Here is a 72,089-nt window from a genome sequence, read left to right as displayed (position 1 = left end):
ACAACAGAAACATATGCGAGTCCAAGGCATGTCTATAGAAGGATACACAAACGGTTTACAGAAGATCAACATAGCCTCCTACTTTACATTGAGGTAAAAGTTCAAATAAAGTTCCAGAAGAACAACTCGTAGACTAACTTATTGCTAATTCTAGCTTAAGAGCTACTAGGCTTGCTATAGACATCTAGCTACTTAGGTGCTAGGATTAGGGAAATGTTCCCTTCTATTAATAGTCTAAGTTTCCACTCTAGCTGATGCAGAAGTTGACTCCATTGACTTCTTTGATTGGCTTCTTCATTTTGTTGCAGTTGACTCCTTTGTCTTCGAGTTCTACGGTAGTTTCTCCTTCGGTATCTCCATAGCTAAGCAGGGGATTTAAGAGTGGGATGAGTACGAGCGTACTCAACAAGTTCATATTAGGAAATAGGTGTATCATGCACTAGCTACAGCCATAGACCAGAAAGTCATAGGCGAATGCAAGTTTTCATAAACATTTCTTCAAAAGGTTTATTTTATTCTGAAAACTATGCCCGTCGGTCTTCACGAGTTGACTAGAACTTCATGGAGTTCCTTTCCTGCCGCGTTCGCGGTTCCTTCCCGGAACAAGGAGTGACAGACCACAATTTGATACACTCGCGGAGGTGCGTTACATTTCCCACAAGAGATCTCACCCTTTTTGCCATCCGCAGGGACTTGCCCCCATTCACACTTCCTTTGGTGTGAGGCCAGGTATAAAGATCCAAGCCCACACCGCCTTCTCCGCGACTGCAAACCCACCCTTTTTTCCAACCGTACACCCCTAGTAGACTTCTCCCGATAATACGGCTTTACTCACGGTGTACTCCGGACAATCCTTTATAGATGGTAGAGCTTATCATCACTAATGGATGGGGATTTAAAAGGATATCCCAACCTATTGTGGCAGTGCCTCCAACACCCCACCGGCTCTACCAATCCGTTGGCGTGCAGAAGGGAAAAGATACGGCTGGCTTCCCCAGAGCCATTATAGATCTCATGGTCAACGCGGTTTGTACGGCGCTAGAATCACTGGACGGCATTGGTAATTAATCCTAGGTTAATATAACCCATGCAATGGAACCTCCACCATATCAACACATACCATGGTTCCATTTCCCACCACATAGTCATATTCATAATTGGAAAATAATATTTTGCTTTTCAATGCATGAGTGATAAGTATAGTACTTTGCATATAGTTTGATAAAAATAATCAAATGACATGAGCAAGCGATGAACTTGCCTTTCTTGACTGCAAGATTATGCAGACAAAAGCTTCGATACGTGAGAACTCCAAATTCTGAAATACCATCATTGTCCGGTAAGGACAATGTTTAAAGAACTGGCAAAGATGCTATAATGCATAGTATGAGATGCAATCATCCCGAGCGTAACCTAATCTCGATTATTTAGGATGTATGAGTTGTAAAGATTTCTTTAGGGTTGGTTGCACTTTTAGGATGGTTCTCAAACAAGGTTCTTATTAGGGTTTGGTTATATTAGCATCATAACCAAGTGATATAAGACATCATAACAATCATACACATAAATAATAGTGGTGGAATAATATGTAAGGACAGTTGTCAATTTTAAGTTCTACAGAACATGGTTGATGAGTACTTATACTATACTTCAAAAGGATAACTTTTGAAGAACATGTTGTTTAAGAAATAATGAGTATTTCAAATAAGAACTAGGGCTTCTATGGTTTGATTAACATTTGTACTTCAAAAGAATAACTTTTGAAGAACAGGTTATATAAGAACAAGAACTACGATATATAGGAGCTATATGCTTCTAGGGTTTACTATTAGATTCATTTAGTCCTCTAATAGGAACTAGTTGGGTTCTATAAGTAGAATGGGTTTATATGTAGTAAGTATTGATAGGTTATTACCATGGTTTCCCACATATATCATATTAAAGGATGGTTATTAAGATGGTTCCATAGGTTTGCTATTAGGGTTACTATGACTTCACATTTGCTTTACTAAATAATCTCTAATTGCTTCTAAACTAGATGGTTTATCATTTCCTAAGTAGGGTTTAGTGGAATAGGAGCATGTGATATGAATTGTTACACAAGGTTGGTAATAGGGTTTATCTTATGGTTCTACTAGGGTTTGATGGTTGAGATTGATCCTAATGGTATGGTATATAGGAATCGTGATCAATGGTGTCAATGTGAGATTAGCAAGTTAGGGTTTGTAATTAAGTGGCACTAGTGGATCATACAAGGTTTATTCAAAAATGAAGACATGAAATGATGACTTTATGTGAATTGTTTCTATTTTGGTGGATCATGACTTGTATTTGTTGGTCACATAATAAGGTTATATAGGTAAGGGGAAATTCACATGATCACATGTGATAAACAACTAGGGTTTTAGGGTTAAAGCATTTTCAAATGATCACATACAATAATGGGATCCAGATTCTAACTTATAATAAAACTAGGGTTTCTAACTTATGATCCAATTCCTAAAGTAATACTGGGTACTTGAATTAATGTGTTTGAGTACTTGAAATAAAGTTATTAATAATTTAACATACTATTAATTTTTAGAGGTTTAAGAATTAAACTAATTACTAGTTAGGGTTTAATTAGAAACTAGGGTTTCTAAATTATGGTACAACTCCTAAAATGATAATTGACAATAGAGATGTGGTAACTAATTGCTTTGAAATAAAATTAATAATGGTTTTAGCATTTTATTAACTTTCACAAGAATTAATAATTAGGGCAACTCTTATTCAAATTTAATTTAGAAATCGGGGTTTAATAATTGCGATAAAGTTGTAAAATATTTAACTGGTTAACTAAAAATGTTTAAGTAAAAAAATTTTGAATTACCAAAATAATATTGGTTTTTAATATTTTCTTGAGTTATTATTATTTAAAGAAAATAGAAAATAGTAATATGCATTTTAGGGTTTATGAATTATCACTAATATTTAAGTGGATGTAAGTATGAATAAGAAAGTTAATCTTAACATTTTACTTAGTTACTAAATAGTTAAAATTTAATTTTGGAAACTTCAATAATTATTGAATTCAAATTGTATTTTAACTAAATGAAATGGCATAATTAATAAGGTTAAAAATAAGTGAAATTTTATTTTGACACACATTTTTGTTTTATATTTTATTTGCATAGAGTTTATTTTTGTGAGCATTTTGATATATTAATTATATTTTTCCGAGCTAAAACGAATTTTATCTATTTACGTAAAGTTTCAGCTATTTACTTGGTTTTTGAATTAAAAAGAAATACTAAGCGTACCGATTTCACTCATACCCGCGAGACAGACGAGTGGGTCTCGTGACAGGTCACCTGCCTCGTTGGCAGTTGACTGGGTCAAAAAGTTCAACGGATCCCACTGCCACGTCGACATCACCGGCGGCTTGACGCCGGCGAGTCAGAGCGCGAGGGCGACGCCGATTCTGGGCTCCCCGAGATGCGCGGCTAGTACTAATCGACTCTTCTCGATCTACTGAACCCGATGGTGTGGTCGTCTACTCGAATAGCTCACCGGCATCCATGTGCTGCGGCGGCGCACTCCGGTGAATGATGAATCTCGAGCTACAGAGGGTTCTAGGAAGCAAGAGTAGATGCTGGAGATGCGTGTGCTCACCAGGAAGACGATGAGACCCTCGGCGAGGCTTGAGGTGGTCGGAGACGACGGCAATAGGACGCTTTCCGACGAACTCGGGTGAAAGGGAACGGACGATTGTCCGCGTCTGGAGCCGTCCCCCTTCGATTCCTTCTGCCAGGAAACTCACGGAGACACGGCGGTTCCGCTCGGCCTACCTCCTAGACTCCGGGTGGCTCCAGTCGACGGCTAGCCGGAGAACTGGCCGGCCATGGCGGTGGTTCCAGTGAGAGATAGAGAGGGCTAGAGGGGGAATGAAGTGGCGGAGGTGAACAAGAGAAGCACGGTGGTTCTTTAGCTTCTATTTATAGCCTTGGGCGAGGTCCGTATCGGCATTTCACCGGCGGCAATGGCCGGGATGCCTCGCCGACAATGGAGGTCTCTGGGGCGCGAATCTTGGCGCTAATGGATAGGACGGACGCGAGAAGAGTTGGGCGTAGCTCGGGTGTCTCTGCGGCGTCCAGCTTCATCCCTATCGTCAATGGTGAGGTGGCCGGGGTGCCCCTGTGCGCTGTCGTCGTTGAGGAAGACGACGATGCTCCTTTTCTTCCTCGACGAATCGGTAAGGTGGGTTGGGTCGTTTTCTTTGGTGGGCTGGGCTGGTGCTGGGCTTGGTCGACGTGGTGGTGATGGGCTGCACGGCCAGGTAAGCCAGGTGAGCTTTCCCTCTCTTTTCTCTTTTAAATTTCTGTTTTGTTTTCTATTTTTCTTGTTTGAATTCAAATTTGAATTCTGTTTTTTTACAGGTTCTAATATATTTTAATATCAATATAAATTGATAACCATGCTCACTGTATAATCTTGTTATTAAACAAATATTTACTTTAGGATTTAATTGATCTCTTGTGAGGCTTAAGTAAAATAGAAATGATTTAGTTAGTTATTTCAATTCTCTTTTTAATTTAGGAACCGAGATCTATTTAAATGGTTTGAAACCTAGAACATGTGCATAGTGAAAATATTATTAGGTTTGACTAGTGTACTTAACAATATGGATTGTTCTCATATAATTTAGGTATGACTAGGGTTTAACAAATGGGAAGGAGAATGGAATTGCTTTATGATTTCATGTGGAGAATCACTTCTAAGAGTTTAAGAAGATGATTGAATAAACTCTATAATTATTAATCTTGCTTAGCAACTTGTAACTTGGATTACTTAAGATAATTCCCAAGCTTATCATTGGCCAATTCACTTGATAAGGTGATGGTTCAAACTATGATACATTTTCCTATTTGGTTAACTAAACAAGTACTTGGGATACCAATTAGAATTGGATATTGGTTTTACTCTTCACACCAAATGGCATTTAGTCCATAAGCATATATGGCTTGGTTTATACTGGTGATCCATGATACACAAGTTAGGACATGTGATTTTATGTAGATTAGTTCCATATGACAAGGTTTATGGTTTTAGAAATACTTCACTATTTGAAGTATGAAATAGGCATGAGGCATGGCAGGGTTCTATTTGTAATCCAAATTTATACTTGTATTGAAACTCAAATTGGGTTTAGGGTTTTAGTAGTGATCACTCAAGTGCTTCACAACTAGGATTAGGTATGAGCATAAGCTTGGTTATGTTTAATTGGCTAGGGTTATCCTCCTCACTTAGGTAGAATTATTGTATCAAGGCAATGCTAGGTTAGTCTCAAGTGTTTGGACAAGCAAGGTTTAAATACCATATCAATACTACACAAGGCATGAGTATTGGTGCTGGATTAACTACTATTGATATATTTATCATTTCATGTGATAGATTAGATCTATGGATCACATATATAGGTTTAACTTATCATCTCAATTTATAAAGTAAAATCATGCATTAGACATGATCCACTTATTCCTCACTAATCTCTCTTCTTTAATACTTCTTTCAACACACTCAATTAGATTCTTAGGGTTTATGATCATCACCCAATTTGTAATGATCAAAGTATTGGCCTCATAATAATTCATTAGTAAATCATGGTTCTCTATCCAAGATCAAGTATAAGTCCATATACTTGAGTATACCTCTTTAGGTTGAGCTCTACTTGAATAGGTAGGGTTCCCCTAGGGTTTATGATCATTACCAAGTTGTAATGATCACAACACTTGCCTCTATATAATTACTAGAGGAATAAATTCTTACTTACCATCAAGTGTGAGCTAGGTCAAGCAGGGTTTAGCACTTGACTTTTATTTCATGTATAATTGGTTAGTATCAACAAGTACCTCACTTGGATAAGGTTTAAATAGTATTGTAGGTTCTATTTAATGGATAGAATAAGCATATGAATGATTCTCTCCTTTCTCTAGGTTTAATGGTATGAGTTGGGAAACAAGGTTGGAATGGTCAAGGGTTAATGAAGAATGAATATGATTGTCCTTGGCTTGAGTTCAAACATTGTGGTTGAAAAGATATACCATGTGACTCATGGTAGGAACATTTATCTAGTAGAAGACATGGATAAGATAAGTATAAAATAGTGTCTTAATTAATTGTGTTCTTTGATTTATGATTGAATAATTATTCATGTGTTGTTGTAAGGAATGGCATGTTGAGATCCTTTTATAAGATCTTGTAGTTGGTCCTTACTTAAGGTGTTGTTTGTTGTAAATCTACTTCTATTTGATCTAGCCCATAGATCAAATCATCTCTACCCAAAACAAGGTTTTAGCAAAGGTCACGAGTGAAGTTTATAGCGCTTGACTTGATGATCTATTTCAATTCCAGCAAGTCAAGTGAAACTTCGACTATCGTGGTAAGTTTTATTTGAAGCGCGAAAATTCCCCGGATTTTCTATGCATGAATGCAATGCACACTTTGGTGTTCTCTCATTTTATTGCCTCTAAACCTGGGATATTACATGCGTGCCTATAGACCATAAACTTGAATGGCAACCAGGATGACAAGATACACCAAAAAACACATGAAGCTGAAATATGCTACCTCGACCAAAATGTCGGAAGAAGCATATACTGAGACAAGTTGAAAAATCACAGAAGTGACGAGAATTCGTTAACTCACTCCAGTTGGTTACCATAGCAGAATGAAGTGCAAAGGTATAGCAAATACTACTAATGGGAATGGCCAACATCTACTCCCTGACGACCTACTCTACCCGTGAGCTTCTTCTAACTGCTCCTTCAAGTTCAACAAGAATGTTTCTTTTCAGATATTTGCCTAACCACCTTCTTTTATCGAGCATGGAAATATGCAGATGGTTTATCCTATCACTGACCCACCAACAACTATGGTTTAACATAAAGTAAATGGTTGTGAAGATAGTTTTTCAGTAAGCAATGAAAGCACCACTGTACAGACTTTCCAGCACAATAGGAAAGATAGTTTTTCTGCATGGTGGGTGTTCTGTATGAACTGAGATTCCACAATGATTTGAAAGGTGCGCTAAAATATGCAGTTAGAAAATGGATAACTAATTTGGACGTTTTTCAAAATGATTTGAAAGACTGTCCCATGCCCCTTCGTTTCAATTTATTCTCCAGCTTCGATTTTCGATGTTTGGCCTCATCAATTTGCTTCTGTAAACGAGTAATCTAGGTATCTCTATTCTGGATCAAGGACTGGAACTTCTTTACCATGATCTCATGTGTCTTTAACAAGTTCTTCTCCTCTTGTATTTTAGAAAACAAGCGTGAATCTTATGGTGATGCTGCTATTGGTTTAGGATTTATTTTCTCTCTCTGTAAGTATGCTTAGAGTTATGAAAGCCTCGTGAGGTCATCTATTACAAGCTTATCAGCAGTTAGAATCTTGTCCAGATCATATGGGGTGTGAGACTCCTGCAGCTGAATGTATACTGCTTTAAAGTATGGGATACTGGATTTTGCAACAAAAGAATGCTATTACAGCCACAGGCTTTCGTGGTGGTGTCATATACTTGGAATTTTTTTACTAGACAAATACTTTGGGTTTTTTTCCAACTATACTTCGCCAGTTAACGATACCAGTCTGTATTTAGACCTGGTGTGAATACTTTTGTAAAGCAGGCTGCTTCATTGTTGAAACAAGTACACATTGAGAAATTGAAAGAAGTGTATGCCAATTCATATTTGTTAAAGGTGAAATGATAACAATCTTCTTTATTGAAACCCTGTGATTCCTTGCGAGTTTTCCCTGCCTCTTGGGTCGCTCACGCGGGCGACTTCGGAGGCGACCATGAAACCGTAAAAGAGCGTGTCGCGACCCTCCCTGGCCGGTGCAGGCGGTTGCGGCGGCACCCAGCTGCCAAAGGCGGTGGGCTGTGTGGCGCACCCCTACGAAATCCCTTCGCGCGGAGGGGTGTCATCGCGTGCGCCAGGAGGGCTAGGCACGGTGATGGTGCGGCAAGGCAATGCCAGAGGCTGCGAGGCGGTAGTGTTGACAATTCACTGATTCTAATGAAGGCGGATGCGCCTAATGCTGGAGCTGTTCGGAGGGTGTTGGACTTGTATTGTGCCAGTTCTGGACAATTGGTGAGTGACCCAAAGTCAAGTATTTACTTCAGCCCTAATATAGGAGAAGAAAGCAAGTTGGCTGTATGCACGGCCCTTCATATTGAGGCGGAGGCTTTAACAGAAAAATACCTTGGTCTTCCATCACATGTAGGAGTTGATCGTTCGGATTGCTTCCAACACTTGGTGGATCGGGTTTGCAAAATCATCAGTGGGATGGAATATGAAAAACCTCTCGATGGGAGGGAAAGAGATATTACTGAAGGCAGTGGCTCAAGCAATTCCATCATATGCTATGTCTGTTTTTAAACTGCCAAAAGGAATTTGCAAGGCCATTGCGGCTGCTATTGCTCGATACTGGTGGGGTGAAAAGGATGGGAAGAAGGCGATGCACTGGTATTCATGGTGGAAAATGTGTATGCCAAAGAAACAAGGAGGTATGGGATTTCGTGACCTACATTGTTTTAATTTGGCTATGTTGGCCAAACAGATTTGGAGACTAGTAGAATCCCCTGATTCATTATGTGCTCAAATTCTGCGAGCAAAATACTATCCTTCAGGTGATGTAATGCATGTCGAGTTCAAAAAAGGTGCATCTTTCACCTGGCAGAGCTTGATGGCGGGCATGAATACATTTAAGAGGGGTTATATATGGAGAGTTGGCACTGGCTCGGATATTAATATATGGCAAGATCCATGGCTGCCAAACAGCCCCAATGGAAGAGTGCTTTCTAGGCGAAACAATGTTATCATTGACAAGGTGGAAGATCTGATAGATCCAGGTACCGGATCTTGGGATGAGCAACTGCTGCATGACATCTTCTACCCAATAGATGTAAGGAGAATTCAAGCTATTCCCCTCTCACCACTGGCGGAGGAGGATTCTATAGCCTGGCTTGGTACAAAGAATGGAATGTTCTCGGTAAACTTAGCATATCATATGGAATGGCAACACCAATACGGAAGTAGAGCGAGGAGAAGAGATGAAGTCGGAAATTCTGAGATAAATCCAGTCTGGGATATTTGTTGGAAGCTAACAGTACCGGCCAAGGTGAAAATATTTACCTGGAGAGCTCTACATGGGATCATACCGTGTATGTGCGTTTTAGCAAATAGACATCTTGGTGGATCTGGACATTGCCCTGTATGCGAATGGGGAGCGGAAGACATTGCTCACATGATTTTCAAGTGTGATCGAGCAAAGGAAACATGGGAGGCTCTGGGTATATGGAATATTATTCAAGCAGTAGCTGAGGAGGACCGGTCTGGTAGTGTCATCCTGGAGACGCTGCTCCGATCCAAGCAACTAGCTGCTAACCAAATTGGAGGTGTTCAGACGAGAGAAGTGATCGCCACGGCAGCCTGGTTCATCTGGTGGCGCCGCGAGAATTGAAGCATAAAGGTGTAGCGCCATCTCCAAGCAGAATGGCGCTATCTATAAAGGCAATGGTGGCAAACTGTAACCGAGCAAGAGTAAATATAAATGGGACGATCAAAAAAGGCTGGACTAAACCCCTGGGAGGTAAAGTTAAATTAAATACTGATGCCGCAGTTGATCTGGCGACGAGGAGGGCCTCCACGGGGTGCAGCCTGCAGAGTAGAAATTGAAGGGGTCATCGATGTTACTACTGCAGAGGCTCAAGCGGTAAGGGATGGGCTATGATTGGCTGAACGCATTGGCTGTAACAATTTAATTGTCGACACAGATTGCCTAGAGGTGGTCAATGCTTATAAGTTCCCGCTGGAGAATAGGATTATTGGCGTGGCCTACTTGGATGAGTGCAGGACTATGATGGTCGGCTTCAATGAAGTTTCTATATCTCACTGTTCAAGGGAAGAAAACAAAGCGGCTCATCAAATAGCTAGATCGGTAGAGGACCCAAATTGTAATTTTTGGCTTGAGAGCCCGCCTTTTTTCTTGTATCCACAGCTGGTGGATGATGTAACCATACTTTGATTGGGGACAGCAAGTTCTTGACGTACACTTTTCCTTCCAGGGTACCGAAGGGGACTGGAAGGTTTTAATGAGGCGGCTTGCTTGTCTAATATATAGAATGTTAAAAAAAAAAGCAAACTAAGCAAGCAAATTCAGTCTTAACTGTCCATACGGATGCTTCTGGCCTGGCTCCGTCATTTCCTTTTTCCTTTTTTCTTTTTTCTTTTCTTGCTTTGCTTTTTTATTTTATTAATTTTCTTTTTTGACAATTGTGATTTGTGATTAAATCTGTATATTAAGAAATAAAATTTGAGGACCTGTGGCAACGCACGGGCATTTGTACTAGTAAAAAAGAAGGCTGAATCATGCGCGCTGATCGGTGTTGTAGCTGGGTCCAGGAAATAATTTATTTTGGTTGCCCGATCTGAAGCTCAGAGACGAATCGATCGAGTGTCGTTTGCTCGGTCGTCGCACGTACTGTTCCTCCTCCGAGATAATTGATCCATCGGCACGATCAACGACGAGGATGGATAGTTCAAACGCGAACATCTCTCGTCGCGTCTTCCAAACCGTTCCCCAAAGGGATTTGAAGCGCGTCGGATGAAAAAACGTTCCCAGCCGCGTCCCTCAAAGCCGCTTTTTGTTCGGCACGCCCCGATACGGTGTCCGGCGCCCCGAGGCCGTCCCCGCCCCACAGGGGAAGCTCCGGGGATGCCGGACACACCGAAAAGCGAGGCGGGGAGTGGCGGGGCCGACCCGTCAGCGGCACATTGAATTTTAACCTAACCGTCGCCAACCTCGCGATGGAAGTTATTGGCGTGCAACGACGGTGCAGTTCCCGCAGAGGCGCAGCGAAGCGTCTCGTCGCGTCTAGCTCTGTGTGTCGGCGTTAATGAGCGCCACCGCTCCCCCGCCTCCCTCCGGCCTATAAAAAGGGCCGCCTCTCATCGTCCCTCTCACACACAAACCCTAGCGCATCTCTCCCCAACCCTATCCGCCACCATCACAAGAGTCGACGCCATGGCTGGTAGAGGCGCAGGCCGAGCTCGCGGCCGTGGTCGTGGCCGTGGCCGCGGCAGAGCTACATGCTCGCCGTCGTCGTCCTCATCGTCGGACATGCAGGAGGAGGAGCGGGTCGTGCTGTTCGAGTTCATCGTCACCCTCAAGGGCGACCCGCACGACATCCAGATGCTGCCGGACTCCTTCACCGACTACGTCGCTGATGTCTACGCACGCTTCTATTCCGGTAGACAGTGTTGGGCCTCCAAGAGCAGAGGTTTGTAGAACAGCAGCAAGTTTCCCTTAAGTGAATCACCCAAGGTTTATCGAACTCAGGGAGGTAGAGGTCAAGGATATCCCTCTCAAGCAACCCTGCAATTACGATACAAGAAGTCTCTTGTGTCCCCAACACACCTAATACACTTGTCAGATGTATAGGTGCACTAGTTCGGCGAAGAGATAGTAAAACACAGGTGGTATAGATGGTGGTAATATTGCAGGAAGTAAAGATGCAGTAAAACAATAAACAAGCGATGTTTGCAGTATTTGGAAACAAGGCCTAGGGATCCTACTTTCACTAGTGGACACTCTCAACATTGATCACATAATAAATAAATAACTTCTCCTCACTTGTGCTACATACACTCTCTTGTTTGATAACAAACACCATTCATTGTGTAGGGCTACAAGAGCTCCCTCAAGCCGGAGTAAACAAGCTCCACAACATTCGGAGTTCATACTTAAGTAACCTCTAGAGCATAATAGACCGTTGCAATTTAGACCGAGTACTAACATAGCATACACACTGTCAACAATAGCTATGAAAGGAGAAATAGATCGCATCAATACTATCATAGTAATAGTTAACTTCATAATCTACAAGAGATTACAATCATAACCTACGCCAAGTACTACATGATGCACACACTATCAACATTACATCATGGAGGAGGAATAGACTACTTTAATAACATCACTAGAGTAGCACATAGATTAATAGTGATACAAAGCTCATCATATGGATCTCAATCATGTAAGGCAGCTCATGAGATCATTGTATTGAGGTACATGAGAGAGAGATTAACCACATAGCTACCGGTAGAGCCCTCAGCCTCGGGGGAGAACTACTCCCTCTGTCACACCCCAACTTTTGCAACCTTGATTAGTTGTCCATATTGCAAAAATCAGGGGGAACAAAAACTTTTTCTAAAGACTAATTAGATGAATTGCCTTGATATGTTTGTTATAATGAATTGCTTTGATCTGTTAGTACATGAATTGTCTTGTTGTGCTTATTGCAATTGTCTTAAGTTACCTCATAGAATAATACCTCTAGTGTTAAAACAACTTATCAACTCACTAAATAAAATACATGTGTGACCCTGGAACATTCTTTTCCTCTCTTTACCAATGCATAAACCCTATGCTTGGTGTTTTCCCCATAAATACCTCAACACAAAATTTCTAGTCTCCGGAAAATAGTGAAGTTATGGTCACTCTTGTATTACCTTAACATCATCTCTTTCAAATAATTGAACCTTTTGACCTAAACCCAAAATCACTTTTTGTTTTGTCTTATGACCCGAAATCTTAATTCAAAGGATTTTAGTCAAAAGCCCTTCTTTTAAATTTGACTATGATCACCTTTGATCATGGTATCACAAAAGAGTTTCTAAAAATATATTGTTTTATTTTGGCACAAAGAATTTACCAAATGGCTTACCTTTACTTATGTGACTTTAAAAACCTTGTGAAAGCCTTTGTATGTAGTTTTGGTTTCTTAAAATATTAAATGGAATGATCCATATTTTCTATTTCCTCTATGGATTATTCTACTCTTCTAAAACCCTCTTTTTTTTGTTTCAAATATTTTAGTAAGCCTATTTGTTTAATCAAAGCCATGGACACCAAATTAAAGGGTATTTGTTCTGTGATCAAATACCCATGGCATTGTCTTTGCCACTAACACATCTCAATGATCCCTCCCTTAGCCCCACCACTGCATCAATGCTTGATCTGGGTAGTTGATAAATTGCTCAACAAATGAATCCATCATTTCATGCATTTAACCAAAATCACTAGGTGATGGGCCATGACCACATCTAGCCTTAATGTCTTTTTTAATCTAGCAATCTCCCAAGAATATCACTCCTTTTCTTTATCTCTCTACCTTCTTGCTTTTTAAAGGATCACCTTGACATCACCACCATTCCCATCCCACCTTACTTCTCTTTTTCAAATATAGCAATCTTGCTTGTTCAACACCACCATGCACCTTCTCTTCTCCCTACTCTTTGTTTTACAAATCTCAAGTTGACACCATCACCATCATCATCTTTCTTTTCTTCCTCCATTCTTTTTCCTTTGTCCCATCTCTTCTAAATCATGCCACATGGGCATGCATACCATTTCATGGCACCATGCCCTCTTCTCTCCACCCCTAAACCATCTCTCTCTTTTCCTTACCCCTCCCTGTAAAACCCAAGGGGTACACTACCCCGGCCCCTCTCCTATCCCTCTCTTTTTCTTCTCTTGTGCATGGTCGGACCTTGGTGCCATGCACGATCACCACCACCACCATCAGCCGTACCACTCCTGGCCGCACACACCCCTCTCTTGGGCCTCTCTGACCCTCCCTCTCTCTCCAGGTTGGCCCAAGGGCATGAGACCAGCCCACACCACGAAACCCTAGCCCCAGAGACGAGCACGCCCGAAGAAAAACCTTCCCGCGCATGACGAAGCCTCCCGCTCGGCCCTTCCCTCTCCTAGTCGCCTCGGTTCCCACCCAGATGACGCCACCCCGCGGACTTCATCACGACCCCACCCTGCTGACGCAAGCCCTTGCTCGCTGGTTGGCCGTCGCCACCGCCCCCTCGCTCTCCCGTTGGCCGAAACCGCCGCCCACCCCCGCCTGCTGCCTCTCCCTCGCCTATAAAAGGCGCCCCCAGCTCGCTCTCCTCCTCCACACCACTCCCTCCTCTCCCAGAACACCTCCCCGAGGGTGCCAAGGCAGCCCTCTGCTCGCAGCTCGCCGGAGCAAGGCTCGCCGGCGTGGTCACCATGAGGGCTACGGGCAGGAAGAGCTCGCCCTGACGTTCTGTTCCCTTCCCCCTCCACCTCTGTCCGTTCGCCACCTCCTGGTCGCCCTAACCCCACCCTTTTCGCCGCCCAGGGTCGCCGGAGGCCAGCACAACCACCGCCAGGCCGGAGTTCGCTGCGGGGAAAGAGGACGCCGGGAGGAGCAGCTGCAGCCAAGGAGGAAGCCACTGAGCCGCCTTGCGCCGCCCCTGGGACGCCGCTGCCCCGCCCAGCCGTCGCCGGTGGCCTCCACATCCCGCCGGTAAGCCCCCCTGGCCGATCTCTGTTTTTCCCGGCCGCCCGTCGCTGTGTGGTATCGCGAGGAGGGAGACGCTCCGATCGTGCGTGCGTGGCCTGCATGGCCACGTCGGTCCATGCACCTGGCCCGCCCGGGGCCCCCTCCCTTTTCCTTTCTTCTTTTCTTTTTTTTCCACCTCCACCTGGCAAATCCCCCTGGGCCGGCCCAAATTCTATTTCCGCGCGGCCCAGCGATTTTCCCGCCCATTCCTATCGTTTGAACATTTAAAATCTCTGTTAATTTGACCCCAAAACCAGTGGCATTAAAATGTAAATAACTAGAGTTCTAAAAACCCAAATTGAGTGAAACCAATTGTAGATCTGAAATTTCAATACCTTTCCATTGCCACTGACCTAATATTCTTAGGATTTTTGTATGATACTTAGTGTATTAAACATGTTCACTGTATTCTGTCTAGTATTTGTAATTCCTAAAATTGTAGAATTAATATTTTTGGGTGAATCCAATTAGGTTAGTCTTGTTTTAGTACTGGCCATCTAGGAAAAATATTTTTAGTCTCTGTTCATGCATTATTGTTACTGTTTGTGTTAGTGGTGTATCACATGAATTGTTAAACCAAAAGTTTTAGTTGATTTAAAATCTTTGACCACCTCTTTTTCTTAAAAATGATCAACCTATGTTTTGTTCTTGAAAAACAAAAACGCTGCAACTTAACCTTAGTTCTATTGTTTGGCTTAAGTTTTCAATGGTGCGGTAATTGTTTACTTCCTTTTTATTGGTAGTGTTTTGTAACAAAATAAGATAAGAAGAATGATTTGTGCTTTTCCAAAAATGTTTGATTATAAAATATAAATGTTTGTGGTGCCAAACTTATGCACTTTTCCTCTTTCTAATGTTATCTACCAGGGGATACTTAGTTTGTTCCATGGTGATACCGAGAGAGGCAATTGCTAAGTATGATGCTCTCATACCTTTACTAGGTAAATAAATGGGGATTTCTTAAAATAGAAATTATAAAGTTGTTTTGGAGTAACTATAAGTTCTTTGTACGTTAGCTCTTAGTTGAATGGTTAAATTATGATTGTTGCATGTTTGTTTGTTGGTGCCATGTGTTGATTGTGTTCCTTTTATATTTTCCGGCGATAGATGCGAACAATTCCGGAGAAGAAGAAGTGGTTTGGATAAGGATTTTATTTATATTGATGGGATTCTTATGTTGATGGAGTTGAAGAAGTCCAGGGACAAATAAGCCAAGGCAACCATCTCTTGATCTCTGAATGTTTAATCACATATTGTCGTTACTTTGTTGTTATTCTTGTCTCTCGATCTATCTTGTGTTGTTTCTACTTATGTTGATGGAGCATGCTCACCATGAGCATGTTTATTCTCTTTGACACCTCACCTACAACCCCCTTTAGTGAAATGGTGGTCTTCATCATCATATTCTTGGTGTACCCCTCAAAGTGTGATGGGTACACCCACTTGTCTTGTGTGTGTCGACCTCTTGACACCCTTTTTGCACCCCATAGTGGTATGGTGGTTAGCATCATGCCCTTGTCGTATCTTAAACCCCTTGTTGATGCCATGCATACTTACTCCCAAGTATGTTGAACCCCTTGTTGATCTTATGCATGCTTACTCTAAGCATGTATGCCCCCTTGACCACCTATATTATCATCTTTTTAGTAGTATGATGATTAACATCATGACCTTGTTGAATCATCCTATTTTATGATGTCCCTATGCATGCTTATCCTAAGTATGTATGATCTCCTTGACACCTCAATTATCATCTCCTTAAGGTATGATGGCTAGCATCATGCCATTGTTGTCTCTTAGTTCTTACATGAAACTATAGGTTGGGAACCCCTTGGAAAAATACCTTGTTGAAAAGAATTTTTGAAAAACCTTGGGTGAGTTGGACTTACCTAAGTGTGTGTTTATGAAAGAAAAGGATCTTGGCAAAGATGGTTGGAAAGAGAATCTTGTTTATGAAAACTTTGGCGTCTAAGTATTCACCCGTGACAATTAACCCGCGCAACCACAGCTACTCCAACGTGGGCACGGAGCTTAGCTTGACGTTTGTTCTTCTTAGCATGAGGCACCGCACAACTATACAAGGGTACGGTTACCCCCGAGTCCGGGTTGTCATTGTTGGGACAATAGTATAACGGGAGGCCTTCGGGGCTGACCCGTCCGGAAGACACTATGGGTCTCCTGGCTTGGCGGTGGAGCCACGCTCAAGAGGAGGTGAGCTGCCACGGTGCCGAGGAGGTACATACTCCATAGGGTAGGACCTCTTGCTAAGTCGAATGGGCGAAAGGCTATGTTCGGGTATCCGTCGTGGCATATGTTGTTATGCGGGGATGATGCCCACACGATAGGTATCCGGATAGAGGTGGGGAAAGTGTGCAAACTCTGAGAGTAAAATCTATTCGAATAGCCGCGTCCGCGGTCATGGACGGTTGGAATGGCTGTTGCTTAGCCTGATGAGTTTTGGTTTACAAAATGGTTTGGCAAATGAAAGGAAAGAACTTGTTTTGAAGTACCGGAAGGGTACGAGAAAGGTTGTGTCGACCATATGGAGATGGTCGGGAAGGATAAATAAATTGGGTTACCCCATCCTAGTGTTTTATGTTGTGGAACTCTTTTGAAGTATCTTCTTCAACAAAGATATAGAGATGTCATAGGATATCTTTTGAAGTATCTTCTTCAACAAAGATATAGAGATGCCATAGAACCCTCTTAGTGTCCCCTTCTACTGTGATGTTGGGATGCTATATTCACAAGATGAACTACTTCTCTTCTTCATGCTATTTTCACAAGAGAAATTAGCTCTTCCCTCTTGTCATCTTAGATTAGCATTTATCATCTTGCACTCTTGCAAAGTACCTTCTTGATGGTTTGCGAGTACAATTCCAAATGTACTCATGGCTTTGTCCCTGGCTATTTACTTGGCCAGACTTGGAGGAACACGGCGGATGAAGAAGGAGTTGGCGACGTCTATGCGAGCTAGGAACGTCTTCCCAGTCAGTTGCCTGTAGGGTTAAGGCAGATGACTTGGGCTCTGCGCTGCTGAAGTGATTCCGCTACTCTGATGATTAGATTAGGCCCTTCGAGGCTATAATGTAAAGGTTGGTCATATGACCTTATTGTAATTTTCTTATTCCGTTTTGTAAAGGATGATGTAATTTGATATCAGTTCGGTTATGTGTTCACGGCACACTGATCATGGGAACGTGAACTGTATACATAACAGGGTATTTCGGACAGCTAGTCCGGGGTCCCCACAGAGCTGGTATCGGAGCTATCCTGACTGTAGGACACCTTAGTTAGCATGGACGTTAGTTAGGAAACAAGTACTTGGAAAAAACTATTTACGAAACAAATTCTTTCTATAGTCGGAAGCATAGCTTCTACTCCTCTTGTTTCTTCAAAACTTCTAATTCTTTCCTCATTCTCCGATTATCAAAAATGTTCGAAAATTCTTACTCTATTAGTCTATTGTCTCATCCACTTCAAACCTACATACTGGACGATGTCCCCGACTCAGACCCAGAGACTCGAAGTCAAAGATGGACCAACCTTTTTGGAAGACTCATGTATCTCCAACAGCAGCTATTGAAGATTGGAGGCCGACTTAGTGTGCCCACAAAGGGATAATTAGATCATATCTTTGGTTGTCACCAAAGTCTGTCAGGGAGCTGACCTTGTTCCTCTTTGGACCCGCACTTTTGCAGTCGTCAAGGATCAAGTCCTCAATTTCTTGACTAGTAATTTTTAGGTTCATCACGAGAAGTTGTCGTCTATGGAGCTCTTCAGCAATTAATCCTCCGAAGACCTCACGTCCCCGGGATGTTGAGACTAGAAGTTCTCCGCAATTCCCGCCTCCCACTCAGTGTCAATAACTCAACGTCAGATCTTCTTCACCACCAACTGCTACAAGGATCTCCATTGAAGTTGATGCCAGCAAGATGAAGACGTCGACCTATGTGACCAACCCCCAAACCTATAGGATGGATAGGACAAACTCAATCGCTTTGATTGAGCTACCCCCACGTATTAGGCATCCATGGGTACTTATGATACCTTGTCTGCTGTGATGATTGCTTGTAGTTCCCTAGTGTGCTGCCTTGAGTGTTTTTTTTTCTGTTTGTTGTGTGTATGATTGTCTTGCTCTTTCAGTCTGAAAAACGCTTTTAGTGTAATAAACCCGCGTAGGAAGCCTCCCTAAGATGTTTTCACCCTCATCTACCTCGCCGTTAAAATGCTAAATGCTTGTTTTTGGAGAAGTTAGCCTTGTTAACAGTTGTTTTCAACCGTTGGAAAAACAAACCCAGACCCCTATCTGCGCTGACTACCTTCAAGATCAGCTGGAGCATCTCTACTACGCCAAGAAAGCAGAAGCCAATACTTTCAAGATTAACTGCACCTCTGCGAGAAGACATACTAACTTGGTCTAACCTTGGAGTATAATCGCGCTAACTTCGAGGATAACTTTTTGAGACTACCCTCTAACACACCGTCTAACAAGCTGAGAGGACAATAGCGTCCAAGCCAAGCTACATCACATGGTTCATCTGGTCCTCATCAAGTGAAGCTCCTAAAGATACCTCAAGACTCAAGATTAGGTGTAGTTTACCTGCTCACTTCTTAACTGGTATAAGTCAGCACCGACCCTCATGCTGAAGATTTGCCTTCGACGACCTTTGTTACTGCTGCATATGGACAACAACCAGATGCTTCATCAGGCTTACTAACTTACCGCGCGTTATGTGATTTAGTAAACACCGTGAGTGCCTCTTGAAGTCGTGGACTACACATCGCCTCCTGAAGATTCTTCAACTGAATATGGAAGATCGACGACTTCTTCAGAAGCCCCAGACAGAGCCACAAGCCAGAAGCTCAGAGTTTTTCTGAAACTCCCGATGAAAAATCTTAAGGGTGTCGTCTTCCACTAAAAATTGGAGCTAACCCTAAAAATTGAAACCTTTCTAAAAACACCGTTGGGAACTTGGGGTACACTAACTCTCCTTGAATCATGGATCTAACATCTACATGGAGTAGTCAACCTCTTCACGAAGCTTGCCCTCGGTAGGAATCCATCATGCCTCCCAGAAGATGAAGCAAACGACCTTCTTGACAACGGCACATCAACAGAAGAATGGAGTCTAACTTTAGTTAAAACTTTATAACCCCTCTAGTCCTACGCTTAGTAATCTCGGGACGAGATTATTTTAAGGGTGGAAGATCTGTCACACCCCAACTTTTGCAACCTTGATTAGTTGTCCATATTGCAAAAATCAGGGGGAACAAAAACTTTTTCTAAAGACTAATTAGATGAATTGCCTTGATCTGTTTGTTATAATGAACTAGCGGAGAGGCCCGCGCATTTGCGCGGCTAGATTTGTCATGAGTTTCTTGCATAAATAATATTAAATGATTTTTGTCTTCCCTTCTTTTTCTTTAAGCTTTTACAGATTATAGTAAATTGTTGAATATAATTCCTGATGTTGTTATTTAAATAATTGACTAATACATTATTAGATCATTACAAAACTAAATATACTTATTGTATTCATCTATCTTGATTTTCAACAAACCTCTTTAAATAAGCCAGAAACAATTTGTGTACACATATATGTAGTAAAGAAATATAAATGGCTTCCAGCTGTTGTCTCCCAAACATGAGAACAACCAAAGTAGTACTTCGTTATTTCGTGGCTGATGGTCGTGCCGTCGCACCTCACGAGTTAACTTACATACATATTTTACACGGGTAGACTTTGATATTAGGCTGCTGCAGACTAAGAATCTAATGAGGAACATTGAAACACAATAAACCTGTCTTGCCCAACTTCTATGCTGCTCAGATTGGAGCGAACCTAATGGAAAACTCCTAGCTGCCACATGAATATACTCCCTAGATCATATTAACACCTGCAAACATGAATAACAGAAATCATACTTTCAACAATAACTTCCGGATTTTTTTAAATTTTTTGGTTGCAACGTGTGTATGCCTGAGCACCTCCCTAGATTATTCTTGTGTGTAAACAAAATTCAGTTAGCTCTGGTCAACTCAATCTTGAATGTTAAAAAAAGATATGTACAGTTTCTATGCATCACCAAAACAACAAATCTAGGTCTGTTGTGGAGCACGACTATCTTGTGAATTAGAGTCCAAGAGGCATGAGCCGATGCCCTTGTGTGGCCTTCCTGCTGCCCATGAGGCCATGCAACTATTCTCTGATGTTTCTGTTTCCTATTGCTGCAATCGCCTTTTTTGAGTGCTCCCAGGCCGACGACCTCCTGTTAGATGTCCTGCCACGGGCCTACTATGTTGTGCCTCGTTGGCGCGGCTGACACCGTTGACATAGCGGGGCAAGCTGGTGTGATAGACATGTCAGTGGTACGCCTACAAAAATAGATCACCCCGGTCTGTCTTGTCTATGTGGCAAATCATTGTCAGATAGAGATATAACCTGCAATAATAGATAGATAACTAATGGGATTAAGTTATGAAATATATGCTTCTTTCAGCTTTATAGTTATGCTATGGAGCATTGGTCGATTTCCTACCTTGAACCTGTTTGTCTTTCATACATGCATCCACAACTTCTTGCATAGTTTCATATGCCTTCGGACTTCATCAAATCTTCCGGATGAAAATTCTTGATGAGAGGACATAACCTGCTTGAATCATCATAATAATAAAATCCCAGTTCATGCAAACTGCATGCCAGATTATACTGCCGCCGGGCACCACAACGGTGAAGGTGCAGCAGAACCATAGTACATGCTTGTCTCTAGTAGAACATCAACTCTTTTAAGTATTGTACTTGCTTTCTACAGTTAGTTCCTTGGTTACTTCCATACATTGATGTTCTTATGCCATGAATTAAAAAGTGACAAAAAATAGTTAATGCATGCAATACAAATTACAAACATTACCATTATTAGAATCATACCTTTCAAACATCTTGGCTGATAGAACCTCACCAAATAAACCTAAATAATTTCATTAAAATTCAGTCTTTCATGTCTAGATGGGGAGAGACCAAATTATTTGCACATGGAACTGAAAGTACAAAAGGTTGATTAGAAGTTCCTAAATAAACAGGTTCTGCCTTTCACAAAAAGTAATACTGTGAGGAGAACCAAAATTGGCGTGCACACTGGTCTGGTAGCAATTATGATAATGATAAATTCTTTGGAGAAATCGATCAAACTTTGAACATTACTGAAAAAGAAGGCTTCTATAGTCTCAGTTGAAAATAGCCACCGATTGTTCATCCGAAACAGCTAGAGTCGCTTGATCTGCCCCATGTTTCGAAACCGTTCATATTGCATTCAATATATAATCACCCTGCTTTGCTGGTAATATGGCGCGCCACCGTCTGCCGCATCCTCCACTTTGAATTACTAATGTAGTTCCTGGACTTGATATCAAATTATTTTGTCAGACCAATACTGAAACCAACTATATATGCATTACTTATCTCTAAACACATCTTAGAAAACAAAATTCAGTTAACAATGTTCATTAGCATTACAAATTCAGGATTTTTTTATTTCCCTGCACCAAGTAGACGTACCTGGTAAGCTCATTTACCTCCATGTTTCGAAACAGTGTACAGTTCATCTTGCATTCAATATATAATCACCCTGCTTTGCTGGTAATATGGCGTGCCACCGTCTGCCACATCCTCCTCCACTTTGAATTACTAATGTAGTTCCTGGACTTGATATCAAATTATTTCGTTAGACAAATACTGAAATCAACTACATATGCATTAATTATCTCTAAATAAATCTTAGAAAACAAAATTCATTTAACAATGTTCATTAGCCTTTCTTTAATGTCAAAATCTATGGTGACCACGCCACATTCCGGCAAGAATAGTGTAGAGCTTCGACCTGGGCGTCAGTAGTAATGAATCAATCTGTGTGTTCATTTTAACAGCGTAGAACATGTAAGAAAAATACGTACAGTTCCAATACATCACATAGGCTAGGAATCCAAACCTATTTGGCCGTCAGCACCATCGCTGAATATAACTATTATGTGATGCCTCCCATCGTCTCTTTGAGTGCTCCAGGCTGACGACCTCCTGTCCATCTTGTCCGCATGGCTGGCACCCTATATCCAGGTGATCTGCTTGCTTGGGCATCGGAACTATCGGTGGAGATGAGAATACGGGACAACACGCCGGGAGGAAGAGAGCTGGAGGACTCACAGCAGCCAAGGACACGGCAGGAGAAAAATAGGCGATGGAAGATCCGTCAGATCCGTGCAAAGCGGTGGCAATTGCGGCCGCAGGACGGCAGGAGTGGCGGCGGCCGATTATATAGTTGGAACGGGATTTTGTTTTGTTGAGCTCAGGAAAGGGATTGTTTAATAACCCTAGGCTTGGATTGCTTTCGTGGAAGGGCATGCTATACGCACATAACAAAATCGATACCGGCAGTGCGGTAGGAGAATATAACTGGACCGATCTGAGTTGTTTAAAAAGACGGATTTGTTGTTCAGAGATATATAAGTGGACCGATGTAGATCATTTTTTTACCCTCAGCCGTTCAGTTTTTTTCTGATCGACCTGAGTTGTAAAAAACACAGATTTTCGGTTGACATATAAGTGGACGGGTATAGTTTTTTTTGTTGATGCTGGCCGGGCAGTGGAAGTTAATCTATGAACGTTGTTTTGCTTTGATTATTCTTAGCTAATCTTGACCGTTGGTTGTTTGTTATTTTAATAATATAATAGATAGATTGCTTTGATCTGTTAGTACATGAATTGTCTTGTTGTGCTTGTTGCAATTGTCTTGAGTTACCTCATAGAATAATACCTCTCTAGTGTTAAAACAACTTATCAACTCACTAAATAAAATACATGTGTGACCCTGGAACATTCTTTTCCTCTCTTTACCAATGCATAAACCCTATGCTTGGTGTTTTCCCCATAAATACCTCAACACAAAATTTCTAGTCTCCGGAAAATAGTGAAGTTATGGTCACTCTTGTATTACCTTAACATCATCTCTTTCAAATAATTGAACCTTTTGACCTAAACCCAAAATCACTTTTTGTTTTGTCTTATGACCCGAAATCTTTAATTCAAAGGATTTTAGTCAAAAGCCCTTCTTTTTTTTTTGAAACTAACTACTGCAGGGGAGTCCCCCACAGCTTTTTATTACTCAAAACAGAAAGTATTTACAATATTTACAAAAAGAACACAACTAGAGTCTAACTATTTACAACAAGTTGTCAATCCATGATGACAAAAAGGGAACAGTACTCTCTTTTACTCTATGCTTAAGTAGAGTAATATCAGAAAAGAAACCCTCCTTCCAATTTCTAAAGGTTGGTTGTATAACCTTGAAAATCTTATTATTCCTCTTCTTCCATATATTCCAGCAAGCCAAGATAATAATCTCCACAAAACAGGGGCCCTTAAATCGTTTCTTAGTATTTTTCAGCATTTCTGGTCCAGAACCTGATGCCCAATTGATTTGTAAGTATATCCAAACTCTGACACTAAAATTGCATTCAAAGAATAAATGTGACCAATCTTCCAGAGCATCAGCAAAACATAAGACACAACTATGATCAGAGGTAACTTGCCAATGTCTTCTCCTTAACATATCTTTAGTGTTGATTCGATCATGTAATATAAGCCAGGCAAAGAATTTATGCTTAGAGGTACACTTGCTTTTCCATATCCATTGTGATGGAAAGTGTGAATTGATATGATGAAAACTCAATCTGTAAACTTGACTTGGAATAAAAGCTCCTGATTTGTTGCTTGTAATAAGCCATTGATCATCCTGATCTGAGGTAACTACACCTGCTAGCATATGTTGAAGTGTTCTTAATTCAGTAGCAGCCTCAACAGAAATAGGCAGATGAAAAGCCTGTGCAGGATCAGTAATTTGCAATGCCTCTTTGACTGAAATGAATGTGTCCCTTGCAAAAGAAAATAGTCTGGGAAAAATATCTTGGAGTACCCCATCATTCCAATTATCTGACCAGAAAAGAATAGTCTCTCCAGACCCAATCTTGCAATGTGTCAATTGTCTGTATAGCTCAAACATTTTCATAATGTTCCTCCACCAAAATGAACCACAAACAGTGACAGCATGTGGTGCCTCTTTATAGTAGTATGAATTCCTTATTAATTTGACCCAAGGAAGATCCACATTATTATAGAATTTATGAAGCTGCTTCATCATGAGGCACTTGTTCTGAATCTTCAGATTAATGATACCTAAACCTCCTTTATTCTTTGGTTTGCATATCATATCCCAGGAGGCTAGAGAGTGCACCTTCTCATCATCCTTTCTTTTCCTCCACAAGCAATTCCTTCTGGCTCTCTCAATAACATCAATCACTCCATCTGGTATATCCAATGTGCTAAGAAAATGAATAGGCATGGATGACAGAACTGAATTAACCAATATTAATCTATCTCCATAAGACAAGAATGATGCTGAAGCAGTAAGCCTTCTTTCAATTCTATCAGTGAGTGGAGAGAGATCCCTGATTGTTGGTTTAGTTGTGCCCATAGGAATACCAAGGTATGGAAAAGGCATGGAGGCAATATTACATTGTATCTGTGCTGATAGTGCCTCAGCTTCTAATTGGGAAATATTTATTGGTATGAGTGAAGACTTGTGATAATTAACTTTGAGACCAGTGAATGCCGTATACTCCCCAAGTACCTCTTTCAATATCTGTAATTGCTCAATCTCAGCAGGTAACATAATAATAGTGTCATCTGCATATTGCACTATAGGGTAGTCATTACTTCCTCTATTTGGAATTGGTGCCTTTAATCTCCCTTCTCTGTATGCATGATTGACATAACTTTGTAAAAGATCCCCACCAAGAACATATAAAAGAGGAGATAAAGGATCTCCCTGTCTGACCCCTCTTCTGCATACAAAAGTTTTACCAGGAACCCCATTCAACAGCAGATGAACCAGAAGAAAGAATCTCAATCACCCAATTAATAAATATTGGATCAAACCCTTTAAGTTCCATTATCTTGATAATGGCTTTGTGTTCAATTGTATCAAAGGCCTTCTCAAAATCTAGCTTTAACACAATAACTTTCCTCTTAGATTTGTGGCATTGATGTAGGTATTCAAAAGTCCATGCTAAAAAGTCTTGAATAGTTCTACCCCTTATGAACCCATACTGATTTTCATGAATGCATCTTGTAATTTGAATCTGAAGTCTGTTAGCAGCCAACTTTGTCAGAAATTTCAGACAAGTATTTGTCAGTGAGATTGGTCTAAAATCATTCACTGTTTCTGGAGACAAACTCTTTGGAATCAGAGTTATAAAGGAACTATTAATACTTTCCAGAGGAGCTTGACCCTTATGAAAATCCTTGCACAAGTTAATGAAGTCATCCTTTATGATTTGCCAACACTTCTTGACAAACAGCCCATTAAATCCATCTGGACCAGGAGCTCTATCAGTTTTCATATGTTTAACCACACCCTCAATTTCCTCAACAGTAAACTCTTTTGACAAAGACTCCAAACCTTCAACAGGGGAGATAAGATGAGATATGTCAGCTTGTGTGGCAGAAGCATTTGTTACTCCCATTCTATTTTTATAACATGTCCAAAGAGCATTAGCCTTCTGATTATGATCCACCATAGAGTTCCCTTGCTCATCTTTAATAACTGAGATCACATTATATCTGTATCTTTCAGTAGCCTTGGCATGAAAGAATTTGGTATTTTCTCCTCCAAGTTTAATCCATCTAATTGTACATCTATTCTTCCAATATGTTGACTGTATGCCCAATAACTTTTTAAGATGTACCTTCACAATATTTCTGAAATTAAATTCCTCCCTACTTAAATCCCTAGAATCCTCCAGTTATCAAAGAATAATATGACCTTATTGCAGTGCTCAATTATCAACTTCAAATGAGACAGATTTTTCCCCCATTTCTTCAGAGCATATCTGAGATTTTTAAATTTTGCAGCCAAAACAGAAGCAACATTATTTTTGTGAGTTGATAATTCCCAAGCCTTCTTCACTACGTCCATAAACCCTGGCTGCTCCAACCAAATATTCTCAAACCTAAAGATCTTTGCTTTTGGAATAGAGGTAGAGATAGACACCACACAAGGGGTGTGATCAGAGGTAGATTTTGACAAAGGGAATACCATTGTATTGGGAAATTTTAGAGTCCATTCACATGTTGTGAAAAACCAATCTAATTGCTCCATCAAGGGTGTGGCTTGCCTGTTAGACCATGTAAAACGTCTACCTTTCAGAGGTAATTCCAATAACCCCAGGTGACTGATGATACTATTAAATAGAAAGATATCTGCCATGTCAGCCCCTGGTTTATTCCTATTATCAACTGATCTCATAAAATTAAAGTCCCCAATGAGTAACCAATTATCATGTACAGGGATATCCAAATCACGCAACCATTGAACAAATTCATCCCTCATGATACCTCTACAAGGACCATACACAGTAACCAGAGTCCACTTTTCAGTAGTGTGAGCAGAAGTGAATTGTATCCTAATAGCAGAGTGAGTGATTTCAAGAAGAGTGCCCATGAAAACCCTACTATTCCAAAGGACAATAATCCCCCCAGAAGCACCAATGGAGGGCACAGAAGCAAATCTATCAAATCTTTTGGGGCAGAAAGTCCTTATAAATGAGTGGTCAAAAGATTCACATTTAGTTTCTTGCAGGCATATAATGGCACAATTACTTTCATCAATTTTGTTAAACACCAAGAATCTCTTGTCTTTGTCATTTAACCCTCTGACATTCCAACAAAGAACATTCCAATCAACCTTCATTGTTGTTCTATTCATTAAAACCAAATGTAGCACAGCAAAAGTGGACCATGCATAACAGGCCACACAAGATAACCATGAACACCATAGTAGCCAATATTATCATTACAATCACAAATGGAGAATAAAAGTCTTGCACTTCCAAAAGCTATTCTCCTAATTGCCACAAAAACACCACTGACTAGCCTCATAATTTCCACAAAAGCACCACTGACTGTTTCACATAACAAACTATAATCCATTGGATGACTTCTTTTCCTTGGTGTCCATAGGAGCAGCCATAAGCTTCTCTGTTGTGATGTCTTCCTCAGGGATTTGTAGTTGCCTTCCAATGTTTTGCAAAGTGGAAACAGGTATGAAAGGAACAACCTCCTCCTTATCTGCTTGTTCTGGCTTGGATGACTTAGGTTTTTCCTAGTTGTACCCTTGTCCGGCATACTCTCAAACTTATACCCATTTGCTTTAGCCATGTGCCTAGTACATCTTCGACAGAACTATCGGTCCAAGATGAACTGTCCACTTCTTCGATAAAGAGAAAGCTACGGCGAGTGATAGAGTTCCTCCTGGATACTTTCTTCATCTCTTGCTTCTGAATATGCATCTGGGCTTTAAGTGCACTTCTTGTAAACCTTGGAGTTAAAGGGTCCTTGTTTCTCCTCTTGCTGACTGCTGTTCTCCCACCAACAAACCCAGAAACAACAATAGACTCCACATTGAATTGCATATCACAAGGAGCCATTGGTGCTTCACTGTAACTTGGTATCTCAGAGATCAAACTCCTATAGTCAGAAAGCCAGGCAAACTTCTGTGTAGGTAATGCCATAGGAATAGCCTTCATGAAAAGAGAAGGAGCTAAACCTTTATAGATTCGATCCATGACCATGTCCTTGGGCAGCAGAGGCCCAACCATCACATCAGACAAACAATTTGTATAGCTAGGAAATTGCTTGTGTAAAAAGGAAAGAAACTTCTTGTCTACCACATCAAACTGCACCTCAATCCTGTTGATTACCAAATGCTGTGGGACCTGTAGCATGTTAACTGGACCTTCTGAACTTGAGGTATCAAGAAAGGCAGACTCATTAAACTGATGAATTTCCTGTTCCATTGGCTGCTCAGGGATTTCTTCTTGTTGTTGCTCTTGTACCTGGGCCTCCACCTCCATAGCTTGATCTTGCTCTTCCTCCACCTCAAACAGAGGGTGCTGAACTCCATGATTATGCACAGGAGGCTGCACCTGTTCTTGCACATCCCATCCAATCTCAGGAAATTGTGGATTCACAAAATTATTCAAGTCAGGCTGTAGTAGCCCAGGCATAGGATGTGGATTGCCATTGAGTGGCATTTGGTCTTCATCATGTGGTAGCTCATCAGCAAATTCAGCAGTGAGTATAAAACAAGCAGCTGTCCAAGACTCCTTAACTCCACCCACAGAAGCATATTTAGTAAAAACAATATCCCTAGGAACCTTAGCTTCAGATTGGAAAGCCACATAGCAAATTGTTCTCTCAAGCAGAGCATCATCCTGATGCCAATGTAGCAATTTCCCAAAGGAACTAATAGCATTAGCCAGATCATAATCATTCCTATAATCCAATGGGACACTGAGAAGCATTAACCATCCAAATCTAAAACCCTGAACAGCCATGTGATTGTCCCTGTTATCATGGTTGAGAAATCGAACAAAAACCCCCCCTTGTATCTGATAGGGAATATGATTGACCAACGCCGCTCTGGCCGCAGGACTACGAAGACGGTAAAACCCCAATCCAAGCAAACATGGCTGAACATCCTCTACAGTGCGCTGCAGTTGACCCTCGATAAAGTTCCGTACCTGCTGACGCCAATGCAGGATTAGCTGACCAGGAGGCGGCGGCATAAGTTCTGCGACACAGATGTTGTCATGTCGACGAGGCGGATCAACGGAGGGACTGTAGAAGGTCCGCGGAAGACGAGTGGGGCCGCCATCGATGATCTGGTGACCATGCGGTAGCCAGGGAGTCGGGTCGACCTCAAAGTTCGCCATTGGAGGGTGGCAAGACGGCGGCGTGAGCGGAGGTGTCGAGGGCAACGAAGCAGGGGAAGGGTTGTCTGAAACAGATGCCTGGGTACGTTTAGCAATTTGTGTTGGAACCGAACCGTCGTGGCCGTGCAGAGAAACAGCCTCCTGGTGGGAATCTATGTCTGAACCGACAGAGGGTTCATTAATAACAGTAGTACTCTATTTGGGAACCCATTTAAAGGATTTTTGATGCTTCCAATCTAAACAATCCTTCCTAAAATGACCATATCGGAAACAAAAACGGCACCGAATTTTCCTTGTGCAATCCTTGGCACTATGACCCATAGAAAGACATCTTGAACATTCCCAAATTTGAAAAGCCATGCCATCAACCAAATTAGCTAAAGCAATATACCCATGGGGGTCTTCCTCTTGAGCTTGTATATGAGGAATTTGTTTTGTACCCGAAGTAGAGGCATGATCAGTGTCCTTTGAAGGAACAACATTATGAATAGAGCTTGCTTGCTGATCAACAGAAATAGGAGAGTTTGTATTATGATTATTCTCAATTGGCTGAACAAGCTTGTCTTGTGTAAACTCAAAGGGTTTTTGAAAGGACACGGATGTCGCCTAGAGGGGGGGGTGAATAGGCGGTTTAAAACTTTTACGAGATGGGCTTAACAAATGCGGAATAAAACTAGCGTTTACTTTGTCAAGCCCAAAGCCTATATACTATGGTTCACCTATGTGCACCAACAACTTATTCTAAGCAAAGGTTCACCTATGTGCACCAACAACTTAAGCTAAGCAATACAAGCAAGTATGTGATAGCAAGATATATATAACTTCAAGCACGATGGCTATCACAAGGTAAAGTGCATAAGTAAAGAGCTCGGGTATAGAGATAACCGAGGCACGCGGGAGACGATGATTTATCCCGGAGTTCACACTCTTGCGAGTGCTAATCTCCGGTGGAGAGGTGCGGTTGCTTAGTGCTCCCGAACGCCACAAGAGGCTCACCTTGAGGTGTGGTTGCTCGATGCACACCAACTCCACAAAGGCCTCACCCCAAGATGCGGTACTCACACCACACACCGAACGCCACGAAGGCGCCTCACCTAAATCTCCGGTGACCCTCGCCACAAAGGCCTAGGTCACGGTTCCACTAAGGGATTTCCTTCGAGGCGGAAACCGGGCCTTACACAAAGATTGGGGCACACATCCACAACTTAATTGGAGGCTCCCAACAAACCGCCACAAAGGCCTAGAATCCGTCTAGGGTTCCAAGAACCCATGAGTAACAACCTTCTTGCTTTCACCACCACGAATCACCGTGGAGAACTCAAACCGATGCACCAAATGCATTGGCAAGAACACCACAAAGATGCTCAAGTCCTTCTCTCTCAAATTCCAACAAAGCTACAAAAGCTATTGGGGGAATAAGAGAGGAAGAACAAAGAGGAGAACACAAAATTCTCCAAGATCTAGATCCCAAAGATTCACTCACAAAGAGATGATTTGGTTTGGTCAAAGTGTGGATCTAGATCTCCTCTCTCTTTTCCCTCAAAATGGGGCAAGAATCATGGAGGGATAAAGAGATAGGGCAAGCTTCTCAAGAACAACAATGGAGGAGAGAGAGAGTGGAAGTAGCTACAGCCCAAGGAGGAAGAAGGGGGTATTTATACCCCCCAAGAAAATCGAGCCGTTGCAGACTTTCGAGGGCCGGATAATCCGGCCTAAGTTGGGGCCGGATAATCCGCCCCCCCCGGATAATCCGGCCTCGGGGACAAAACCTGGTCAAAATCCGGCCAAAAATCCGGCCCCTATACTGAGCAGCAATTCCCCAGGTCCTTAGGCAATTTCGAGGGGCCCGGATATTTCCGAAATATCCGGCCCGGATAATCCGGCCCGGATATTTCCGAAATATCCGGCCCAAGTAAACTGCAGAAACACCAAAACTAAAACGGGCATAACTTTAGCATCCGGACTCCGATTTTGATGATCTTGGGCTTGTTTTGAAGCTAGGAACAAGCTCTACAAGATCAAGTAGGAAACCATCATAGTCCAACAAGGGAGGATAGAAACAAATGATGAAAGGTTTGACCTATCTAAAAAAGACATACCGGTAAAACCTCCAATCTCGAAAATGCAACAAGTTGCCCGTGCAAAAACCATTCTTGATGAACTAGAGCTTGTCATGAGAATAAGCACAAGCTCTAAATAATCACATGGATAAGATCGAAATGAAAACCAAGAAAGATGATGAACCAAACTCGAAAACGCAACAAGTGATCTATGCGAAATCCGTTTTCGATGAACTAGAGCTTGTCATGAGAATAAGCACAAGCTCTAAAACATCACATGGATAAGGTCCAAATGACAACCAAGAAAGATGATGCAAGGATGCAAAGGTTTGAGCTCTCTCCGAACGATACGATCGAGTTACTCACTTCGAGAGCCCTCTTGATAGTACGGCAACTAAACTATAAACCGGTCTCCAACTACACTATGAGACCGGTGAGAAAGAAACCCTATCAAGAGCAAACCTTATACTTGCGCATTCCACTTGAGCTTGATGACGACGATCTTGACCTCAACAAGATGGAACGCATTTCTTGCTTGTGCTTGCTTGACGAAGTCTTGTAGATTGCTCCCCCATAAACCACCATGGGAGAGCTTCTTCTTCGGCGCATCTTCGCATAACCATGACCACCATGTGGATTGCTCCCCCATAATCCACCATGGGAGAGCTTCTTCTTCGGCGCATCTTCACATATCCATGAACATCATATGGATGGCAAGACTCAAGCAAAGGATCTCTTCGAGATGGCTCATCTTGAACTTGCACATCATTTCTCCATGGCAAGCTTCAAGCTTATGAACTCTTCGAGTTGGCTCATCTTGAACTTGCACTACATTTCTTCATTATTCATCATGTTGATGTCTTGAAGTAACTTGAGGGCTCACTACATCTTCATCTTCAAGACATACTTGACACTTGATATCCTTCATCAATTTCTTCTTATTGCAACCTTGAAGCCAACATATGGTTCAAGAATTGCCTATGGACAACTCCTACAAATATAACTCAATGCAAACATTAGTCCATAGGGATTGTCATAATTACCAAAACCACACATGGGGGCTTCATGCACTTTCAATCTCCCCCATTTTGGTAATTGATGACAATCTCTTTGAGAGGGTTTATATAAGAAATTTAAGTAACAAATAAGTTGAATATATAGAGCAAACTCCCCCATAATATATGCATGTGTGAATGATCTTGACTTTCATTGCATATATTGGCATTCAAATCCTAGTGGAGTTTCCTCTAAATATTCAACTATGCAAAGCAACAAGATGCAATGCAATAAAGGCACATGCTTAAGCACAAAGCAAAGACATAACCAAATTCCCTTAAACCCTCCAAACTTCTCCCCATTGGCACCAATTGCCGAAATGGGTGAAAAATTTAGAAGGCCAATATAGTGAGAGTTCCTCCATAGCGTGTGCATTTCTCATAATTTGAGTGGAATCAAATGCACATATCCAATGACGAATATTTGGAAGGAATCACACTATAGATAGGATCAAAGATTGCAAAAAGATAACAAAGTCTAGAAGCTTCAACAAATGAAGCAAGCAACCAAATGAACCACAAAGAGGATACCAAAAGAAAGATAGATATTATGATAAGATCAAGAAGATTGATCTAAATAATATGAGGAATCTCCCCAAGGTTTGTGCACAAAACTAGACAATTTGCATTGGAGTATAAAGTGCACAAACATGGAATCATCACTCCCATAATATCATTCACAAACAAAAGATACCAAGTGAATCAAACTCTAATGATCACCACAAGATAGTGTTCTAAATCAAATGAGGAAGCTCCCCAAGGTACACGCATAAAATAAAATGTTGCATTTGAATACAATATGCATAACATGGAATCCTCACTCCCTCATTTAAAATACAAACATTTGTAATAGATCATAGATAGAAAAGTAAGCTAAACACTTGCAACAAACAGATAGTTGAGCAACAAGTAAGAGGCACCATAATAAAAAGGCTCAACCAAGAGGATATGTGAAAGGCATGATAAAGCATATTATAAGACTATTACAAGGATGAGCAAAAAGCATCATCATAGTCTTCAAAGAATTATATTGCTTAGCATGACCAATCAACACGCAATAATAAATAAGATATCAAAAGGAGATGTATCATCTCTTATGTGTATAAGTTTCTCTAAGTGGGCAATATCACAAAGATATTTATCCACAAAGAAACATGCACACATAAAATAGATACGCAAGAAAAATAGTATGATATCCAAGACGAAGTCATGCAATATACCAATAAGAATTTTTGCTTAATAGCATGGCCAAAGGCTCAACTTTATCTTATTGTACATTCATGAACTTCAACCACAAACAACTAAAATGCATCACAAATATCAACAAGGGATAGAAGATAGTTGGGATGCATTTGAGAAAGGCAACAAGTATCACAAACGGGGATACCAAAAGAAGTAACTAAATTTGCACTTTCATCTATATTGCACATGTGAGAGCCTTGAGGAATTGATATGCAATAAAAATTGCTAGATAGGCATAGTTGGGATGGATGAATCATGAGCATGATTTAAAATACTTCCCAACAAATGCACTCATCTCAAATTACTCACATTCACAATAAAGAGGTTTCATTAAGACTTTTGCAAGAAGCACAACATTTGCAAATCAAGAGATTCATGCCAAGATGCAACCATAAGGTTGGATACAAGAAAAGTATGCATGAGAAGATACTTGTTACCAAGATAGCATTGGTGTGGATGTAGTAGATATGTGTTCGTTGACCATCCTAGCTTGCCTCAAGTTACCATTGAGTCACCACTTCTTTCCAAGAGTGAGACAAGCATCCAATGCATATCCATTGTACCTAACACAAAGGTAAGTACAAAATGGTCCCCAAACTAATTGGGTCCGAAGTAGTTAGACACACTACAACATAAAGGACAAACTCCACAATTCTATGTGCATATAGATATCAAATTGAATTTCATGCACATCTTAGCCAAATTAGGATTTGATGGAGTTTACCCTATATATTGGATCAATGAAAGTGACACATGCCATAAGATATACATATATTAAATATGCATGCACAATACTTTCAAGGACCAAAGGAAGATACAATTTGGACAAAACACCAAATAAATCAAGAGACAATGGTTGCCCAAATTATATCAAAGAATCAAATCAACACAAGATTGACTCCAAAGACTTATCTCATTATAAGAAGCTAATTAAGCCTAAGCACAAAGGATTGAGATAACCAACTCCCAAGAGAGCAAGGTTCCAACAAATAAACCAAACCCTCAACACTTTTTATGATGGCACAAAGTACCAAAAAGAAAATTTATGTCTCCCAAAACCAAATTTTTGATAATGATCAAGAGAAGTTTAAGCATTATAACGAATATAGGAGAGCTCCCCCAAGATTAGTGCATTATCTAGGATTTAGAATATGGATACAAAATGCACAAAACTAGGATCATCACGCTACCTATATCTACTAAAAATGCTAAGAAAGTTTGAATAGATAAATTAGATCCATGAGATGCAAGGAAGACACATGGGAGTCAAAGCACAACAAATTCATGGCAATAAATAAGGCAATTTAAACACAAGAGCCAATGTAGATATGATCAATAAATATCTACCTCATAATGATTACCACTTGTCCTAGGACAAGAGGTATTAGGAAATATTTCCCGGTGGTAGTTTGTAAGTATACATAAGATCATATTTACAACGAATAAAGCATATGGTAAAAGATAAGAGTTAACCATCATGCAAAGTTAGTTTCTTGATAGCTTCAATTAGTCATACCAACATGCAAAGCAATTAATAGTATTCATACCAACATGCAAAGCAGTTAATAGTATTTATACCAACATGCAAAGCAATTAATAGTATTCATACCAACATGCAAAGCAATTAATAGTATTCATACCAACATGCAAAGCAATTAATAGTATGAATTGAAGCACAAGGTTTTCCAAAAATGTAATGAGGGACACGTTGTGAAAAACAATGCCAAGAAAAACTTTCACAAATAAGATCCACAAAGATATTAGCAATGAAGCCATTTAAGCAAGTTGGAGCTTGTTTGAGCAAACATGCCACATAGGAGAGAGATAATTTACGGTATCAATTCTATGTGACACAACCTCAAATGTTCACATTTTCTAGGCTTGTAATATGCACAAAGCTTATTACTCCCCCATAATGTGATAAGGAATTTATTTTCACAAGAGGCAAATAAGATCCAAGTACAGATATTAATGGACATTAGAATTTGAATTTCTCATGAAGATGACATACCACATAGTGACTAGATAATCTCGTAATATCAATTCTAAGTGATATTCCTCATGTACACACATTGTTTAGGATCATGAAATTCCCAAAGGAATATCACTCCCCCAAAATGGGATTGTCCATTAATCGCTCATAAGAGCCATATAAGATACAACAAGATGCAAAGAGGCTCCAACACAAACACAAATACATGGTGTGCAATCCAACATGCATAGACTTGATTTCTCAAGAAAAGCAAGTAGGAAGCACAACATATACAAACACATGTTAGGAACAAAACTAACACATGCAAAGGGGCGAGTAACTTTCAATATAAATGAGTTGAGCACATGTTACCGCAAGGAGGAACATTGAATATATGATAGAAGCAAGATAACCAAGACTTGGCCTGAGATAATATAAATGATGAAGATCCCTTAATTCTTCATGATGTAGCCAAGTCTCCAATGCCCTCCAAAAAGCACCTATTGATCAAGTTTTGGATTGTTGGTCCCCAACTAAGTTGGGTCCTAAGAGGTTAGTCACAATAGGCTTGGCAACCCAAATGGTTCTTTTCTTGACACCACTTTGAGCACCAACATATTTGGCAAACACATTGCCACCCTCATCCTTACAAAGAGAATAAACATCATTAATGGAGATAGAGTTGGATGAGGTACCAATAGTGCAAAAAGAGGAGATGTGACCCTTCTCACGGCATATGTAGCAAGTTCTTTTCTTCTCCTTCTTCTCACTAGATTTCTCCACAATGGGAGCATTGGCTTGATTCTTCTTGGGAAGTGGAATTTCTTCAACTTGAGGTTGAATATGAGTTTGAGCTTGAGGCCGCTTCCCTTTTTGCTTCTTCTTCAAAGGGCAAGATCTAACATGGTGCCCTTCAATTTTGCACTTGAAGCAAACAATCTTGGCCGGGTCTTTGACTTGTACTTGGCCCTTCTTGTTGTTGTTGTTCTTGGACTTGTTCTTGTTGTTGGATTTGAATCCAAGTCCACTCTTGTCATTGGGGGATTGTTGCACACTTAACATCGTGTCAAGTTTGCATTTCCCTTCATGACTCTTTACCAAGTCGGTCTTCAAAGAAGTGACTTGGGCCTTGAGCTCTTTGATTTCCTCTACATGGTTAGTAACAACACAAGTACTAGAGGAAGTAGAACCTTCATTGTTAGAGCAACAAGGCAAGGAAGATAATTCATCACAAGATTTAGCAATACTATGAGTGGATGAATTAGTAGGACTAGCACATGGCAATATAGCATTTTGGGTAGTAGTGCTAGTATCCACATGAGGCTCACAAGGTGTTGCCTTCGATATGATAGCCTCATGAGCTAACTTTAGCCTATCATGGGAGGCTAGAAGATCCTCATGGGAGCTAGAAAGCTTTCCATGATTTTCTTCCAATTTCCCATAATTGCTAGTTAGCAATTCAAGTTGAGCCCTTAGCTCAACATTCTCCTTTAAGATAGATGCTTCACAAGAAGTAGAGTTAGTAGCACAAGCATCATCACAAGACATATTAAGAAGAGAGGGTAACATAGCATGCTCTTTTAAATAGGAAGCTTGAAGTTGCTCATGGGACTTGGTGAGGATAGAGTGTTCGCTCTCCAAGACCTTGTGGGCCTTGTCTAGATCATCTAGATCCTTAACAAGTTTATCATGACCAACACCAACTTTGGGATTTTCCTTTTTAAGTATTTTTACTTGAGCTTTAGCATGGTCTCTTTCCTTAGTGAGTTTAGAAACTATTTCATTTTGAGACACCTCAAGGGTTTGAAGTTGCTCCTCAAGAGAGGCTACGGTCTCTTGTTCTTCTTCAAGATCATTCTTTAAAGATGCTACATCATCGGCATACTCTCGTTCAAGAGCACCCTTTTTATCAATGGTGTTCTCATGCATCCAAATAAGTTTTTGGCTCTCAATAGCGGTAGTCAAGATTTCAAAGAAGTGAGAGCTAGCAATTTTATCTTTGTAAAGAACCTTGAATACACTCTCACCTTTATCGCGTAGAGAGACAACCCAATCCTCTTCTTCATATTCATCCTCATTCTTATCACCACGAGACATATTAGGTTCCATGGTAGGAGGTACGGTGGAACCCTTGGCCATAAGGCATATATGAGGACCGTGAGATAAAGATGAGGAGTTACTTGAGGCTCCTTTCAAGATCTTGTCTTGACCAATAGAATCTTTGGTTTCCTCTACATTGTTAGACACACAACAACTAGAGGAGATAGAATCAGGGCTTGGTATTGGTGGTGTTCTTATGCAAGAGGGCAAACCCGTGGCATACTATAGTGAGAAGTTAGATGGCGCACGCCTCAACTATCCTATATATGACAAGGAGCTCTATGCTTTGGTTCGTGTTCTTGAAGTTTGGCAACACTATCTTTGGCCAAAAGAGTTTATTATTCATTCCGACCATGAGTCTTTGAAGTACTTGAAAAGCCAACACAATTTAAACAAACGTCATGCAAAATGGGTTGAGTTCATTGAGTCCTTCCCGTATGTCATCAAATACAAGAAGGGCAAGGACAATGTAGTGGCGGATGCTCTTTCCGCAAAAACACCCTTTTGTTGACTCGCTTGGATTTTCATGTCTTGGGACTCGAAGAGATCAAAGAACTCTATACTTCCGATTCTTTCTTTGCTCCAATTTTTGAGAAATGCTCCATTGAACGAGGAGTGGATGATTTCTATTTGCATGATGGCTACTTGTTTAAAGCTAACAAGATTTGCATTCCCGAGTCTTCGCTTCGAAAATTGCTTTTGCAAGAGTCACATGGAGGTGGTCTCATGGGTCACTTCGGAAGAGAGAAGACATATGCCATGCTCTCGACCCACTACTATTGGCCAAGAATGTACCGCGACGTGGAACGCCTTTGCCGCCGGTGCACCACTTGCTTACAAGCTAAGTCTACCTCTAATCCCTATGGTCTTTATACGCCATTGCCTATACCTTATGCACCATGGACGAATATTAGCATGGATTTTGTATTAGGATTGCCTCGCACCAAACATGGACATGATTCAATCTTTGTGGTAGTGGATAGGTTCTCTAAGATGGCTCATTTCATACCTTGCCATAAGAGCGATTATGCTTCACACATTGCATCGTTGTTTTTCAGGGAAATTGTTCGCCTACATGGAGTACCGCAAAGCATTGTGTCGGATCGAGACGTCAAGTTCATGAGTTATCTTTGGAAGTCGCTCATGGCCAAGTTTGGAGTGAAGCTCTTATTCTCATCATCCTCGCACCCGCAAACGGACGGCCAAACGGAAGTGGTCAATCGAAGCCTCTCCACCCTTCTACGCATCCTCGTGAAGAAAAACTTGAAGTCATGGGAGGAATGCATTCCACACGCGGAGTTCGCCTACAACCGCGCCAAGCACTCGACTACATCAAGGAGTCCCTTCATGGTCGTCTACGGGTTTGAGCCGCTCACGGCACTCGACATGCTCCCGCTCCCCCTTCATGAGCGGATCAACATGGACTTCGACAAGCGCACCGCCGCCGTCAAGAAACTTCATGAAGAGACAAGAGCAACAATCCAAGAACATGTGCTTCGTCAAGCTACAAGACTCAACGCCAAGAAGAAGGAACGAATCTTTGAGGAAGGCGACCTCGTTTGGATCCACCTCCGGAAGGAAAGATTCCCTCATGACCGCAATTCGAAGCTCAAGCCAGGAGGAGATGGTCCCTTCAAGGTCCTCAAACGCATCAACAACAACGCTTACGTCATCGACATCCCCACCTCCAAGTACTTGGTGAGCAACACGTTCAACGTGTCGGACATATCGCCATATCATGAAGATGAAGAGGAGCAAGAGTCGAGGACGACTCTTTCCCAAGGGGAGATGATGCGGGGTGGCCTTCGGTCACCTCCACACCAAGACCAACAAGTCCCCCAAGTGGACCGATGACACGAGCCCGAGCCAAGGCTCTACATGATGAGGTAAACTCGCTCCTCACTACCCTTGATCTTGGTACCCCTTTGGATGGATTGCTACCTCATGCCGACGTGCTATGTGTCATTAGGTAGAAGGCGCATCAAGACCTCGGGGAGGAGGAGGCGCCAAGATCAAGGGAGGGAGAGAAGCAGCTGGACATGGAGATGATCATGGAGCCGAAACCGACGTCGCTCGAGCGCTCCAAGGAAGAGACGGACGCTGGTCGGTCCAGGACCCGGTCGGACCGGACCCACAGCCGGGCTCCCGGTCACGAGCCCGGTCGACCGGTCGGGAACCGGACCCGGCTCCCTCGTGCGGGACGATGGCCAGGAACCTCGCGAGAATCCGGTTTCCGGCCGGTCGGCCGGACCCATGACCGGCCCGCCGGTCCACGAGCTCGGCCGAGGCCGGACCCGTGATCGGACAGCCCGGTCGCGAGGCCCGGTCCGGCCGGATCCCAAAGCCGGACACGGCGAGAGTGCCCCACCAAACTGCCTTAACTTATCCTTTTGCGTACTGTTCGCCCTTGCCGGCCATGTGTGCCTATATAAGTAGCTGGAACCCCTCATTAGCTCTTTAGACTTGTTTTGAACTCAAACCTACCTTTGAGCTTAGTCTCCCTTGGGTATCATCCCTACGTAATCAAGGCACCTTGGTTGTTGACTTAGATCTTGTTGAAGGAGATTCTAGTACTTGTTACTCTCTCTCTTTCCCCAAGCTCTTCCTCTCCAATCCCAATCTCTCTCCGGGAATTCTACCGCGTGTCTCTTCCTAGGAGATTCTATTGGCGTGGTCCATCGAGCCACGGAGGTAAGCATCGGGTGAATCGGGTTGGTGTGCGTGCATGAGTATCGGAGTTCCTCGTGCCCGTCGTGTTCTTCGTGTTCCTCGCGTTTTCCCATCTCCCCCTTTGGTTTCGAGGTCAATCCGCAAGATCGGGCCACACACGGGGTCTTAGACCTCATCAATTGATCAAGTGATGATCACCAACCAAATACATCAAAAAGAGAAAGAAATCCAATATTTATAAAATCCTAAAAAAACCTAACATATGGTCTATGTCATTTTTGTAAATTTGACCCTAAACCCATTTGATCTTCACCCATAGTTGTTTTATGATATTAAAGAGTAATTACAACTTTGAGAATCAAAGATATACCTTTTAAATCAATTTCAAATTTGAAAATATGATCACATGAGATAATGGTCATTTCTGACTTTTATAGTCTGGTCACCACTTTGAGCCTCTCTATTTCAAATTTTCCAAACCAAACAAATCCAACTCTTGGCATGTCATCCAAGTACACAACAAGGTGAACAACTTTTGTGTAGATCATCTTAACAAAATCTTTCTGGATCAAGAGATAGGATCAAGCAAAGATGAGACTTTGAAACAGATTCAACAATCCCCATTTTCAAATTGTGATCAAACCTTGCTGCCCCTTGGCCATTTCTTGGCTAAACCAAGTCCCCTGGACATCACTCAACCTAACCCATGCAAGAACACGCCATGGACACGACCAGATCATGGCCGGCCATGGCCATGCCGACCACGTCGCCCTCGACACGCCTCCCCTCTTTTCTCTCCACCATCGCCACGGCCACCATGTCCAACGCGTAGCCCACGACCTGCTGAGATCGTCCGTGCACGCCGTCGATCGCGAGGACGCCGACAAGCCCCGGACGACGCGCGTCCAGGTACGCACAGGTACGCCGCGAGCGGCATGGGCGACGTCACTGGCGCACGGACGCACGCGACACGGCCACGCGGCGCTCGCCAAATCTCGCCGTACCCCGAACATATCCGCGCACCCTGGTACCCTCCTCGCCACGCGGAGCTCGTCGGACACGCTCGCGTCATGCCTTAGCGACCACGGCCGCCGGAGAGGACGAACCCGCCACGGCCGCGACAGTACACACGCTCGCCCGACCACCGTACGCCACCGTTTACCGCGCCGTTGACGCTCCGAGGACCGCGGTGACGTCGTGAACACGACCCCGTCGTCGCCTAGCCCTCTAGCCCACCGGAGCGGCCGCTCCCTTGTCGCCATTGCCACGACACCCCAGCACCCACGCGCGACTATAAATAGAGGACTCCCCTCGACGATCCAAGCACACCACCATGATCACCACTCACCACCGCCTCGCTCAGCACCAGTAGCCACCCCAATCGTCGCCGGAGCAAGGCCAATCGACGCATCACTGCCGCGGAAGCTCGCGGACAATCGCCGTCGATCCGGGCCTCCCAAGCGACGCCACTGCTATCGGGAGCCTCGCCGTCGTCTACAACCTCGTCGAGCATCACGCCAACCCTAGCTGGAGCCACCGTAAGCCCTCCGAGCCCCTACCGCGCCGCCGGCGGGCTTCTCTCTCGCCGTCGACGACGACACGTATGAGCCGTTAGATCGCATTCTAATCCAACGCCCCTGTTGATTCATACCGCTTCGGCGTTAAGCGTCGGCCGACGGGTGGAACCCAGCCGTCGGGCGGCCCGCGCGTGCACGGATGCGTGGTGGGCTGCCCTTGGGCCGTTTTTAAACGTTTGGGCCCGGTTAGTTTTCCCACTTAGGCCTTTTTAATTCATATCTCGTTTAATAATTTTAGTTTGAATTCAATACTGAACCCAACTTTGAAAATACATAGAATCTGTTTGGTTTGGCCAAATTTAACAAACTTTATATCTTTGGAAAGCTAGTAAAAAGTTCTACAATTTGCAGCTGGTCTCACTTCGAGTTTCATTGTAGAAATAAAATGATAAAAAGGAGAAGGCAGGGACTTTTTCTTATTCAAATAATTCTTAAAAATCAACCAAAATAGATATTAAGTTAATTCCAACTCCTATAGCTCACATTTGACTTACACTAATTGTTTACGCAAGAAAATGGTGTGGTCACTTTGCATGATCATGCCCTAGTTTGATTAATGGACAATATGACTAATTTAGTTAAGTGATATTGTCCAAAACTATTATGTAAATCTTATGAAGTATTTTTACTTCATTTAAATATTGTCTCAAATGAATTCATGTGATGTTTGCACACCTGGTCCAAACACTCCTATATGAACATTTGGAGATCTAAAACATTTGCAGAACTATTAAAGGGTATGAGGTGGTCTACCTCATTTAAATCATTTTCTTCAATAATAATAATGAATGGTTGACTTGGAGCAACATAAGTTCATGTATTATTGTTTGATGAATTAAATCTTAAGAAGATTTCAATGAGAGGAAATTATTCCTCAAGAACCATATGAAATTTACTTGTCACATATGAATAAGGGGAAATTATTTTCCTCAAGTCACCCAACCAATGCACCTACTTATTTCATGTGTGTGCTTAGCATAGCTTGTGTGAAGTAATGATGTGCTTAGTTTAGCTTTGAGCTTGTTTAGTGATTATACTTCGTATTCAACTTTAGACGCTAGCACCGAGAGATTATCAAGAGGAAGGAGAATTCTACCCGGAAGAGGAAGAAGAAAACCTAGAGAACTACCAAGGCAAGATAATACTCTTGCAAAGTGCAAAGCTCTCCTTGAGCAAGGCACCATGATTCTTACCTTTCTTCATACAAGCCTATCTTATATTTACACTATACAAGTTGTATTTGTTGTGTTCTCAAAGGATGGAATAAAATTGGTCTAGAGAACAAGATTACTAGATGAATAGAGATATCAAAGCAATGTAGCACCCCTCATGATTAGTGCTAGTGCTAAAATACTAAAACTTGACTACTTTAGATGGGAACATGTGAATGGTGGAATTTGAAACCTTGGAATGATGAAGCATTCCATTGAATGATTGGAGGTGGTTATGAACCGAGAGAAGATGGTGATTTTTGATGAAAACCTGATATTGGTTTGAATGCGATACCTTTCCAATTTTTGAGTACCCCCACAATACCCGATTATGGGTAGGGCTTAACTAGAAGTTTATAGATCTTAGTATGGGTTCCCTCCGAACACACATCATAGGGGTTATGCCGAAGGCTGCCTCCGTTGTTGAGAAATGATGTGAATTGAGGTGAAATTGTACGGCCAAGCCCTGTCGCGGTTCCCAGGTTAACGGTTGGTTTTCACTCTGGGAGGCCAAACTCATGGGGAGAGGTGCTCATACTAGGATGTGTAAGTGAAAGGTTATGGTTGATGATCCGCGTCTTGTGTTACGGTGACTCGGAGTTATTCCGACGGATGAAATCAAATGTTGTGGCACAAGTGTGCAACCTCTGCAGAGTGTAAATCTATTCGAATAGCCGTGTCCACGGTTACGAGACGAGTTGGAAGGGCCATACGGTTTCCTATGTCGAGAATTTTGAAAACCTTAGTGAATGTGAATGGTGACTTGGTGACTCGTTTGGAATTATACCAATGTTGTGGGAATGACACTAATGTTCCCACTTAAGTTAGTTAGCACATGATCCAAGCTTGTGAACTAAAATTTGGCTTATGCAAGTTAAAATTAGAGTTTAGTACCTTTAGTTGTCATTTTACATTAGTATTAGTTTGCAAGTACTTAAAGTACTTACGGCTTTGTCCCTGGCTATTCAAATGGCCAGAGTACGATGATGAACAGAACTATCACGAGGATGACCAGCAGGACGCCTACGACAACTAGGGGTTTCTAACGTCAAATGTTGGCCTGTAGACTAGAGAGTCCATTAATATTACGCTTCCGCTATGTATGAACTTGTGTATGTATGTTGATTGAAAGATCAACTATTTGTGTAAGATGAATCATGTGATTCAGGATTGTAAGACATTATGGCTTGTAATAAATAATGACTGTGATATTCGACTATTATGCCTCGCAACAACATTATCCTGGGATTGCGATGAATGACATAATATGCATCTGGACTTAAAAATCCGGTTGTTGACAGTTTGGGTTGTTACATGTCTTATCTAGGGATAATGTTGGTGAAATTTAATCATGATGTTATTGCAACTAAAATTGAGGTGGGATAACTATTAATGCAGAGGCACCAGTGCGAGACACCTTTGTCGACCACTAGTGTCCCCTAGGACCCGAGTTCTTGTTATCCGTTCGGAGACTGAGCACTCTACCCGTACGTGGGGGAGTGGGACCTCCATCACCTACTACCTTACCTCGAGTCTGTTTAGCGGGAGCCACAACCTTGGTTTTATTTGCTCATATGCACGATATGCACGTTTTACTTCATGTTGCCTTCGGGTGTTTATTTCTGTATTGTACTCATATCGCGGATAGACTTATCTTGTGCCTGGTTGTTAGTGCCCGCCTGGACTATGTCGCAAACCTCTGGGTCCGTATCGGAGTACGGCCGAACTTCGTCACGGGTAGCTTAGTTGGGTGGCTCCCAATAAACTTGCTTGTAGCTTTGGGAATGGTCTTGTCGTGAGCCTCTGGTTTTGACACCAGGGTCGAGCGTGCGTATGGTTACATTTGGGCAACCCCTGCAGGGTGTACATCTTATCGATAAGCCGTGTCCGCGGTTATGGACGACTTGGAATTGTATGGCTTGATCATAGAACAACTTACACCTTATACTTGTTGCTAATAATTTTGCTAATAACTTGCGTAGTAATATAGCATTACTACAACCAATACCTATAAAATTTGACAACCGTTGAGTGCCTTTTACATTGCCTCTTCGCCTTGTTGAAGGGGATATGTGTATTTGGCTGGGTTATGCTTGTAGTAGTATATAGTTGGATCCTTGTATGCGCTCTCTTACCTTCTCTAAATAGACGGAAGTTGTAGCGTGTCTCTATAAGTATTAGTACAAGTTTTGTTGCCGCTAAACCCACCATATAGCCCGGCGAGAATAGCCTAGTTCTAGTCTCGCTGAGTACACGTGCTTTGGTACTCACGCTCTGCTTTCTATCTATCTTTCGGCAACCGTTGGCCCGACTTGCAGGTACGTTTCCTTGCGAGTATCCGACAGGAGGTTACTACGTGGAGTACGTTGATGAGGATGTTTCCGGTCCGCAGTGAGAGTTCCTTAGCAGCCTGAGATCCGTGGATATGGGCATCGTCTGATTTATGTTCTTGGCATCTTATGCCCATTTTGCATCTTGTCTGTACTCAGACGCTTTATTCGCTTCCGCATGATGTATGATGTATTGTTGGGATATGTATCCAATGAGTGTCATTTGCTATTTTGCTCATTAGAGCGTTGCTATATAACTTATTTCCATCTTTTGTGTCATAGACGTTATTGTTGTGATACTATATGCTGTATTTCACCCTTGTACCCTGTGCACCGTGCGTGTTTGTTTGGAGTGCACAGGAAGGTGAAGCACTCAGGCCTAGGACTAACCGTGAGCCTATGAGGTCGGTATTGTGTATGGGCGTGTCGAGCTTTGCTTGGCCTACCCATAAGCTTGGGAATGCGAGGCGACCTCACGGTCCCTTGTAGTGACCTCATACACAAAAACTCCTCATACCTGCGCGCTCTTACGTTCCCTACTCCTGGGGCTTACAGACTTGGTATCAGAGCCTTAACTGTCTATAGAAGCCCTTGCAGCGGACGAAGTTGTGTCTAGAACTGATATTTTTGTAGCTATTCAGGAAAAATATTCGTGAGAGTAGGAACTCATTCATTTTTACTTCTTACCCCACCCACCCACCCTCTGTAAGGAAGTGTAACGGCTTTGTTCTATCCTTACCTTGTTTCATCTAGGATATCACGTGTTTTGGGTCCGTAGTACCATAGGTGTTTGATTCAAAGTTTTAAAATGTTGCCTCTAAATCTTTTGGTTACAAGATCTATGAAGGTTGTTGAAAAATCTTTCTATCGCTTGTTAGCATGATCATGCTAACTTGTTGTTTGTTGTTCAAGTTCCTTTCCTTTGGAATTGTTTGATCAACTATCTTCTTTTGGCATAACTTGGACAGTGTTAGCACATAACATGTTCTGTTAACCTCTGCATATCTATATATATCACTATCTTGCGAGATTTGTGAAGTATTATTAATGCTATCGTTCTAATCGTCGTATGTTATGGCTACCACTTGTGTACTTGATTTCTCTTGTACCTTGATGATATCTATGTCATGCTCATGTTATTCTGTTGCAATTCAAAAGTTTCTTTAGTGCACTCATGTTGGATTTTCAAATCCTTCTGTGTACTAATCAAATTCTTGTTCATCAACAGGATGGCGCGCCCTCCTCCCCCACCACCACCTCCTCCACCTAAGATGGGCCAGGCAATGCTCCAGATGACTCAGTTGCTTGCACAGATGCAGCAGCATCAACATAATGTCGATCAAGCATACCGTCAAGGCAATGGTCGAGTGATGATACGAGACTTTTTTGCAGCTAAACCCTCGCACTTTTGATGCTACTACTCAGCCTTTGGATGCGGATGATTGGGTACGCGATGTGAATCGCATGCTCAACACAGCTGGAGTGGCCCCTGAAGATAAGGTGAAGTATGCAACACACTTGCTGAAAGGAGGGTCCGCAGCTTGGTGGGATCAGTATCAGGAGATGAGAGATGGTGCTGATGTCAGTTGGGACCAGTTTGTGGAGGCTTTTCGGAGTCATCACATCTCAGATGGCATTATGGAGCGCATGAAAGAAAAGTTCTGTCGCGCTTGTGCAGGGCAACAATGATGTGATCACCTATAGCTCACGCGCTCACAGATCTGGCTCGCTATGCTGGTGATGAGGCGTCAACTGATGCAAAGAAGCAGAAGAGATTCCGCGGTGGCCTCAAACCTTCTCTCAGATATGCTTTGACTCATGTGCCGGCCAAGACTTTCGATGAGCTAGTGAACAATGCAGTCAAGGAAGAGACAGGAAGACTTGCGTTCGAGGAATCGCGCAAGCATTCTCGAGATGTTGGTGGTACTTCTGCACCGACACCAAAGAGGAGGTTGTGGGTCCCTTATCCCACAGCTCCAGGAGCTTACCACATGCCAGCAGGGTATGCTCCCCACCCACCAGCTCTTCGCCCGCCAGCTCCTCGTCCAGCTTTCAGAGTCTCTCAGCCTCTGCCGAGGCCGCCACTTCCAGGACCTCCGAGACCGCCGGCTCCTCGCCCCGGTATCACGTGCTACAAGTGTGGGCAAGCTGGACACATCTCCACCTTCTGCACTCAGAAGCTGCCACCACCACCACCTCGCTCGACTTCGACACACGCGATGGTGCGTGCTCCTGCTCCGACCCGTGGCTTCTACTCCAACAACAAGCCAGGTTCGAAGGTTGTCCGAGTGAACAACATCAACTTTGAGCAAGCTCAGCAGTCTGAGGACGTCTTTCTTGGTACTTTACTCGTAAACTCTGCACCTGCAAAAGTTTTGTTCGATACAGGAGCTTCGCTTTCCTTCGTCTCACAAAAGTTTGCCCAAAGGAATAACTTATCTCTCGAGCACTTGCCCACTGTGCTCATGGTGCAATCCCCCGGAGCAAACACCAAAGCTTCTCAGATAAGCCATGGCAACCAAATTGAAATTGGAAATCATTGGTTCCTTGCCTCTCTCATCGAGCTTAATTCTTCAAGAATTGATGTCATCCTTGGTATGGATTGGTTGAAAATCAACAAGGCTGTCATTGATTGTGCTAATCACACAGTCACTCTTCCAACTCCAACCGGCCACATAGTCTATTCACCGACTCAGTCTCCGTCTGTTCAGCTATACTCCTTGAATGGCAATCATCTACCGGAGCTTGAACTTGTGCCAGTTGTCTGTGACTTCCCAGATGTCTTTCCAGAAGAGCTCCCAGGTATGCCACCTGACAGGGCAGTCGAGTTTGTCATCGAGCTTGAACCTGGAACGGCTCCTATCTCCAAGCGTCCTTACAAGATGGGCCCAAATGAGTTTCTTGAACTCAAGAAGCAGTTGGATGAATTGGAGAAGCTTGGATTCATTCAGCCCAGCACTTCTGCTTGGGGTTGTCCCACCATCTTTGTCAAGAAAAAGGATAAAACTGATCGGTTGGTGGTTGATTACCGCCCTCTCAATGACAAGACCATCAAGAACACATATCCTCTTCCTCAAATAAATGATCTCTTCGATCAACTTGCGGGTGCCGTTGTTTTCTCTAAGTTGGACTTGAGAAGCGGCTACGATCAAATCAAAATCCGCAAGGAGGATGTTCCAAAGACAGCTTTCAAGACTCGCTATGGCCTCTATGAGTACACAGTCATGTCCTTTGGTCTCACCAATGCTCCAGCAACTTTCTCTCGCCTTATGAACTCGGTCTTCCATGAGTACCTTGATAAGTTTGTGGTGGTCTATCTTGATGATATCCTTGTCTACTCCAAGTCTAATGAATAGCATGAAGAGCACCTTCGTCTCATTCTGACAAAGCTTCGTGAACACCGCCTCTATGTCAAGTTCTCCAAGTGTGAATTTTGGCTTCCTCAAGTTGTCTACCTTGGCCATGTGATTTCTGCAAAAGGCATTGCTGTCAATCCTGAAACTGTCAAGTCCATTGTTGAATGGCTCCCTCCAAAGAATGTCAAGCAAGTGAGAAGCTTCCTTGGTTTGGCTAGTTATTGCCGCCGCTTTGTTGAGAACTTCTCTAAGATTGCTAAGCCTATGACTGATCTCCTCAAGAAAGATAAGAAGTTTCTTTGGTCTCCACAATGCCAAGAAAGCTTTGAACTTCTCAAGAAGAAGCTCACCACGGCGCCAGTTCTTGTTCCTCCTGACGCTTCTAAGCCCTTTCAGATCTTTTGTGATGCTTCGCTTCAAGGACTTGGTGCCATCCTTATGCAAGAGCGTCAAGTCGTTTCTTATGCCTCTCGTCAGTTGCGCACTCATGAGCTCAACTATCCTACACATGATCTCGAGCTTGCAGCAGTGATTCATGCTTTGAAGCAATGGAAACACTACTTGTTGGGTAGGAAATGTGAGATCTTCACCGACCACAAGAGCCTCAAATACATCTTCACCCAACCCAACTTGAACCTTCGTCAAACAAGATGGCTTGAGAAAATCAAGGACTTTGATTTGACTATCTCCTACACTCCTGGCAAAGCAAATGTGATGGCTGATGCGCTGAGTCGCAAGTCATATTGCAATAATCTCATGGTGGATGAAGTTCCTTCCTCTCTCCTTGAAGATTTCCAGAAGTTGAATCTCCAAGTGGTTCCTCAAGGCTATCTTGCGAACCTTGTTATCGCTTCAACTCTTGAGGAAAGGATCCATCAAGCACAGTTGTTAGATGATGATGTCCAAAAAGCTAAGGCCAACATGCAAGAGCCGAAGTACAGTTCCTTCTCCCTTGATGATCAAGGCACTCTCTTCTTTCAAGGCCGCCTGGTTGTTCCCAATGATCCAAGCTTGAAAGAGTTGATTCTCAAAGAAGCTCATGAAACTCCTCTCTCTATCCACCCTGGAAGCACAAAGATGTATCATGATATCAAGACCACATTCTGGTGGACTGGTATGAAGCAACAAATAGCAAGCTATGTCTCAAAGTGTGACACATGTTGCCGAGTCAAGGCTGTGCATCAAAAGCCTTCTGGTATGCTTCAACCTTTGAAGGTTCCTGAATGGAAATGGGACAAAGTCGAGATGGATTTCATCACTGGCTTTCCAAAATCTTGCAAAGGCAATAATGCAATCTTCGTTGTGATCGACCGCCTCTCCAAGGTTGCTCATTTCCTTCCTGTCAAAGAGTCGATCTCGGCTAGTCAGTTGGCTGAGTTATACACCAACAGAATTGTCTCTCTTCACGGTGTTCCTTTGGAAATAAGCTCAGATCGTGGAAGCATCTTCACTTCCAAGTTTTGGGAAAGTTTTCAGCAAGCTATGGGAACTAAGTTGCTCTTTAGCACAGCTTATCACCCTCAGACTAGTGGTCAAGTCGAAAGAGTGAATCAAATCCTTGAGGATATGCTTCGTGCCTGTGTGATATCTTTTGGTATGAAGTGGGAGGATTGTCTTCCTTTTGCTGGGTTCTCATACAACAACAGCTATCAAGCCAGCTTGGGCATGGCACCCTTTGAAGTTCAGTATGGTCGGAAGTGTAGAACACCTCTGAACTGGTCTGGTCCCGGTGAAAGAAAATTCTTTGGTCCTGACATTGTACAAGAGGCTGAAGAACAAGTTCGAGTGATTCAAGAGAACTTGAAGATAGCTCAGTCCCGACAGAAAAGCTATTATGATAGCAAGCACCGCGACATGGTATACAAGCCTGATGATCTGGCTTACCTTCGTGTGACTCCGATGAGGGGAACACGTCGCTTTGGTATCAAAGGCAAGCTTGCGCCTAGATACATCGGCCCCTTCAAGGTTCTTGGCAAGCGTGGTCAAGTGTCCTATCAGTTGGAGCTTCCACCCAATCTCTCTTTGGTGCACGATGTTTTTCATGTCTCCCAGCTCAAGAAGTGTTTCAAAGATCCCGGCCGTGCAGTGGATCACGAGACAATCGATCTCCGTGAAGATCTATCTTATCAGGAGCATCCGATTCGCATCCTTGATGAAGCTGAGAGAAAGACCAGAAACAAATCTGTCAAGTTCTTCAAAGTTCAATGGTCAAACCACTCCGATAAAGAGGCAACTTGGGAACGCGAAGATATTCTTAGATCCGAGTATCCCGCTCTTTTCACATCTCCTTAGGAATTTCGGGGCGCGATTCCTTCTAGGGGGGCGAGTTGTAACATCCCAAGTGAGCTACCATCTTTACCTTACCATGTTTAGTGCATCATCTTTGCATTCATGCATCTCGTACATGTCACCATTGGTTTTTTTTATCAAATTGCATTTAGTTTATGTGCCACCTTTTATTTGCTTGTTGGGTTTTCTTCCTCTCTCTTGTTCTCTCTACATCACTTGTGATGTTCCAAGCAAGGCCAAACCATCACCATAACTTGATCTACTTTTCATATAGGTCATGCCAAAATTTCTTACTCGGGTTAATATTAAAGCCCTCCTAAATCTCCTCTTATTTTACAATTGTTTTTTTTATGAACAAATAATTTTGGAAACCCCAAATAAATTGTTTGGGTTCTGTTTTGGTTTGCTGAAAGTTGCAGGGTTTGAAAATAACATCTCTTCTTTTAACTCAAAACAGAATTGAACTTGTTTTCAAATGTAATAAAACCAGAAAAACAAAAGATAAAGGAAAACATAGCTAGCTAACCAATCTATCTAACCAGCTGGTCATGTTCTGTTGGAGAGGCGCAGCACATCCTCCCTTGCACGTGCTGCCCTGTTTTTGTTGCCTGGTCGTATTCTCGCTGGCGGAGGACGAACGCCGTAAGCCTCAAACTCACCTGCACCTGCCCTGCTTCCTTGTTCCTCCTCACCAACCCTGCAACAAACCCTAGCTCTCTTCCTCTTGCTGCTGCCGCCGTCTACTCTTGGCTTCAGCGAGAGACACCGAGAAAAGTTCAGAAAATTCAGAGTTTTCAGCTACAGAGTTTCGCCTCAGAAGGATGCCGCCGCGCCGTCGATCCTCGCCGTCGTTCCTCGCCGCCGTTCGCCGTACTGAGCGCGGGGATGGAGCCCCCGTGGCCTGGTCTTCCTCCTCGCTAAGTTCACGGAGCTGGAGCAGCTCCAGGACGTCTCCTTCGACCTCGTCTTCTTCCCGGAGCCAGCACGTCTTCTTCCTCATCTCCGACGACCCCGACGTCCTCGAGCTCACCCACTTCGCCATCAAGCCCAGGGTGAGCGCCACGACCTTTTCGCCATGCTTTCGCGCTCGTTGTCCCCGGTAGTTGGCATTCTGCTCGCGGCTGCTGTTGGGTTTGCCATGAACAGGAGCTCGTGTTTGATCTGTATCTGCACGATTTCTCGCGTTGGTGTTGCCTCACTTTGCAGCGTACACGTCTAGTATCACAATTCGCTGGTAGTTCAGTTGGTCCTGCTCTTATTCTAATTCCTGAAGTACAACGATCAAATCCCAATGGATGCAAAAGCTCATCTTTTTTCATCGTCCCAGTTTTCAGCACACATCCAATTCCTTTTCTTTCAGTTTCGTCAGTCTGCAGCGTAGATCTGCTCAAAACTTTCGCTCTAAGTTTCTATCACAATTTGAACACCATCCCAATTGCAGTCACGCCATATCTGATCCATTACATCCGGGTATCAAATACCAATAGAAGCAAACGCCCAGTTTACTTGTTTTTGCACGATCTGTTAGTTTTCTTTACAGTTTCAGAACATGTCCTGTGCTTGTTTTCAGTTCTGGTAATATCAAGCGCACCATGTCTTTCATCATCCATCTTTGCTTAGTGGCTTAGCCTGTCTCGTTTTCATCCAGCCAGGAAGAGTTCAATTCACCTCTTCAGCAGATAAATAAACGCATTTTAAAACTCAGTTTGGTTGCAGTTAGCCTTCCTGTGACGCTTTATTATTTTGCATCTGTATCTATTAAACAAGTCGAGCTAGTTCTACTGGCTGAAACCCTACATTGTTTTCCTGGAGACCAAGGATCAGTTTTGATGCCCCTGGTTTAAAACCAAAATTTTGCCAAACGTATTACTATATGATTAAAACTTGCATTTGCATAACTTCACTTTTATATTTCCAAATGCAGCAAATTTTATGTCTATTTTGTACTAGAAAAATGCAAGGAATCTGAATATTAAATTGTCATGCATCATATACCATTCCATGTCTCGGCCAAATGGAAATTACTAATCAGATTAAATGTTATGTGAGGGTTTACTCTTATATCTTGCTATTTAGAAGCCCCACTTAATTTTGCCAAGCATGAACCCCTTGCATATCACATGCCATGCATCATATTGCGCATTGCACTTCCTGTATTGATTTGCACACTTTATTTCTTTGTATGTGATTTGCTTCTTCGCGATAGACGCCGGTACCGAGGAGTGCCACGAGGAGTTTGCGTGCTACCCTGAGGAGGATATCGCTTGTGCCTCTACCGCTGATCCTGCAGGCGAGCCCTCCCTCCTTCACCTATTTTACATTTTCAGCTCTTGCTATCTATTTCTACCCTTATGTTGCGATTCTTTCGGGTCATGTGTCCTATTCCACTTGTTTACCATATTGAGCCGTGTTTCCCTTCCATTACCTATCAGATGTTGTTTGTTGTTTGATAAGCCTTGCGAGTCGTAGGCGTGCTTAGGGTCTTGTTGTTTATCTCGATATGTTATCGAGATATGTTTGGGTTGTTACATGTCTTATCTAGGGATAATGTTGGTGAAATTTAATCATGATGTTATTGCAACTAAAATTGAGGTGGGATAACTATTAATGCAGAGGCACCGGTGCGAGACACCTTTGTCGACCACTAGTGTCCCCTAGGACCCGAGTTCTTGTTATCCGTTCCGAGACTGAGCGCTCTACCCGTACGTGGGGGAGTGGGACCTCCATCACCTACTACCTTACCTCGAGTCTGTTTAGCGGGAGCCACAACCTTGGTTTTATTTGCTCATATGCACGATATGCACATTTTACTTCATGTTGCCTTCGGGTGTTTATTTCTGTATTGTACTCATATCGCGGATAGACTTATCTTGTGCCTGGTTGTTAGTGCCCGCCTGGACTATGTCGCAAACCTCTGGGTCCGTATCGGAGTACGGCCGAACTTCGTCACGGGTAGCTTAGTTGGGTGGCTCCCAATAAACTTGCTTGTAGCTTTGGGAATGGTCTTGTCGTGAGCCTCTGGTTTTGACACCAGGGTCGAGCGTGCGTATGGTTACATTTGGGCAACCCCTGCAGGGTGTACATCTTATCGATAAGCCGTTTGCGCGGTTATGGACGACTTTGAATTGTATGGCTTGATCATAGAACAACTTACACCTTATACTTGTTGCTAATAATTTTGCTAATAACTTGCGTAGTAATATAGCATTACTACAACCAATACCTATAAAATTTGTCAACCGTTGAGTGCCTTTTACATTGCCTCTTCGCCTTGTTGAAGGGGATATGTGTATTTGGTCGGGTTATGCTTGTAGTAGTATATAGTTGGATCCTTGTATGCGCTCTCTTACCTTCTCTAAATAGACGGAAGTTGTAGCGTGTCTCTATAAGTATTAGTACAAGTTTTGCTGCCGCTAAACCCACCATATAGCCCGGCGAGCATAGCCTAGTTCTAGTCTCGCTGAGTACACGTGCTTTGGTACTCACGCTCTGCTTTCTATCTATCTTTCGGCAACCATTGGCCCGACTTGCAGGTACGTTTCCTTGCGAGTATCCGACAGGAGGTTACTACGTGGAGTACGATGATGAGGATGTTTCCGGTCCGCAGTGAGAGTTCCTTAGCGACGACTCGAGATCCGTGGATATGGGCATCGTCTGATTTATGTTCTTGGCATCTTATGCCCATTTTGCATCTTGTCTGTACTCAGACGCTTTATTCGCTTCCGCATGATGTATGATGTATTGTTGGGATATGTATCCAATGAGTGTCATTTGTTATTTTGCTCATTAGAGCGTTGCTATATAACTTATTTCCATCTTTTGTGTCATAGACGTTATTGTTGTGATATTATATGCTGTATTTCACCCTTGTACCCTGTGCATCGTGCGTGTTTGTTTGAAGTGCACAGGAAGGTGAAGCACTTAGGCCTGGGACTAACCGTGAGCCTATGAGGTCGGTATTGTGTATGGGCGTGTCGAGCTTTGCTTGGCCTACCCATAAGCTTGGGAATGCGAGGCGACTTCACGGTCCCTTGTAGTGACCTCATACACAAAAACTCCTCATACCTGCGCGCTCTTACGTTCCCTACTCCTGGTGCTTACAGAATGGTTTCATTGTGATGCCCAAGGCCATCAACAGAGAAGTACTCACCATGCACAAAGCCACTAAGTACTGCTTTGTGATTGATACCTTGCAGCAAATGGGGCTGTTTGATCTTGTGTGTCTGAAGCCTGGTGACACAATGGGAGTTGGGTTATATTGCCCAATCCTTGTCCGTCAATTCCACTGCACCGTGTTCTTTCATGATGATCCCGCTCGCACCATGACTTGGATGACTGGACAAGAGAAGTACTCTTGCAATTACCTTGACTTCTGTGAAGCCATGGGATTTAGTGGTGGCCGTGCTCATGGTTTCAAGATTCACTCTCAGAAAAATTTCACTCATAGGGACATTGCTTTCTGCTATCCTCCTGAACCTACAGCTGGTCCTCCCACTATCTCTGGAATGTACTATTCTTATTTTGTGCTTGCCAGGCTCTTCCGTGAGAATCTCATCAGCAAGTCAGGAGATACAAGTGAATGTCGGGCCTACCATCTTAATCTCATGTGCTATTGTCGCCCTGAAAGCTTGAGGACTATTGATGGTTGTGACTTCCTCTACTGTGAACTGAGGCGCTCTATTCGCAACCGAATGACTCCAAACTATGCTCAGTATATTCAGCAGCTCATCAATAAAGTTGTGCCAACTCCCAACAACAAGAAAGGACAACTAATCAAGATGGAACCTTACAAGATTCCTCAGTAGGGAGATAGACCGGAAGTTCCATCTATGATGCCTTCTGAGCGTCGGTCTAAGGAGAGGCATGATCCTGCACCTAGCTCCAGCTATTCTAGGCGTCCCAAGCGTGCTGCCTCTCGCTTTTTGGCCAGCCTATGACAGATGTGCAGGAATACGAATGATGTTGCTCATCAAAGCCTTGCCTTGAACCAGGAGACTAGGAGGCGCCAAAATGAGTTCATGGCTGCAAGAAATCACCATGTTCCTCCTCCTGGACCTGAGATGGAGTCTGTGGTTGCACCAACTTGGGAGATGCCTCCCATTGGTGATGAGATGCTCCAGAACTTTGATCTCTCCCTATATGCTCATGGTGGTCTTCCTCCTAGGTCTGCTCAGGACCCTGATGCTGCTGGATATGGAGAAGATGATGATGAAGACAATGGAGACAATGAAGAGTATGGAGATGATGATGATGAGGATGGTGATGGTGATGGAGGCTCTCCATCTGCTGGGACAGAGTTCTATTGATGGGAGCGCTAGCATCCCTACTCTTTTCCTCGCCTTTTTGGTGTTCTGATGCCAAAGGGGGAGAAGAGAGTAGAGTCTAGGATCACGGGGTTCCTTGGTTGCACAAGCCATACTGATACTTTATTTGCTTCTTATTTGGCTTGTGCTTCTTTGCTAGCTTTTCATTTCCAGAACCATTTGCTACTTTGAATAATTCGTGTTTGGACAAGTATTTGCATGCTTAATCTCTATGTTAGGATGATTATGCTTTATGCTTATATATCTTGATATATACATGTCCATAGAATGCTTGTTTCCTAAAGATATTGGGGGAGCTTCTCATATTCCACAAATGGTGCACTTTGCATTCAAACGCAAATTCTCCAAGTGCACACATTATGGGGGAGCTGTCTTACTATCTTATATGGAATCAAGGTTTAAGCTTATCATAATATCTATATGTGACTCTAGCTCGGTTTGTCATCGTATACCAAAAAGGGGGAGATTGTAAGGGTATTTTACCCTTATCCATTATTTTGGTAACAATGACACCGTTGCTAGAGTATTTGGTCTAATACATGCCTATGAGATTATTCCCAGGTATTAGCCAAATAGGAATAATGGTGTATCAATGGAACAAGAAGGAAAAGGGAGACCCCCCACTTCATCAAAAATGAGGAAAGTCTCCTCAGCACATAGCCGGTCACAGGACCGGTCAGACCGGCTATGGCATCGGCTGGCCCGGCGCCGACCGGCCTCCAGACCGGTGCACACCGGAAAGGTTCCAGGGGACTTCTCCCTTAGCCTGGTGCCTGCCTGGCTGGCCGCCCGATTTTGACCCGGGTCGTCCGGTCTCATGCCCGGTCAGACCAGGCTATGGACCGGCTGTCCCGGCTCGGACGGCTTCTGCTCTGGTGGCAACCGAGAGCCATGTACTGCGCGACAAGACCTGCCCCGGTGCATACCGGCCCTGGCGCTGATGCCTTCCGGGAGACGTACTGGAAGACACGGAGTTGCCCCCGGTCTCGGTCCGGTCTGCCGCCCGGTTTGGACCGGCGGGTCCGGTCCCTTGCCCGATCCGGCCGGGTGCCTGACCGGGCGCTCCGGCGCCGACCGAGCTCCGCGCTGATTGCAACCGGAGGGAGTACTGCGCGGTTTGGACCGGCGGGTCTGGTCCCTGGCCCGGTCTGACCGGGCCCTACACCGGACGCTCCGGTCTGTGGCCCGGTTGACCGGGAATCTCGGGAGAAAGCTGAGTTGGCAAGATGCCAACGGCCATATTTCAAGTGACACTATATATACCCCTTCTCCTACCTCTGAAGGGGTAGGCACTACACTACAAGATGTTCTTGAGATCTCTCTCTCATACTCCATTGTTAGAGACACCAACCTTGCACTCAAGTTGCAAATCATTACCAAGAGTGCCGATCTGAATTTCGATGATCTAGTCTCCTATGTGGCCGCCAATGAAAACATGGCCAAGACAGGAAAAAGGCTCATGGCGATGAACCGTGTGGATGAAGCCTCACGCAACCATGAAGCATCACACAACCTTGCTCTCAAAGCTAAAGCTGACCATGGAAGAGAAGAAGACTATGAAATTGAAAAGATGAAGAGATGACTTCAACTAGTGACATTGCTACTGACTTTGCTTTCTTTGCCAAGAAGTACAAGGCAAAGTTCCCAATGCTCAATGACAAGAAGAAGAAGAGAACCTGCTACAACTGTGATGAAGATATCCACTTTGCAAATGAGTGCCCTTGTGAGAAAAGGGTAGACAAGCCAAAGTTTGTCAAAGGGGTCAAGCCAAGATTGAAGCCAAACCCAATCAACGATCGATACAAGAAGAACAAGGGAAGAGCCTTTGTTGGGGCCGAGTACATCTCCGATGAAGAAGAGGAAGATGAGGAGAGGGAGGCCGGAGTGGCCGGTTTGGCTTTCTCCAAGCCCGGGTCACTCTTCACATATGACTACTCCAAGGACTACTCCACGGAGAATGATGTCGGTTCTTCCTTCATGGCAAGAATGACTCAAGATGATGACTCCGATGATTCTCTCCCCTCTACGATCGTTGGCTCTTGTCTAATGGCAAGAGAAACCAAGGTAATGGAATCTCCACCTTCCCTAACTAGTGTTCTTGATGATGAATCTAAAAATCAAGAAGAATTAGCCATGCTTAAGGAACTTTACAAAGTTAGATGCACCCTTCATGGTGAAGCTCTTGTCAAGTTTGATTTCTTGATGGACTCCCTCAAAGAAAAGGACGAGTCCATTGAGGAATTAGAATATCATTTGAATGATAAGGAACGCAGATTCAATCTCCTAAGACAAGAGCTAAAAACCGAAAGGTGCATATCTCAAGGCCTTAAGCAACGAATTGAAACTTATGAACTAGATAAAGTTAAGGATCTTGAAACTATTGAAAGGGCTCAATCATTGACCCAAGAGCTCAATGCCTCAAAGGAGGAGCTTGAAGTTGCTCATACTTCTCTCACTAGGGATCTTGACCACCTTGAAAGAGCTAACAAGCTTGTTAAGGATGAGGTCAATAAACTTGGAGAGAACCATGATCTACTCCAAGAAACCTACTCGAAGGCTCTTGAATCAATGAATGATCCCATTATTGATAAAGATGTTGCTAGTTCATCCACCTCCTTCACTAGTGAGCATGCTAAGCTTGTTGCGGAACATGTTCGTTTACAAGAGGAACTATCTTTGCATGTTGAGACCAATACATATCTTGAATCTTTGGTAACCAAATATGGTCTCAACTATCATCCTAATGAATCGGCTTGTGAGCAAGCACCTATTCTTGAGGGAAATGTTAGGTTGAAGAAGGAACTTACCAACTTCACCACAACCAAGAATAAGATGGGATTGGATGACCTCTTGAGTAAGCACAGGTCAAACAATCAAAAGCATGGACGTGGGTATGTTCCCAAGCCCTACAAGAAGAACAACTACAAGAAGGAGAAGCCCGCTCAAGAAAAGAACAAGAAGGTCACTAATGATGGCAAAGCCCCAAAGGACAAAGCCACTAGTGGTGACCGCACGGGGCCAAACAATCACTATGCTTTATTTATTGATTATTATGGTGATGTTTATGCTAACTATGTTGGCCCTTGTAATGGCTATGCTTATAGAGAGTACTCAATTTGGGTACCAAAAGATATTGTTGCCATTGCAAAGGAACCCATTAATCGATGGGTTCCTAAACTCTCTACTTGATTTTGTAGGGGTATTCCTCCGGTGGTCCAAAATGGGTGTTTGATAGTGGATGCACCAATCATATGACCGGAGGAAGAGGTGTGCTTGATCAATTCATTGAGGATATCAACAAGAAGTCAAGCATCACCTTTGGTGACAACTCAAAGGGAAAGGTACTTGGGTATGGCAAGGTGGCAATCTCTAAGGACTTGTGCCTTGAGACGGTCATGCTTGTTGAATCCCTTGGCTATAACTTACTTTCTATATATCATCTTGCCAATGCCGGTTACAGTTCATATTTTACTAAGTATTATGTGAAAGTCTTTAGGAGTGACAATCTCAAATTGGTCCTTGTTGGATATGTGGAGAACAACCTTTACGTGGTTGACCTCTCGAAAGAGAGCCCATCTCTCTCCACATGTCTAATGGCAGCCAAACATGACGAAGGTTGGTTGTGGCATCGCCGCCTTGGTCATGTCAACATGAGAAATCTTAGACAACTCCTAAAGGGTGAGCGCATTGTTGGACTAACCGGCATTTATTTTGAGAAAGATCGTGTATGCAGTGCATGTGTAGCCGGAAAACAACTCAAGAAGAGTCATCCTATCAAGAGCATAGTCACCACATCTAGGCCTTTGGAGCTCCTTCATTTGGATCTCTTTGGGCCATCACATTATGATACTCTTGGTGGAAGCAAGTACGGACTCGTCATTGTCGATGATTACTCAAGATACTCTTGGGTCTTTCTCCTCAAATCTAAGGATGAGACCCATAGAGAGTTCATTATCTTTGCCAAGAAGGCTCAACGGATGTATGAATCTGAGATCAAGGCAATAAGGACCGACAATGGCACCGAGTTCAAGAACTACACTATGCAAGAGTTTGTTGATGATGACGGCATCAAGCATGAGTTTTCAGCTCAGTACACCCCTCAACAAAATGGTGTTGTTGAAAGGAAGAACCGGACTATCATTGAGATGGCAAGAACCATGTTGAGTGAATTCAACTCACCCCACAACTTTTGGGGAGAAGCCATCTCTACAACTGTCCACTACTCCAACCGGCTCTTCCTCCGCCCCCTCCACAACAAAACTCCATACGAGCTTCTCACAGGTAACAAGCCTAATGTCATGTACATTCGTGTCTTTGGATGCAAATGTCTTGTTAAGAACAATAAAGGGAAGCTTGGTAAATTTGAAACTAGAACCATAGAGGGCATATTTGTTGGATATGCGGAGAGCTCCCACGCCTATAGATACTACAACCGGTCCACTGGGACTATGAAGTATCTTGTGACGTGGTGTTCTTGAAGGATAATGGCTCCCAAGTGGAGCAAGTTGTTCCATGTGTTGCAGGTAATGATGATGATCCATCTAGTGCCATCCAGCATATGGGCATTGGACACATCCGGCCCATGGAAGTTCATAATGATGATCAAGATGATGGAATAGAAGTATCAAGCTCACCTCAAGTTGAGTCTTGCTCAACTCAAGTTGAGCCATCAAGTGCAACTCAAGATTTATCCTCTACTCAAGATGAGTCACATTCTGAAGAACAAGAAGAAAGCCCTCAACCCACTGAGCAAGACCATGATGATGATCAAGAAACATCCTCAACTAATGTTCAAGCTCAAGTTGTCCCCCATAATCAAGTATTAGCAAGAGATGAATTTATTGATCATGAAGGAACCATTCGGAAAATCAAGGATGCTACAAGGGCAAGTGACATGAAAGTAGATCAAGTCTTTGGTAGCATCTCAAAAGGAGTGGTAACTCGTAGACACCATGCATTACTTATCACTTATTGTCAACATCATGCTTTTGTGTCTAGTTTTGAGCCACTCAAGGTACATGAAGCCTTGGTTGATCCGGATTGGGTTATTGCAATTGGTGGATATTTTCACTAAGCCTTTGGATGAAGCCCGGTTTGTGAACTTGAGAGGAGCACTTGGTAAACTTGATCCTAAAAACTTAGATTGAATAACTTCTTGCACTATATTCTTGCATTTATCTAGCTATCTAGTTTAGAGGTGTAACACCCCAAATTTCAAAACAAAGAGAAAATGAATTTCCTTTTTTCCAAAAATGAGAACCAACAAAAACTTTTCTTACTTTGGATGTTATGCATAGTGTTCATACCTAATCCCTGTGTTTTGCCATGATGAGTGTTACTATGCTTATGTGCTAAACCCTAAAACCCTAAAGTGATCAAGTGAAGATCACCAACCAAATAAAATAAAAGAAAAAGAAATCAAATAAGAAAAACCTTAAATCCTACCCTTCTCAAAAATCTTTTGGATCTAGTTTGAGAAACCAAAATAAAGAAAAAGACATATATAGGCATATAGCCCTAATAGGTAAATCTTGAACCCTACCTTTATTATTTTTGCTAAATGGTGGTGAACCATTGTGAACCCCACTAAACCCTAGACCTCATACTCTCTTGTCACAAATCTTTGAAAAACCAAAATAAGAAGAGGTGATTTTAAATAAGAAAAAGGGGCATATGCAAGCCCATGGCTACTTTGTGTAAAAACTAAAACTTTGTTTGCTTACCTTGTGTAGATGATTGGAAATACCTCAACACACTCAACCAGGTACTTACCAACCAATTTAAGTAAGAATCAAAATAAAATCCATCTTATGCATAGAGGCATATGTGGCACCTAGCCAAACTATCAAATCTTGACCTAGCCACCTCCATTGTCCTAAAATGGTTTGAACCTTTCACCCAACTCAATCTAACACCAAATAAACCTCACTCTTGTCAAAGTGAAGCAAAGAAAAATAAAAGGATAAAAGTTAGAAAATCACAAAACCCTTACATATGGTTTATGCCATTTTTCTAAATCTTTGACCTAGATTATTTTTGGTCTTCACCATTAGTTGTATTATGTTACTAAACACTTAGTACAACTTTTTGAATCAAAGAAACACAATTCAAATGAATTTCAAACTCAAATTGTGCTCACATGTGATATTGGTCAAATCTGCCAATTATAGTCTGGTCACTACTTTGAGCCCTTGAAATTCAAAATTTTCAAACAAAACTTGCTCAATTCTTTGCATGTCATCCAAGAGGACATCAAGATGAACAACTTTGGTAAAGACAACCATGCCAAATTCACTTTGGATCAAAATCTATGCTCATGTAAAGTTAGGACTTTTTAATATGAGGAACAATCTCACACATAGCCAATTTGCAATTCTTGAAATTTCTAAATTCCACCCCCACCTCTCTTTCTCTCTGGTCATTTACAACTCACCCAACTACAACTTTTCCAAATCTTGCAACCTTGTGAACTCATTTGAATTTGGGCAAAATTTGTAAAAATACAAATAGGGAACAAGCAACACTATTTGAATTAGTGCTCTACCTCAAACTAACCTGCCCCAAACTAACCTACATGTCCCCTTGTCCCATCTCTTCATCACTCCACCACAGAAACCCTAAGGAGGGCAAGCTAACTAGCAAAGACATGGCCATGCCGGCCATGTCACCACCATGGTGCACCCTCCTCTCTTCTCCTTCCCCTCAACCCTGGCCACCACGTCTCTGAGCTCCACCTCACCTCCCTACCCCTGCCTATGCACGCCATGGTCACGGAGAACGCCGACAGCTGCCAGAGATCGCGCGCCCAGATCACCCAGACCATGCCGATGACGTCGCGCGGGTACGCCCAAGGACGCCCAAGGACGCGCACTGGACACGCGCCGCGCCACCACCTCGCTCACGCCCTGGACCTCCTCTCGACGCGTGGCGCATCGCCACATATGCCCAAAGCCGCCAGACACGCTCTTGACCGCGACCCGTGACCGCCGCCGCCGGAGACGACGACACGATCCCGCCGCCGCCGCGCCAGTACAAGCCATCGCCCGACCGTCGTACACCTCGCCGTACCGCGCCATTAATGCTCCAAGGACCGCCGTGACGTCGCCTACCTCCTGCGCACCTTCCTCGCTCCTTCGACGCCCTGGAACGACGACCTCGCCGTTGACCTCGTCCGCGCCTCGCAGCACACTCGCCCTCTATAAATACCGAGCTCCCCTCGGCCATCCAAGCACACCAGCAGCCTCCCCACTCTTCCCTCACCCTCCTCGACCATTTCCCCTTCTCGATTCATCACCGGAGCTCCCCAATTTAGCCGCCGGAGCCCGCCGATGACCTCATCTCGCCGGCGTCGATTCGGGCCACCTCAAGCGACGCCGTTGGTACCGGCGCACTCACCGTCGACGACAACCTCCTCCTGCACCGTCGCCACCCCTCGCCGGAGCTCCACCCGGCCGCCGACCCCCTACCTCCGCCGCTCCGGCAAGCATCTCCCCCGACGAAGACGACGCTCCTGCACCGCCCGATCCGCTTCTGATCCAACGGTGCGCATCGCAGCGTACCGATTCGGGTGAGTCACTCGCTGACGGGTGGGGCCCGCTGTCAGCTGGCCCGCAGCGTTAGCTGGGCCGGCCCAACTCTTCTTTGCTGCGTTTCAAACTGATTCGGCCCAATTTCTTTCCCGCCAGCCCGTTTAGTCAAATTTGATTTAATTCATTTCAAACAAATCTAATACTGACCCCCACTTTGAAAATTCATAAAATCTGTTTGGCTTGGCCAAATTTAACAAATTGCATATTGTTGGAAAGCTAGTTAAAAGTTCTACAACATGCCACTGGTCCCACTTCAAGATCTGTTGTAGAAATAATCTGATAAAAAGATGAAGGCAGGGACTTTTCCCTATTCAAATAATTATTAAAAATCAACCAAAATAGATATTAAGTTAATTCCAACTCCAATAGCTCACTGTTGACTTACACTAATTGTTTCTGCAACAATATGCCATGCTTACTTTGAATGATCATGGCCTAGCTTAATTAAAGAGCTATATGGCTATTTCTAGTCAAAGATATTGTCCAAAACTATTAATAAATCACATGGGAGTTTTTCTCTCATTTAAATCTTGTCATGAACAATTCAAAATGAGGTAGAGACTCTGGTCATATATGTCTCATATGAATTGTTGATGATATTAACTCACCTCAATAGTAGTTGTTAACTTAGTTACAACTATGTGTTAAATCATATGAGAGTTATTCCTCTCATTTAAATCTTGGTCTCAAGTAATTCAACATGAGGTAGTGACCATGGTCTATAAAATCTCATATTGAGTTATTTGGTGACATTAAATCACTACCATGTTAGTATTAAATTGCATGAGGTATGGAACCTCATTTAAATCATATTCTCGGATGATAAGTATGAAGAGGTTGACTTTGGTCAATCTAGGTCATATCTTATTCATAAGAGAAATTAAATCTTAATAAGATAATGAGAGGAAATTATTTCTCTAAGTAATTAAAAGTAACACCTAAGTTAGTATGAGAGGAAATTATTTTTAAATAAAAAAAACAACACACCTATCCACTTAATAGTAATGTGTGATGCTAGTTTAATTGGGTAAAGTATATGAGGTGTTTCACTTCATTTAAATCTTGTCCCAAGTACTTTCATATGAAGTTTGGACCCCTGGTTAAATGCTCTCATATGAAATATTTGGAGATTTTAAATCATTTGTAGAAGTGTTAAATAGTATGAGGTACTCTACCTCATTTAAATCATTTTCTCAAATGATGATGATGAATGGTTGACTTAGGTCAACATGAATTCATGTGTGATTGTTTGAGAAATTAAATCTTAAGAAGATTTCAATGAGAGGAAATTATTTCTCAAGAACCATATGGAAACTATCATTTACATATATAATGAGAGGAAATTATTTGTCCTCAAGCAACACCACCAATGCACCCTAATTATATTAATTGTGTGCTTAGAGTAGCTTGTGTGAATATGTGTGATAGCCATTGAATTAGCTTGGTGATTGTATCCTCGTATTCGTATTTTAGACGCTAGTACCAGAGACTATCAGGAGGAGGAGGTCTTCTACGAAGAGGAAGGAGAAGAAGATCACTTTGACCACCTCAACAACCAAGGCAAGCTAACACCTATGCAAGCTAGACTATTGCAAGTTATAATGTTGCAAGATAATACTCTTGCAAAGTGCAAAGCTCACCATGAGCAAGGCATTACCCATTTACTTTATGTTTATGATCCTATTTCCCAGTTTTATTTTACCAGCCTTACTTACTTTTGTTTTATCAAAGTACTTGTTGATTCATGATTCACTTGGTCTAGATATAGAGTAGAACAAGAGCACCAAACTTAGCCTAGAAAGATATAAGCTAGTTAGCACCCCTCATGACTAGTTGCTGGTGCTAACAAATAAAAGTGACTACTCTAGATGGGAACTTGTGAAATGAAATGACTTTGAAAACCTTGGAATGATGAGTCATTCTATTGAAAGATTTTGAAGGTGATTATGACTTGTGAATGACATGGTGAACTTTACAAAAGCTGATGGTTGGGTTCGGATGCGATACCATTCCAATTTTGCAAGTACCCCCACAATACCCGATATGGGTAGGGCTTAACTAGAAGTTTATGTATCTTAGTATGGGTTCCCTCTAAACAAGCGTCATCGGGGTTATGCCAAGGGCTGCCTCCAAAGAAATATGAAATGATGTGAAATGACGTGAAATGAGGTGAATGTCCGGCCCAAGCCCTGTGCAGTTCCCAGGCTGACGGTTTGTCTTCACTGGGAGGCCAAGCTCATGGGGAGAGGTGCCTATACTAGGGTATGTAAGTGAAAGGTTATGGTTGGTAGTCCGCACACGGAGTGTGATAAATCGGGGCCGATTAACCCCGACGGATTATTGCAAATGTTGTGGCACAAGTGTACGACCTCTCGCGAGTGTAGAACTATTCGAATAGCCGCGTCCACGGTTATGGACGGTTGGAAAGGCCATACTGTTCCGTCATCGAATTTTTCAAAAATGTGACATGTGAAGGGTGGCTTGTGATTTGAACTTGAAATGGCGACTTTGACTTGAAACACAATTGAGTTGTGGGAATGACACTAATGTTCCCACTTGAGTTAGTTAGCACATGAAGAGTTGTTTACTAAAATGTTTGTGAACTAAAATTGGCTTTATGCAAAAGAAACTAGAGCTTAGCATCCCCCTTACTAGAAATGTTAGTACTTACATTAGTATTAGTTTGCGAGTACTTTGAAGTACTCACGGCTTTGTCCCTGGCTATTCAAATGGCCGGACTATGAAGAGGAACAGCGAGTATGAAGAGGATGGACAGCGGGACGTCTACGACAACTAGGACTACTCCCGACGTCAAGCGTTGGCCTGTGGACTAGAGAGTCCCTTATCTTTACGCTTCCGCTATGTATTTGTGATGTGTGTTGAAACAATAGTTCAACTATTATTGTAATATTGGATCATGTGATCTATTTGTAAGACGACTATGATATGTAATGAATGATGACTTATGATATTCAAGCTCGTTATGTCTCGCAACAACAATATTCCCGGGATTGCGATGTATGGCATAACGAGCATCCGGACTTAAAAATCCGGGTGTTGACAAGTTGGTATCGAGCCATTGTTTGACCTTAGGAGACCCTAGTTAGAATGGACGTCTGAAAAACTTAGTTTCAAAAACCAATGAAGTGAATATTTGTGCAAACTTGTTCTTACTCTTATCCTTGAGATCTTTTTCAAAAAAAAGAAATCTATACTCTACTCTCTTTGCAAGCCTACATAAAATTTTGCACACTTGACTACTTCTTTAACTTACTTATCCTAATTGCTCACAGATGGAGTACCAATGGGAGATCTATCAGCTTGGTCCCGGAGGCGACCTAAAGTTCGAAAAGGATTTGAAGCAACTAGTGGAATATCTAGGCCACCCGTATCCTGAGTTCTTCGGAATACCCCTCAACAACCACTCCGGAGAACCACCTCAGTGGGAAGTTTCTACTGATCTACGAAGGAAGCTTGGAGCCCCGGTATGGGAAACCATCTGGTTTTCTGTAACGGGAAACACTTGGGAGGAAGGACTAGTCAGAGCTATGCAAGAAGCAATTTTCCGTTTGTGTGGACAAAATGAGAACAAGATCAAGAACACTCGTTTCATCTACTACCCAAGACATGACTCCATGGGAAGACCGATGACCATGCCCCCGCATAAGGAGAGGAACCACTATGTAACACACCAGGACTTCAGGCTGTACGAAACCCGCAGGGATTTGGACAACGCCCTCGCCTCTCGCCAAGCACATCACCCGTGAAGACGAAGAATCCACCCGGAAGAGTATTATCACCCCAGCACTTAAGTAGGTGTGAGTTGTATCAGGATCCCCTTGTATCGTAGAGCGAATGAATGGTTCTTCAAACCAATGGTGTGTTAGATTTGTAATGTGTGATGTTTGGTATGAATGAAAAAGTGTTGTTGGTTTTTACCCCCTCAACACTACTCAATTTTCAAGTTTTGAACTTGTGAACTTTAATTCAAACAAACCGTAGAAATTTCCCTCTTATCTTATCATCTACTCCGATACTCAGATGGCCCCACCAACCCGCAGCGCCACCCAAGACGCCATGATGCAGATGCTAGAGATGATGATGGCCGACTGAGAAGCCGAGAGAGCTGAACGCCAGGCCAACATTGCTGCACTGCAGCTGATTGCTCAGAACAATAATGGCCATGGAAACCACGACCACCTTGGGTCAAAACTAAAGAACTTTCAAAACACCAACCCACCTATTTTCAGCAAGACCGAAGAGCCCCTCGATGCTGATGACTGGCTCCAGACAATGGAGAACAACCTCGAAGTTGCGCAAGTTGAAGCCACAGAGAAAGTACCGTTCGCCACCCACTATCTCGTCGGGACCCGCACGAGCTCGGTGGACCAGCGCCCGCGCAATGAATGCTGGATAGATGATGACCTGGGAAGACTTCAAGCTAAAGTTTAGCAAGTATCACGTGCCCCAAGGACTGATCAAGATGATGAGAGACGAGTTCCGCGAACTCAAGCAAGGCAGAATGTCTGTGGTGGAATACCGCGACGGAGTTTCTCACTCTGTCAAGGTACGCCCGGATGAGACCGACACCAACGAGAAAAGGAAGGAGAGATTTCGAACGGACGCACGACCGCACGAAATGCAAGCTGTGTTAGTGAACATTCCGTTCGCTGACTTAGAAGCCCTAGTGGACTCAGCCATACAGATGGAAGGAAAGCTGCATCAGGCCAATGAGAACCGCAAGCGCAGGATGATGAACCAGAGTGGACCCCACCATACCCAGAAGTACCGCAACAACTCATCTGGAGGATATACTCCAAAGGACAACAAGCCCCCTGCACAGAACTACCGCCCAAAATACACCCACAACCACGGAGGACCCCCGAAGCCCGGAGGCAACAACAACCACAATCGCACCAACAACAACAACAGCAACAACAACAACAACAACACTGCCCCAAAGACTGGAAGTAATGCCATCCCCATCAACCCCAAGGACAAGTCAACCATAACTTGTTATGAATGTGGAATTGTGGGACATTACTCCAACGAGTGCCCCAAGAGACTCGCCAAGATTGCCGGCAACCCCGCTGCACCTCGCTCGGAACCAACGCCGCTTTGCCGCAAGAAGGAACCGGAATAACAACAACGGCCGCTACTACAACATGACCGCCATCGAAGCCCAAGAAGCACCTCGGGCCATGCCAAGTATGTCTTCCTGTTAAATCATATCGCCCAATCTCTCTTAGGAACCTAACTTTTCTTAAAATCTCGGGACGAGATTTGTTTAAGGGGGAAGGGTTTGTAACACCCCAAATTTCAAAACAAAGAGAAAATGAATTTCCTTTTTTCCAAAAATGAGAACCAACAAAAACTTTTCTTACTTTGGATGTTATGCATAGTGTTCATACCTAATCCCTGTGTTTTGCCATGATGAGTGTTACTATGCTTATGTGCTAAACCCTAAAACCCTAAAGTGATCAAGTGAAGATCACCAACCAAATAAAATAAAAGAAAAAGAAATCAAATAAGAAAAACCTTAAATCCTACCCTTCTCAAAAATCTTTTGGATCTAGTTTGAGAAACCAAAATAAAGAAAAAGACATATATAGGCATATAGCCCTAATAGGTAAATCTTGAACCCTACCTTTATTATTTTTGCTAAATGGTGGTGAACCATTGTGAACCCCACTAAACCCTAGACCTCATACTCTCTTGTCACAAATCTTTGAAAAACCAAAATAAGAAGAGGTGATTTTAAATAAGAAAAAGGGGCATATGCAAGCCCATGGCTACTTTGTGTAAAAACTAAAACTTTGTTTGCTTACCTTGTGTAGATGATTGGAAATACCTCAACACACTCAACCAGGTACTTACCAACCAATTTAAGTAAGAATCAAAATAAAATCCATCTTATGCATAGAGGCATATGTGGCACCTAGCCAAACTATCAAATCTTGACCTAGCCACCTCCATTGTCCTAAAATGGTTTGAACCTTTCACCCAACTCAATCTAACACCAAATAAACCTCACTCTTGTCAAAGTGAAGCAAAGAAAAATAAAAGGATAAAAGTTAGAAAATCACAAAACCCTTACATATGGTTTATGCCATTTTTCTAAATCTTTGACCTAGATTATTTTTGGTATTCACCATTAGTTGTATTATGTTACTAAACACTTAGTACAACTTTTTGAATCAAATAAACACAATTCAAATGATTTTCAAACTCAAATTGTGCTCACATGTGATATTGGTCAAATCTGCCAATTATAGTCTGGTCACTACTTTGAGCCCTTGAAATTCAAAATTTTCAAACAAAACTTGCTCAAGTCTTTGCATGTCATCCAAGAGGACATCAAGATGAACAACTTTGGTAAAGACAACCATGCCAAATTCACTTTGGATCAAAATCTATGCTCATGTAAAGTTAGGACTTTTTAATATGAGGAACAATCTCACACATAGCCAATTTGCAATTCTTGAAATTTCTAAATTCCACCCCCACCTCTCTTTCTCTCTGGTCATTTACAACTCACCCAACTACAACTTTTCCAAATCTTGCAACCTTGTGAACTCATTTGAATTTGGGCAAAATTTGTAAAAATACAAATAGGGAACAAGCAACACTATTTGAATTAGTGCTCTACCTCAAACTAACCTGCCCCAAACTAACCTACATGTCCCCTTGTCCCATCTCTTCATCACTCCACCACAGAAACCCTAAGGAGGGCAAGCTAACTAGCAAAGACATGGCCATGCCGGCCATGTCACCACCATGGTGCACCCTCCTCTCTTCTCCTTCCCCTCAACCCTGGCCACCACGTCTCTGAGCTCCACCTCACCTCCCTACCCCTGCCTATGCACGCCATGGTCGCGGAGAACGCCGACAACTGCCAGAGATCGCGCGCCCAGATCACCCAGACCATGCCGATGACGTCGCGCGGGTACGCCCAAGGACGCCCAAGGACGCGCACTGGACACGCGCCGCGCCACCACCTCGCTCACGCCCTGGACCTCCTCTCGACGCGTGGCGCATCGCCACATATGCCCAAAGCCGCCAGACACGCTCTTGACCGCGACCCGTGACCGCCGCCGCCGGAGACGACGACACGATCCCGCCGCCGCCGCGCCAGTACAAGCCATCGCCCGACCGTCGTACACCTCGCCGTACCGCGCCATTAATGCTCCAAGGACCGCCGTGACGTCGCCTACCTCCTGCGCACCTTCCTCGCTCCTTCGACGCCCTGGAACGACGACCTCGCCGTTGACCTCGTCCGCGCCTCGCAGCACACTCGCCCCTCTATAAATACCGAGCTCCCCTCAGCCATCCAAGCACACCAGCAGCCTCCCCACTCTTCCCTCACCCTCCTCGACCATTTCCCCTTCTCGATTCATCACCGGAGCTCCCCAATTTAGCCGCCGGAGCCCGCCAGTACCTCATCTCGCCGGCGTCGATTCAGGCCACCTCAAGCGACGCCGTTGGTACCAGCGCACTCGCCGTCGACGACAACCTCCTCCTGCACCGTCGCCACCCCTCGCCGGAGCTCCACCTGGCCGCCGACCCCCTACCTCCGCCGCTCCAGCAAGCATCTCCCCCCGACGAAGACGACGCTCCTGCACCGCCCGATCTGCTTCTGATCCAACGGTGCGCATCGCAGCGTACCGATTCGGGTGAGTCACTCGCTGACGGGTGGGGCCCGCTGTCAGCTGGCCCGCAGCGTTAGCTGGGCCGGCCCAACTCTTCTTTGCTGCGTTTCAAACTGATTCGGCCCAATTTCTTTCCCGCCGGCCCGTTTAGTCAAATTTGATTTAATTCATTTCAAACAAATCTAATACTGACCCCCACTTTGAAAATTCATAAAATCTGTTTGGCTTGGCCAAATTTAACAAATTGCATATTGTTGGAAAGCTAGTTAAAAGTTCTACAACATGCCACTGGTCCCACTTCAAGATCTGTTGTAGAAATAATCTGATAAAAAGATGAAGGCAGGGACTTTTCCCTATTCAAATAATTATTAAAAATCAACCAAAATAGATATTAAGTTAATTCCAACTCCAAT

The 72,089-nt window shown here is 43.1% G+C and overlaps 1 protein-coding gene across 2 annotated transcripts; it reads left to right on the top strand.

Moving 5' to 3' along the window:
* Nucleotides 1–51,697: 51,697 nt before the first annotated feature.
* Nucleotides 51,698–54,891, top strand: LOC124687099. Of its 2 annotated transcripts, none has more exons than XM_047220940.1 (3): nucleotides 51,698–52,166; nucleotides 53,321–53,403; nucleotides 54,625–54,891. In XM_047220940.1, exons 1-3 carry the CDS (start codon nucleotides 51,936–51,938, stop codon nucleotides 54,722–54,724), a joined length of 414 nt encoding a protein of 137 aa, XP_047076896.1. In that variant the 5' UTR covers nucleotides 51,698–51,935; the 3' UTR covers nucleotides 54,725–54,891. The 2 variants fall into 2 exon arrangements, with proteins under 2 accessions (XP_047076896.1, XP_047076895.1); XM_047220939.1 differs by having other exon boundaries at nucleotides 53,321–53,404; nucleotides 54,648–54,891.
* The last annotated feature ends 17,198 nt before the right edge of the window (nucleotides 54,892–72,089 follow it).

This window comes from Lolium rigidum, chromosome 2, assembly GCF_022539505.1.
Source record: "Lolium rigidum isolate FL_2022 chromosome 2, APGP_CSIRO_Lrig_0.1, whole genome shotgun sequence".
Classification (NCBI taxonomy): domain Eukaryota; kingdom Viridiplantae; phylum Streptophyta; class Magnoliopsida; order Poales; family Poaceae; genus Lolium; species Lolium rigidum.
Note: the sequence above shows the minus strand (reverse complement) of the source record. Positions and strands in the feature narration are given on the sequence as shown.

What these genes read in the sequence shown, in the direction of transcription:
- LOC124687099 (XM_047220939.1), top strand. Translation starts at nt 51,936, where the DNA reads ATGCCGCCGCGCCGTCGATCCTCGCCGTCGTTCCTCGCCGCCGTTCGC. An exon ending in ACTTCGCCATCAAGCCCAGG is followed by an intron (nt 52,167 to 53,320) that starts GTGAGCGCCACG and finishes TCTTCGCGATAG; the next exon opens with ACGCCGGTACCGAGGAGTGC. An exon ending in CTCTACCGCTGATCCTGCAG is followed by an intron (nt 53,405 to 54,647) that starts GCGAGCCCTCCC and finishes CCCGACTTGCAG; the next exon opens with GTACGTTTCCTTGCGAGTAT.